Source organism: Spinacia oleracea, chromosome 1, assembly GCF_020520425.1.
Source record: "Spinacia oleracea cultivar Varoflay chromosome 1, BTI_SOV_V1, whole genome shotgun sequence".
Taxonomy (NCBI): Eukaryota; Viridiplantae; Streptophyta; class Magnoliopsida; order Caryophyllales; family Amaranthaceae; genus Spinacia; species Spinacia oleracea.
In genome coordinates, this window is record NC_079487.1 from 24,281,289 (window position 1) to 24,353,377 (window position 72,089).

Consider the following 72,089-nt stretch of genomic DNA (forward strand, 5'->3'; position numbering starts at 1 on the left):
AGACTGAAGGAAATAATTCCCTTGGTCCAAGTATGCATTTAATATTAAGTCTAATAAATGCGGTTCAGTATTAATTGACAAGTTAATAATTCAGTGAGATCAAGTGAGCTGAATGCCTAGCTAGAGGCCGCTTCAGTTCAAGTGGAATTAATGATATTAATCCACGGCTTACTCGCGTTAGCACTCCTGCAAGAAAACGAAAACTAAGTTTCGCCTTTTTCGATATGAGAAATGAGACTACAGAAGGTAGGGCAAAAACAAAATCCAATATCAATTAAAAAAATAAAATAAATCAAAGAGCTAGCCTACTACAGCAGCCGCTGGAGCTTCTCTACTGGGGGTTGGATTTTGCAGAACCCGTAGGGTCACACAAATAGTACGTAAATGGATCAAGTATTTAATGGCATTAAATACTCTATCTATGGATATTCGGAATCGACGGATCTTGATTTCAGTGGGAGCTGAGATCGTCACAAGCAAGAAATGAATACTCCGGAAACGATGATATTGCCGGAAACGGAAATATGGATCGTATCGGAAATATAAATATTATCCAAGTCGTAGATGTTGCCGGAAACGGAAACATGGTACGTATCGGAAAATATTATCGGAAATGGAAATATTGTCGGAATCGGAAATATTGCCGGAAACGGAAATATTGTCTGAATCGGAAATATTATCGGAATCGGAAAATAATTCCAGAAACGGAAATATTAAATATTTGTTCGAAACGGAAATTAATTCCGGAATCGAAAATATTAAATATTGTTCGTATCGGAAATGAATTCCGGAACCGGGAATTTAATTGGAAGCGCATCGTACGAATTAGCATCGGACGAGGCTTGCTAGACGAAGGCCCAGCACGAAGCCAGGCCCGCGCCCAGCAAGCCGAGCGCCCAACACGAAGGCCACAAGCCTTGTCAGGCCCAGCGCAAGGCCAGACCCAGCAAGACTGCTGGCGCGCGCGCTGAGCGCGCTCGTGGGCTGCGAGCAGCGCCTGCTCGTGTGGGCCGCAAGGCCTGCGCGGGTGGTCGTTCCTCGTGGCCATATGACGCTCGTGTTCGTAACGAATCCTAATCCTATCGAAATTCGTGAAAAGATTAAATCCTAATCCTAATAGATTGATTTTGTTATTTAGAGTCCTAATAGGATTCTAATTAGTAAATTCACATCCTAGTAGGATTATAATTCCTTTTCCATACCTCTATAAATAGGTGCCTAGGGTCACAATTTATAGATACGATTGAAGTATTCAAAGGTAAGATTTTTAAGCAAAATCAGCCAAACACTTGCACCCATATAGCCGAAATTCCTAAGCAACCTTAAGGGCGATTCTAGTTGGTCAAGCTTAAGGCGGATCCGGACGTACTGTGGACTATCTACGGAGGGACGACATTTGGAGTCCTAAAGACTTGTTCTTGTTCGGTTCGGGCGCAGCTAGGGAAGGCACGCTACAAAGTGTATGCATCTATACTATGCTAAATGATTACGTGTAAATAATATGTTTCCTGGCTTTATGGTTTTTCCGCATGATTTATGTTTTTTTATATGTATCATAACCTATCAATACCATGAATTCTTGCCCCAACAAGCCCCCTCCTTGCCTTGAGTTGGTTGTTGCTAAGTTCGATTCTTCTTCCTTAACTCCTCCCACTCATCCTGAAAAAGCCACTTCTTCAGATTGGGTAATGTCCTTCCCAAAAGAAGGGCCAAACCTCGTATTTTTGTCAAGGGTAATCGCTCTAGGTTCCACCCTTATGTTCCCCCTGTGACTACCAAACCTACTACTGCTGATAAGAGTCTTGTTGTTGTTGGTGACCCGATTCCTGTTAAAAACCCTTTTTCGAAACTGGATGACTATCAAGTTACTACTGGAGAGACTATCACTCTCAAGCGCCCTGGGCTTGATCATGATCATCATGGTATTTTTAATGATATTGACAACCACAATCCCTCGAATAAGGATCTTCCGAATTCTGGTATTGTGTTTCCTGACAGTGATCTGCCTTCGGGGGAGATTTGCCTTGCTCCTGAGAGGCATGATGTCCCTTTCAACATGATTGATGATGATGATTTGGATAATTGGGAGGATCATGATGATTTTTTCATTCCCGGAACGCCTCCAAGGCTGATGGATCTGCAAAAGAGGAGGAAGAGAGACTCATCTAGTCCCCCCCTCCTCTCCTATGGCTTAAGTTATGTTTAACCTGCATTGGTATTTGGTTCGACTAATGCTTTTTGGTTCTCTTGCCCAGACTTTTGTGGTTGCCTGTTAGTCACTCTTATGAATCATCAGCTCCTGGATCATACTTCTATGTTGATTGTAGCACTGCAGCCGTTTTGCTTAGCTCATTTTGGGTTTTATCCTACTATTTATACTAAGTTATTTCCCTTTTCTTGTTGTTATATCCTTTGTTGCTTCGACTTTCTAATTTTCTGGTTCATTATGGCACTTATCTCAATCATGTACTACTTCTCTAGGCACCAATGCAGGGTGATTAATGAATATGTAGTTTGTTATGTTGTGTTTCTGGTACTTCAATTTTCTGTATTTCGTTTTCCTTATGCTTGCTATCCAGTTTACCTAACCTACCTTGCTCCCTCAATTCAGTTTGTTGCCTCTTATGTACTTTATGCTGCTCCTGCTTCATACAGTGCCCCTGTTGCCTTTCTCTGGTATGCTTATTCAGCAGGACTTGGGTTCCAAACTGGGCTCCCTTGCAAGTTGAGGTACCCACTTTCTGGGATGCTCCTTGTAAGGTTGAAGCTTAGTTTTGTGAAACCATCCTCTAATAAGCCTATGTTCGATGATGCTACTAAGAATGCCCTTCATTCTTGGCCTAAGAACTATCTAACATTCTCCTCTCCTCCTTCTTTTAAGATCATTGTGCTTCGCTGGAAAAACTGGGTTGCCCATTCCTGTTTATTGATTTCTTCTAACTCATGTTCTTAGCCTTGTTTTGTGGCAGACTTTTTATACCTTGGTGTTATCCTTGCGTTGGTACTTATCTGTCATTTTCCATGTTGGTCTGCACTTTGTGTCTGGATGAATAATAACACTTATGCTATTCCTTGTAATCAGTTTCAATTCTGGCTTGCCGCTTATGAATTATTTCCTCTCATGTATAAGGACTCTAAAACTTAAGGGTCCATCTCATATTGGTTTTATTTTTCAAACTCATGAATCGGAGTTTTAACTCCGCTACTGAATCGCCTAAGGAGCCTTCTCCTTATCGGAACCGGATTTTAAAATCCGCCTTGTTATATAATACTATTCTCATCCTTTCGTCCCAGATCCTTTTATGTGAATTTAAGTATTTTTTGGAAATTGCCTTGGCCCATTCGTATGTATCGTGGGATCATGTACCTTCTCTTAGAGAAGTCGCCTGGAAACTATTAAAACTGAACAATTTAAATAGTTTAATGAAAGTCTGTGCTTGGAATATACGAGGTGGTAAAAGAGACCACGAAATAGCGGAACTCATGAACCTAAAACAACAGGAAAAACCAAATATTTGTTTTATATTAGAAACATTAACTAATAATACTAATAGTCAAGCGATCATTAAAGAATCCCGATTCCAGAATCACCTTATTATTGATCCCATTAATCACTGTGGGGGAATTTGGATCCTTTGGAATAACGATAATATTAAAGTCATTAGTTCAACCCTTACAGACAGATGTGCTCACCTTACTGTCCTTTTTAAACCAACAAACACCACCACTTTAGTCTCAGGAGTTTATTGCGCAGAAAAAGAGGAGGATAAACCCCTATTTTGGGATGACCTCTTGACTTTTTATGATAATATTTCACTACCTTGGCTCCTCATTGGAGATTTTAATGAACTCCTCTCTCCGAACGATAAACTCGGGGGGAATCCTATCCAATCTCAACAGTGTAAACGATTACCATCCTTCCTTACAACCACAAATGCTTTAGATGTTCCTTGTTTGCAAATGGCTTACTCTTGGAAATCAAACCAAGATAACTTTCTCTTAGAACACATTGATCGGGCCATTTCAGATACACATTTCTCTAGTTTATTTCCCAAAAGCATTGTCAAATACGGAATCTTCTCTGTATCAGACCATGCTCTGGTAATTTTTGACTCAAATTATGAAACCTCGAACTTAAATAACCTTTTTCGTTTCAATAATACGTGGACCCTTGACCAGGATTCTCATAATATCGTTCTCAAAGAATAGAATAAACGTAGGGAAGGATCTCGTTTTTTCAGAATCCGTGATAAACTTTATGCTATTAAACTCCGCCTTCGGGAATGGGCAAAAGTCAAATATGGGAACAATATTTCTAAGCTACAAAAGAACAGTGAAAAAATCATGGATATTCAAACCCGGCTAATATCTCAGCCCTTCAACCAAATTCTGTTAGGTTATGATACATATGACAATTCATAAATCATGCGGAAAACCATAAAGCCAGGAAAACATATTATTTACACATAATCATTTAGCAAAGTTTAGATGCATACTCTTTGTTGCGTGCCTTCCCTAGCTGCGCCCAAACCGAACAAGAACAAGTCTTTAGGACTCCAAGTGTCGTCCCTCCGTAGATAGTCCACAGCACGTCCGGATCCGCCTTAAGATTGACCAACTAGAATCGCCCTTAAGATACTAATAATTTCGGCACTTTTAGGCAAGCTAGGTATGTGGCTGAATTTTTCTCTCAAAAAACTCACTTTGAATACTTGAATAATCTATGTAAATATGTGACCCTAGGCACCTATTTATAGAGTTATGGAAAAGGTTTTGGAATCCTATTAGGATACTAATTTATTTAATTATAATCCTACTAGGACTCTAATTAAATAATCATTATCTAATAGTTTTAGGATTTAATCATATTTCGAATCCCGATTGCTTTAGGATTCCCGCACAAGCATTGCATGAGCACCGTACACCCGCGCAAGCCTTGCGGCCCACGCTAGGCGCACAGCGCTCGGCCCACTGCTGTGCTCTCGCGCGCGCGCCCTAGGCCTTGGCTGGGCCTGGCCTTGCGCTGGGCCTGGTCGAGGCTTGGCATGCGATGGTGCGTGTTGGCTTGCTGGGCGATGGCCTGGCTTCGTGCTGGGCCTTCGTCTAGCGGGCCTCGTCCGATGCTAATTCGTACGATACGCTTCCGATTAAATTCCCGATTCCGGAATTCATTTCCGATACGAACAATATTTAATATTTCCGATTCCGGAATTAATTTCCGTTTCGAACAAATATTTAATATTTCCGTTTCCGGAATTATTTTCCGATTCCGATAATATTTCCGATTCTGACAATATTTCCGTTTCCGGCAATATTTTCGATTCCGGCAATATTTCCATTTCCGATAATATTTTCCGATACGTACCATGTTTCCGTTTCCGGCAACATCTACGACTTGGATAATATTTATATTTCCGATACGATCCATATTTCCGTTTCCGGCAATATCATCGTTTCCGGAGTATTCTTTTCTTGCCTGTGACGATCTCAGCTCCCACTGAAACCAAGATCCGTCGATTCCGAATATCCATAGATGGAGTATTTAATGCCATTAAATACTTGATCCGTTTACGTACTATTTGTGTGACCCTACGGGTTCAGTCAAGAGTAAGCTGTGGATTAATATCATTAATTCCACTTGAACTGAAGCGGCCTCTAGCTAGGCTTTCAGCTCACTTGATCTCACTGAATTATTAACTTGTTAATTAATACTGAACCGCATTTATTAGACTTAACATTGAATGCATACTTGGACCAAGGGCATTATTTCCTTCAAATTCTGCATAATCATTTATTAAGAATGATTAAACAAAGAGAAAAACTTCTAGTTTTCGGTCAATCAGCCTGGAAATCCTTTAATACGAAGAAATGGCTCATTCAAGGAGACAAGAACTCTAGATTCTTTCACCAGAAGATAAAATCCCAATCTGCTACGAACACAATATTCCGTTTGCAAAATGATTTAGGACAATGGGAGTCTGACCCCTCCACTATCAAAGACATTCTTCTGCACTCCTTCAAACACCGCTTCTTGTCCTCTTCAGATCCCAATAGGCAACTTTGTTAGGTTATGATACATATGATATTACATAAATCATGCGGAAACAACCATTAACCCAGGATTACATATTATTTACACATAATCATATAGCATAATTTAGATGCATACTCTTTGTTGCGTGCCCTCCCTAGCTGCGCCCGAACCGAACAAGAACAAGTCTTTAGGACTCCAAGTGTCGTCCCTCCGTAGATAGTCCACAGCACGTCCGGATCCGCCTTAAGATTGACCAACTAGAATCGCCCTTAAGGTACTAGAATTTTCGGCACTTTTGAGCAAGATGTGTGGCTGAATTTTTCTCTCAAAAACTCACTTTGAATACTTTGAAACTCATTATAAATTGTGAACCCAGGCCACATATTTATAGGGGTATAGAAAGGGAATTTGAATCCTATTCAGATACAAATTAATTAAACCTAGAATCCTACAAGAACTCTAATTAATTAATTTATCAAATAGAATTAGGAATTTAATCATTAACCGAACTCTGCACGTTTTAGGAAACGTGCACGAACACAAACACTTACGCACACACACACGGCAGCCTCGATGGGCCGCCCATGCGTGCGTGCGAGCAGCAGCCCACGCAGCGAGGCCTGCGCGAGCCACAAGCCCACGCAAGCACCCGCGCGCGCTGCGCGCGCTGTGCGCGCTGCCACGGCCTGCTGGGCCTGGCCTTGCGCTGGGCCTGGCGTGGCTGTTTGTGTGGCGCGCTTGGCTTGCTGGGCGATGGCCTGGCTTCGTGCTAGGCCCTCGTCCGGCAGGCCTCGTCCGATGCTTATTCGTACGATACGCTTCCGATTAAATTTCCAATTCCGGAATTCATTTCCGATACGAACAATATTTAACATTTCCGATTCCGGAATTAATTTCCCTTTCGAACAAATATTTAATATTTCCGTTTCCGGAATTATTTTCCGATTCCGGTAATATTTCCGATTCTGACAATATTTCCGTTTCCGGCAATATTTCCGATTCTGGTAATATTTCCATTTCCGATAATATTTTCCGATACGTACCATGTTTCCGTTTCCGGCAACATCTACGACTTGGATAATATTTATATTTCCGATACGATCCATATTTCCGTTTCCGGTAATATCATCGTTTCCGGAGTATTCATTTCTTGCCTGTGACGATCTCAGCTCCCACTGAAACCAAGATCCGTCGATTCCGAATATCCATAGATGGAGTATTTAATGCCATTAAATACTTGATCCGTTTACGTACTATTTGTGTGACCCTACGGGTTCAGTCAAGAGTAAGCTGTGGATTAATATCATTAATTCCACTTGAACTGAAGCGGCCTCTAGCTAGGCATTCAGCTCACTTGATCTCACTGAATTATTAACTTGTTAATTAATACTGAACCGCATTTATTAGACTTATCATAGAATGCATACTTGGACCAAGGGCATTATTTCCTTCAGTCTCCCACTTGTCCTTAGGGACAAGTGTGCATTTCCTAATTCCGTTGTCGCTCGATGCTTGCTCTTGAACATAAGGTAAGAGTTGTCATCCTTATTATGTCCAGAGGTGTTCCTCGGTTTCAGAGTTCAACTGATCAAATAAACAGATAATCATAGCCTATGATTCATCCGAGCACGGCCATGCATTTCACAGTTTCTAGCTCTCCGAGTGGCCTTGTACAACTTTTAAGCATCTCATCCCGATTTATGGGAGGACAATCCCAATCTTGCGATCTTGAGATTAGACTTCGTTTGATAGGTGATTACCTGAGCGTTGCCTTTATAGCCTCCTTTTACGGTGCGACGGTTGGTCAACGTCAAAGCAACCAGTTCTCAAACAAGTAATCTCAAATCACTCAGGTATTGAGGATTTAGTGTCTAATAATTTAATGAAATTTACTTATGACAGATTTTCATCTCTTACAGTAAAGTTTCATAGGTCTTGTCCGATACTAGTCTTCCCAAATTAAGTATCTATGCAAATGATTATGACATTGCCATGTCCACATAGTTCAAGAAACAGAACTACTAGTCATCTTGCATTCTAATCGTCTAACGTTTTCTATGCGTCCAATTTTATAGAAAACTCCGACTAGGGACCATTTTCAACCTTTGACATTCAAGTTCACTTGATAGACATTTCTTAGTCACAGGACTGGTCCTGACAGTCTATCTTGAATATATCGTCAAATTGAAGGGACTCATCATTTAATACTAAACCAAGATTAAATGGAATATGAAAATTCATTTCATATATGATAAATGTTCAACCCCAATGTTTTACAACCATGGGCCTCGAACCCATCTTTAAAACATTTCATGGAATTCAAAGCTATGCTTGATTTCCAGTGCTACAATGTGAGTGTTGCTTTCTCACTTGTTACATAGGTTTAGTTATCATGCTTTGCCAATCTTAATATCTTTTTTATCGAATGATATTCGAGATAGGATAATAAGATCTTTTGAGTTTGTTTATTATGTGATCTAGTCTTTCTTACTTCGATAGTGGTTCTACGCATTTTGCAATGAAGAGCCATCAAGTTAGCAGACATGTGATCCACCAAAGTTCAATGAAGAACTCATTAATATAAACAACTCTGTTTTATTGCTTCTTAGGCAATAAGTACTTTTACTTCAACTGTTTAGGTTGCTAGTGATGCTTTGTTTGGATTTACTTATCCAAGCAGTTCACAGACATGTGGAAGACTTTCCAGCTGTATCTTAGAACATAGAAATTAATATTTTAATTTCCCACGCAACAACTCATGGTCTCCAATCCATGTTGCCATTTCAAAACACGATGCTCTATAGCTCGTCCTTGCCAATGGTTAACTCCAAAGGGATCTTGCTTGATCCTTTGCCAGTGTTTCTGCGTGTAGCATCAATATTTAGCATATCTTTATTTCCTTGAATCAAGAACTATTCCTATGTACCTTTTCAAGTACCATAAGTATTCTTGATCTCAATCTAGTTGATCTTCACTTAGATCAATAGAGATTGGTATATGTTCGTCATGCCTAATGTCATACGATACGTTTTTGGCGATCCTCATATTATATCATTCATGATAAATTCTTTTGCAGAATAATTCCCAATTGAATTCTATTCATGTAACTTTAGCTCATCTAGTTTCAGTAGATACTAAATCCAGCTAAATTCTTTGACATATAATATAGGTTAAGAATCTTACTTAGATCCTTTTAACTTTAGTAAATGCTTATACATAGTTCAAACATTCTTTACTTAGATTTATTCATATGGGTCAAATGTCTCCAATGGAGACTTTCGTGTTTGATTTAGTAAATGCCATTACTTAATCCAAAACAATATTATAAGATCTTTGTAAATAGATCTTAATACCCAATATGTACTAAGTTTCGCCATGGTCCATCGTTGATGAATAATTTCAAATCTAAGTCATTAGCATTTGAATGTTATTTTACAATAGAGAGATATGTGTGTGATACACATAGGACCAATTAAGTTTTTATGTACTCCCACTAAACTTCTTATATATCTATAAGAATCATGTATATTTTATGAAACTATAATACTTAATAGCTTCACTAAAATACATTTCTAATTCCCAATTGCTTGCTTAAATCTGTACTTAGATTTCATAAGCTAGCTTTCCTTTTCAAGCATTTATTTGGATCCACAAATCCTATGACATACCATGTACATAGTTTCTTCCAACATTTGACTGAGGAAGATGTTTTGTCATCCAATTGCCATATGTACCAATATGCAATCATTGCTTGAATTATAGACTTGAGTATTACGATTATGCATGAGGTTTCAACACAATCCATGCCATGAATTTGCTTGTAACCTTTAGCAACTAATCTAGTTTTGTGTGTGAACACAATTCCATGTTTGATGGTTTTTATCCTTAAAACAAACTTGCAACCAATAGGTGTGAAACTATTCTTGCAAATCAACAAAATTTCAATTTTGTCATCAAAACATTGGTTATGTTTTATGGCCTTTAACCATCTAAAACATTTGAGTCTATATATGGCCTCTAACCATTTTAGGGAATCTATATTTCGTCATAGCTTTCTTACAAGTCACTTCTTTTAGTTTGACTGCAAGTTGTAGGTTTCTTTACTATCTAATAGAAGAATTGCATAGTTTCAGTGACCTGAAATCCATGTTTCTTCACTATCTAATAGAAGAATCTCATAGTTCCAGTGACTTGAACTCTATGCCTACTAGGGTATAGAACATCAAACAATAGAATATCAATAGCCACTTGAAAGTCCTTTGAATATTCTGTTCTCCTTGAAGCACTTGTAAAGTCTTCTAAGAGATGTCTATTCTTTAAAGCCACTTCTAAAGTCCTTAAAGAATAAGTTCGGATTTTCTGAAGCACTTCGAAAAGCCTCCGGAATGTCCGTTTATGTTTGTTGTTCGCCTCGAAGACTTTCGAGGTCTATTTTCTCCCACTTGTCATTTTGGAAACGAATCTCCAAAAGGACATTATTTCGAGCAAACAAACATTATGTTCTCAAAAATTCGTGGTAGAAACAATACCCTTGTGTCTCATTTGAATAAATCACAATGAAACATATATTTATACTTGGGCCTTAGTTTGTCGAATGACAAACACTAAGCTCCCACTGAGTTTTGCAACTCTCTAGATATATTTTATGAAAAGTTATTCTAAAATTACTTTTCAATAGCTTTGACGAATTTGGTTTAGTTTGGTGGTAGTTGAGCATTTTGTTTTAGAAATTATAGGAAAAGTCTTTATGATTCATCATTGATCGAATCAAGTACTAATTGACTTCGATCATTCCAACGTAGATATGCCATATCTTATGGACCTAGATTGTGAAATTACAACACACAATCATTGATGATCATATTTGGTCTCAAGTAATCATCAACATGATCTAACCTAGATCTTTATGATTTCTTGCCAAGTGGATTTTATACTTCTGAATCTTTGAACTAGCCAAACAGATTCAACTTATATCACATTTGAGTAAATAAACCTATATTCACTCAACTCCATGTGAAATAATAAAGTCATAAAATCTTTCTTTAGCTTTGAACTCTATTGTCTAGGCGTTCTAACAATAGTTCATATCTTTTGTTACTTTCAACAAGTAAGACTAGTCGTCTTAAATTGATCTAGAAATCAATGAACTTTCAAAAGTCCATCAAAATAGAGCTTATGAATGTTAACTTGTTGATATGGTCTAAGCAACAATGCTAAAGGTTAGTGGAACTCAAATCAAGAGATTGATTTGAACCTAGTAAAGTTCTTTAAAGAGTTGTTTGTTTTAATCAAGCATATTGACTCAACCTGTAATTGACCATTTCATTCAAATAAACAAACAAACATTGTTTTTGTTTTTCTTGAATGTGAGTCTTTCTGTGTTTGAAAACAGAAATTTAGATATGTTGATTATGGAACAAAATAGCCATTAAGTTCCAGCCTTTGAAAGGACTTAAAACAAACTAGATGACCCTACAACTAATGTAGCATTGCCATGCTTCATTTCCCACTTGTAGGTCATTAGTGTATCCTAGCTTCCATAGTTTGAGCTATTACCGAAGTAAGAACCTCAAGCGGTATATGATACCAAGGAAGTTTGATTGCTAGGTCACTTTTCTTTAAACATAAACTTATAGGTAGAACAGGAATTGTAAATTCCTTTCATTTGTTCCTTTGTTTTCCTATTTCTTGTACCATTTCTTATAGTCTTAAGAATTGAATTCTTTAGTGTTGACTTTTATACTTTGTTAGACATGTCCAATGTCACCAACAAGGTTCTTTACCATTTTAATTTATGTTGAATATTTTGTTTCAACTAGATGATCTTACCAGAAGCTTCTAAAGTTCTCTAAGCATCGATCTATTCGAATGTCTAGGGACTAGACTCATTCGAGAATTAAATGGAAAAAAGATTTTAGGTTGTTAACCATTGGTAAAGCTGAGCGTTTAAACTCAATGCTTTATGATCTCAAAACTACAGTGTATTTTGAATTCACAAGCACCAATTGGTTTGCCATTCGATTTTGATACTCGAAAACAACCATAAAAGTCGCTAAAAGAAACGTACATTTTAAATTGCTCATTTTCTCTCATTTCCGTGAATCGTTCTTGGATTCACTACCAATCAAGGAAATTTACTGTTACCTTTCTAAAAGGATTTACTGCAGTGCAAGATATTTAATTATAAACAATAATTAAAACATACATTGAAGCATGCAAAGTCTAAACATTTATCATGAATAATAACTTGAAATTAAAGCAATCATGCAATTCAAACAAGTTATTAGCATTTTATTCGAATTTATTGTTCTGGCAGGTGTGAATAAAATGATTCCAAGATCCTAAAATCATTGAAGAATTAAGCACAGTTTGTCGACTTAATCCTAAAACATCTTAGGTAAGCAAAGGCCTTTTGCTAATAGTCTAGAAATTATTCTTGGTTGATAGGTACGTCTAAGAACTTATTAGGTAAACCTATCGATTTTGCCACGACATAAAAGGACTCCTTACTTATATCGTTGAGTTTCACCAAAACTAACATGTACTCACAATTATTTGTGTACCTTGCCCCTTTAGGACCAATAAGTAACACCTCGCTGAGCGAAAACTATTACTAGATTGATGTAAACGATATCCAAGCAAGTGTATATTTTGGCATGGCACCTTTTAACTCAATTTTTAAGTTTGGAACTTAAGGCTCTTACTATGTTGGTTAGATTTTAAGTGAACTAAAATCCTTAATCATGCAACATAATCAAGCTTTTGATCTCATGCATTTTAAGACATATTTAAAAGCAATAAATAACTTAAAACATGCATAAGATAAATGTGATCTAGTATGGCCCGACTTCATCTTGAAGCTTTAACTTCAAAGTCCGTCTTGAAAATCTCCGTGGGAGGCACCATTTTCTTCAAATAGGATAAGCTATAATTAAAACTAATTACAACTATTTGATGGTACGCAGACCATATTTGAATTGAAAAACAACTTTGGTACTTTAGACCAATTACATTCAAATTAATGGTACGCAGACCATATTTTCTATCCTATTTGGGCCATACTAGTCACTTCATAACCTGCAAAATAGTACATATACAATATATACCATTCACCCATTCATTATCATGAATGGTCCACATAGTTGGTTAGTAAAACACATTATGCATCACGTAAACATTTGCAGCAATTAATCAAGGGTACCAATAATCTACCAATTATTCAGTCCTTATTAATTCTAATCAAGTTGTTTTAACCTTAAGGATTTGTAGACCTAATCAAGAGTTTATGATTAAAAGGGCTCCCACTTAAACCAATAAATTCATATGCTTTACTAATTTTAAACATAAAAATGTATTTCTAGTCTAACCGGAAACATACAAATTTAATTAAAATTTAAAGCTCATATAAATTTATAATTGAATCCAAAAAGTTTAATTTAATTTCAGTCGTATTTAAATTAATTCATGATTTTAATTTTAGTAAAATAATTAGAATAAATAAAATTTATTATAATTACAATATTCAAAATTAAAATCCAAGAAAATAATTTAAATTATTAATTTTAAAATTAATTAAAATTACGTAAACTGAAAATTTCAAATTAAACATTCAAAACGATCTAATCGCAACGCAAACACCCTACGCATCGCACGCCCATGGGCCACACGCACACAGCCATCGCTGGCCATGTGCGCGCAGCCCATGCGCTGCGTCGCATAGCTGCTGCTGCTTTCCTTCGCAAGGCCTCACGCGAGCTGGTGCTCGCTGCGCGCGCGCCAGAGCTCGATGCACGCGAGCCATCGCTCGCTGCGTTCGCTCGCCAGCGCTCGCTTGATGCGAGCCAGCGCTCGCTGCGCGCGCTCGCCAGCGCTCGCTTGATGCGAGCCAGCGCTCGCTGCGCGCGCTTGCGCGAGGCAGTGCGCGCTGTGGCGCAGCTCGCTTGCTGCCCACACGCGACTGCTTTGCCTTGCTTTCGCCCTCGCCCATTCGTCCATTGCTCATAGCACACGACACAAGGCAGAGCTGCTGCCTTGTGCTCGTGCACCATGGCCTTGCTCATTGCATTCGTGCCGCATGGGCGACGAGCTCCTTTGCTCGTCGTCACATGCCCGCACTATACAACACCCCTTAAGGGTAACACGTAGCGTCCATTGCTTTGTGCGTGCAAGTTATATGAACGAATCGCATAAAATTTAAAAATTTTATATTTAAAATTAATGACAAATTAATAAATAATATTAATTTCATAATTTTAGGGCAAAAAATCGAAAATTTATTATTCAATTGATTTCCGATTAACATGGATTCAAGCCTAGGTCATAAAAATTTAAAATTTATCATAAATTTACAATTTTTATGGTGGTTTTTAATCATAGGTATCTAATTAAATTATAATTAATTATGAAAATCAAATTAATTCTAAATTATTCTAATTTTCAACAAATTAATCGTAATTACAAATTAGATTGCATAATTAACAAGGCTAGGCATTCAAACTTGTTAAACATATACAGTAGGTCAATCAAAAATTCAAGATTTATCAACAAAAATCGCAAATATTTAATTTAACATCTTAAATTTACGAAATTTTGCATTCGAAAAACTAAAACCTCCGAAAAGTCATAGTTAGGCTTCGATTTTGAGAATTCTGGGTTCGGCAGAAAAATTCTATTTTTGTCAAAATTTTAGAATGCCTTTTACATGCGGAATTGACACAAAAATCACTCGATTTGGATGAGTAACGAAGAAACTGCCGAAAAACTGCGTACGTATAATTAAATAAACGCAATTTGCAATTAATTAACAATTACGAAAATTAATCACCCCTTTTAATTCTTGCAAATTTGTAATATTTAACCATGTTCATGCAATTTAGATTATGAAAATAATAAGAGGCTCGTGATACCACTGTTAGGTTATGATACATATGACAATTCATAAATCATGCGGAAAAACCATAAAGCCAGGAAAACATATTATTTACACATAATCATTTAGCATAGTTTAGATGCATACTCTTTGTTGCGTGCCTTCCCTAGCTGCGCCCAAACCGAACAAGAACAAGTCTTTAGGACTCCAAGTGTCGTCCCTCCGTAGATAGTCCACAGCACGTCCGGATCCGCCTTAAGATTGACCAACTAGAATCGCCCTTAAGGTACTAATAATTTCGGCACTTTTAGGCAAGGTATGTGACTGAATTTTTCTCTCAAAAAACTCACTTTGAATACTTGAATAATCTATGTAAATATGTGACCCTAGGCACCTATTTATAGAGTTATGGAAAAGGTTTTGGAATCCTATTAGGATACTAATTTATTTAATTATAATCCTACTAGGACTCTAATTAAATAATCATTATCTAATAGTTTTAGGATTTAATCATATTTCGAATCCCGATTGCTTTAGGATTCCCGCACAAGCATTGCATGAGCACAGTACACCCGCGCAAGCCTTGCGGCCCACGTTAGGCGCACAGCGCTCGGCCCACTGCTGGGCTCTCGCGCGCGCGCCCCCGGCCTTGGCTGGGCCTGGCCTTGCGCTGGGCCTGGTCGAGGCTTGGCATGCGATGGTGCGTGTTGGCTTGCTGGGCGATGGCCTGGCTTCGTGCTGGGCCTTCGTCTAGCGGGCCTCGTCCGATGCTAATTCGTACGATACGCTTCCGATTAAATTCCCGATTCCGGAATTCATTTCCGATACGAACAATATTTAATATTTTCGATTCCGGAATTAATTTCCGTTTCGAACAAATATTTAATATTTCCGTTTCCGGAATTATTTTCCGATTCCGATAATATTTCCGATTCTGACAATATTTCCGTTTCCGGCAATATTTCCGATTCCGGCAATATTTCCATTTCCGATAATATTTTCCGATACGTACCATGTTTCCGTTTCCGGCAACATCTACGACTTGGATAATATTTATATTTCCGATACGATCCATATTTCCGTTTCCGGCAATATCATCGTTTCCGGAGTTTCTTGCCTGTGACGATCTCAGCTCCCACTGAAACCAAGATCCGTCGATTCCGAATATCCATAGATGGAGTATTTAATGCCATTAAATACTTGATCCGTTTACGTACTATTTGTGTGACCCTACGGGTTCAGTCAAGAGTAAGCTGTGGATTAATATCATTAATTCCACTTGAACTGAAGCGGCCTCTAGCTAGGCTTTCAGCTCACTTGATCTCACTGAATTATTAACTTGTTAATTAATAATGAACCGCATTTATTAGACTTAACATTGAATGCATACTTGGACCAAGGGCATTATTTCCTTCAAATTCTGCATAATCATTTATTAAGAATGATTAAACAAAGAGAAAAACTTCTAGTTTTCGGTCAATCAGCCTGGAAATCCTTTAATACGAAGAAATGGCTCATTCAAGGAGACAAGAACTCTAGATTCTTTCACCAGAAGATAAAATCCCAATCTGCTACGAACACAATATTCCGTTTGCAAAATGATTTAGGACAATGGGAGTCTGACCCCTCCACTATCAAAGACATTCTTCTGCACTCCTTCAAACACCGCTTCTTGTCCTCTTCAGATCCCAATAGGCAACTTGATCTATCCTTTCTGCCAAATTGGCTCTCACAGGATCAACAGACTGATTTGTTAAAAAAAAATATTTGGATATTGAGATTAAAGAAGATTTTTTCTCAATGGATTCCCTTAAGTCGCCAGGCTCTGAACACTTTGGCCCCCAATTCTTTAAAGCATATTGGCCAATAATTGGCAATGAGGTAACTACGACCGTTCAAAGCTTTTTCTTTCATGGTAAAATTCCCAAAGCTCTTAATCACACCATAATCTCTCTTATTCCTAAAAATGACAATCCTGAGAACCCAAATCATTTTAGACCTATTAGCCTCTACAACACTATGTATAAGGCAATTTCTAAATTATTGGTCAGTACACTAGAGGAAAAAACCTTATAAGTTGCTCATGAAAAGTTGCCCTTATACAACAAGAGCAACTTATAATGATTAAAAAAAAAAAAAATTAAAATGAATAATAACTTTCCCTCCAATTTGAAACAAGGGCAACTTAAGACGTAAGCAGTTCACGCAATTCACATCTTTCCCTTCATTTGCAGCAGTCACGTGACACGTCTCCTCCTTCTCTCGTCCACACTCAACCCTCCGTCCACCATCACCGCGCACCATCACCACCGCCTCCAACGTCTGACCGTTCTTCTTTGAGGCTCTGCTTCATCTTCACCGGCGACGAGGCCCCACGCTGCGCCTCCTCTGCTCCGAACCCTAGATTTTCTTCCCGGCCATGTCGACCGATTCCCAAAACTCTCACCGCAAGCACAACTGCTTTCTCACCGATGATGATGGTATGATTCTCCTTTCTCTGGATTTTCCAAATTAGGGTTTTGTTTCTTGGTTTTAATTGCGATTTTAATGAATTATGCTAGTTTAGTTGAATTGGAATATTTACTATTTCAGGTTTCTTTTTTTGCTATTTTATTCGATCTTTGGTTGTTTTCTTGATATTTGAATAGAAATTCAAATGGTAGATCGGTTTGTGGAAATAATTTCCCCATGTTGTTGCTTTTTAGTTTAATTAGGTGCTTGAATTTGAAGGGTTTAATTGAGGGTATGGAATCGAAGGATTGGATTAAGGTCTATGAATTATGTGAATAAGAAGCAAAGCTTGTGTGCCGCATCAGTTTGTGAAAAGAGTAGTCAACGCTGAGGGTAAAAATCGAAGTTCCCACTTTGCTGCGTTTAGCGAATAAGAGTATATATATTGGCCTCGAATTCTATCACTTACTGGATTTTATATCATTTTCATATAACAGAGACGATTACCACTTGTCATGTTAAGCTTCCTTGTATTAACTTTTGTAGCCTCTGACAAAAAAAAATTTGAATGAGCTTATGACTAGGGCTTGTTCTCTCTTTGGTTTCTGTTTTGTTTTCATTCCATTAGAGATCATCCAAAAGGAATATTTTACGTCATTGGCTGACCAAATTCCATTGCAGATCATTCGCAAAGGAATGTTATACGTCATTGGCTGACCAAAACCGGATATGTGATATTTAGGAAAAAATATGTAATGAAAGCTACGGAATGAAACTTGTGCTTTGGTGAAATTCATGAACGGAAATATGTGTCAAGGTTCGTGGTTATACTGTGAGAATTATGAGAAATAACCTGGACCCCTGTAGGTCAAGGCTTAATTTCTCAATACCGATTCACAAGCCATATCTACATTGTCACAAATTAGTCCATCGAATATTACATGGGTGACCTTGGGGTAATGTTTCTGCTCATTATCACGCTTTTAGTGAAGCTTGTGAGATTGTTTGACTGATGGTTGTTATTACTTTCTGCTGACTGATATTAGGTTGAGCTCAATTTCTATGATAGCAATGGCTCCTACACTGCCAACACAGTTTCTTGTTCGGACCCAGTATGTACTACTATGGTTCCATCAGCATCGTCTCAATGCTCAGCTGAAAAAGTAAACAGTGTGGTTACTCGTTTCAATATGGTGATGGAAGTGGGACATCAGGGTTTTATGTCTCTGATATGTTGTACTTCGATATGATTCTAGGGAACTCTATGATCGCTAACTCATCCGCCTCTAACGTTTTCAGGTGAGGGTTATTTTCCTGTTCTAATTTGTTTATAATGTTAATCTATCTTGCTAACTTTTGTAAAGGATAATATATGTATACGAAACTGGTACATTTCAAAAGAAATAGTCTACTCTTTAGCAAATTCAGTTTATATCTGAACTTACTTTGAAAGAGAAATTTTTCCTATCTATGCTTTTGCTGAATGTTAATGTATGCTCTCCTTGGTTTTCTGTCTTTTACATTTCTGCTCTTACATTTACCTTTGACTGTCACAGTCCTACTGTTGGAAGTTTTTAACAAGTTAAATTACTTATGAACACGTTGAAGCACTTATCTACCTTTGATAAAGGAACAATAGTCAACTGTTGATACAAATTTACTGTATACTAATATAGCTAAAGTGAAGTAAAGTGGGCTGATGAAATATTGATTAAGACCAATTAACGCGACAACTAAGTTTGTAGATCAAATAGATTAACACTACAAGAAAAACAACTTTTAGTAGTGTGAGGGGGTCGAAAAAGCACGAGGCTAATGCGTGACCTCGTCCCTCGTGGGTGTGACGATTCTTTTTATTCAATCAAGTGTTATTGGATTTCCTGTGAGTTTACACCCAATTGACTAGTAATATAGGAGTCGCCATTCAGTTTTTAACGACAATGAGAAAAACTGACAAAACCCGGTTATCGTGACATAAAGGGAGTGCAATTATGTTTGACCACGACGGCCATAGGTTCCCTTGTGATCCCTGGTGTGGGGATCTCTCAACATACACCCGCAAGGTAGAGATTGAGGGTTCGGGGGACTGTAACTACCGAGAGGAGTACTCGCTCGTCGATAACTCCAGAGGCAGGATATCCTTACTAGCTCAGCATAAATAATTGAAGGGACATGCGTTAACTATTAAACTAATCTGAGTTGATTTTAACAATATGCAACATATAATACTAGATCGATCGCGATTATCTGATTTAAATAGCATTAAAGGACCTAGCATGATAATCCAATTTCCCAAAAATATTATATTTGTTAGGCGTGGTAGAACAATCAGATTTAGTTAGTTTAACAGTTCATAAAAAGGGCGAGGAAAGCAATTAAATCATAGAAAAGGGGCACATTACGACGCACCCTTGAGAGGTGCGTCACGGTTCTCAGAAAACTAACCACTTTGACTTTGCTATTTCTCCTTTTTATTTAACGAATCTCAAATTATGGGACAGGATACGTTCTGTTCGATTTATGGATCGATTGCGACAGAACGCGTGAATAATTTCGCAGCGTGAGGCTCAGGCTAGGGGTTGGAGTCAATACTCAGAATATGAATTGTGTCTTGTTGTGTTCTTTTCACGTCGGTTTTAGGGGTCTATTTATAGGAAAGAGTGGCGCAGAAAGATAGTTTTTCAGGAATTTGAATACAAAACGGATTAGGAAAAGAATCCGTCCCAGGTATTTTCGGCGCCCAGCTCTGGGCGTCAAAGATTTCGGCGCCCAGGGCTGGGCGTTGAAAATAGGGTCTGGCAGAATTCTTTGTCCGATTGGACTCTAGAGTACGGAGTTCATTAAGAGACTTAATCCGAGTTATTTGGTGCGTATCAATTTCCGACGGAATGCGTCTGGACCCTTTACGAACTCTAGGTTCGTTATGAGTTTAATTAATACGTTAACTCTTTTATCGAACTGCGATAGGAATAGAATTCCTTTTACAATTTCTATCTATTTTAGGATTTATGTTGGAGTGCAACACCTAAATTCTTACAGGTTTCTATCTTTTTATTCTTACTACTTTTAGCAACTACCCTTTACGGCAGTTACTATTTTTAGCAGGTTTCCATAAATAGCAGGCTTCGGGTGAAATGAAAAGGGTGATTGAGATTCGTTATTTTATAGGAGATGCGTTGCCAAGTGGAGATTTTATGTTCTCATCATCGAACCTTCCCTTTCGGGAATGGGAACAAAAGTAGGTGTCTACAAGTAGTACTTATTTTGTAGCACTTTTACAATTGCTTCTATACGGTAATAACTTGCACGAAACAAGGTAGGAAACAGTGACATTTGTTAATTGACATGTTAACCAGCAATAATCGGTAGAAAAACCTAAAATATACCCACCCCTACAAAATTCACTTATTTCATTTTTAAAAGAAATTCACAATTCATTTCCCCGCTGAACACATTTCACAACTTCCGCTCTCCGCTTTCCTCGCCCTCTCACTTGTTCCCAAGACTGGGAAGTTAGGGTTAAATTGAGATGAACAACATTTTCTGTTAAACGGAATCTCACAAGTCGCTGGTAAAGGTATGAATTCCTTCTTAAAATGAAGAAGTCTATTTTTCTTCTTTGAGTTCGTTTAAGATTTTTTCTAGGTAAATTCATTTTCTAGTATTAATAAGGCGATAGTATTTTTAGATTGATTTTTTTTTCTTCTTGTTTTTTCGATTTGAGTTTATAAGGTTTCAATTTCTTAATTAAATGCATTATTGTTTCGATAGTTGAATTTCAATTTCTTTTTTTTCATATATTTGTAGAACTTTATCTACTCTTATACACTTGTTTGCAGGTATGGTTTTGCTCGATATTATGTTAACCTTGGATTAAACGCCTCTGAATTTGGTACAATGAATCCTTGTTTTGTTTTTAAAAGTTAATCTACCATTATATTCTGCTCAATATCTAACTTGATAATTCTTTCAAGACAAAGTCTTGAAGTTGCTTGACTCTTAATAGTCAGTGGCTCACCTTCGTTGCGTGTATTTGATTTATGATTTGATTAGCATTTTCAGTAGATATAACAATGGTTATTTCAGTTCAAATTTTACTTTACATTTGTGATATTGGACTAGTTGTAGACACCTACTTTTGTCCCCATTCCCGTAAGGGAAAGGAAAGGTTCGATGATGAAAGCATAAAAACTCCACTTGACAACGCATCTCCTATAAAATAAACGAATCTCGATTCCCCATTTCATTTCACCCGAAACCTGCTATTTATGGAAACCTGCTAAAAATAGTAACTGCCGTAAAAGGTAGCGTCTAAAAGTGGCAAATCATAAAAGATAGAAACCTGTCAGAATTAGGTGTTGCACTCCAACATAAATCCTAAATGAGATAGAAAACTGCGAAAATCCTATTCCTAATAGGATTCGGAAATAAGAGTTACGTATTAATTTAAATCCTAACGAGCCTAGAGTTCGTAACGAGCCCAGACGCATTCCGTCACAAATTGATACGCGCTAAAAGACTCTAATTAATCTCAAACTCTACGGATTTTAGAATCCGAATCTGACTAAACAAAAACTGCCCAGACCCTATTATTTTCAACGCCTGGCTCTGGGCGCCGAAATCTTCGGCGCCCAGGCCTGGGCGCTGAAAATACCTGGGTACGTTTCTTTTCCTAATTCTTTGTGGATTAGAACTCTGCAATTCTATCTTTCCACGAACTCTTCCCTATAAATAGGCCCCTAGTTTCGACGTGAAACAACACACAACAACACATAATATATTCTGAGTATTGACTCTAAACCCCTCAGCCTAAGCCTCTCGCTGCGAAACTGTTCACGCGTTCTGTCGCAATCGTTCCATAAATCGAACAGAACGTATCCTGTCCCATAATCGAGATTCGTTAAATAAAAAGGAGAAATAGCAAAATCAAAGTGGTTAGTTTTCTGAGAACCGTGACGCACCTCTCAAGGGTGCGTCGTAATGTGTCCCTTTTCGATGATTTAACTGCTTTCCTCGCCCTTTTTATGAATTGTTAAACTAACCTAAACTGATTGTTCTATCACGCCTAACAAATATAATATTTTTGGGAAATTGGATTATCATGCTAGGTCCCTTAATGTTATTTAAATCAGATAATCACGATCGAATTAGTATTATATGTTGCATATTGCTAAAATCAATTCAGATTAGTTTAATAGTTAACGCATGTCCTTTCAATTATTTATGCTGAGCTAGTAAGGATATCCTGCCTCTAGAGTTATCGACGAGCGAGTACTCCTCTCGGTAGTTACAGTCCCCCGAACCCTCAATCTCTACCTTGCGGGTGTATATTGAGAGATCCCCACACCAGGGATCACAAGGGAACCTATGGCCGTCGTGGTCAAACATAATTGCACTCCCTTTATGTCACGATAACCGGGTTTTGTCAGTTTTTCTCATTGTTGTTAAAAACTGAATGGCGACTCCTATATTACTAGTCAATTGGGTGTATACTCACAGGAAATCCAATTACACTTGATTGAATAAAAATAATCGTCACACCCACGAGGGACAAGGTCACGCATTAGCCTCGCGCTTTTTCGACCCCCTCACACTAGTCAGGCAAGGTTATAAAAGTATGATATAAATCTAAACCATTATAGTGCTTACATTTTATTTGTAGTAGATATTAAAAATTCATTACTTGTAATTATGTGTGACTATTCATTTATGATTAAATCTATCAGTTTTATTTATTGGCAGAATTTCTAGCTTAAACATTCAGAAATAGTTACTTCATACTAGGGAATTTTAATTGAATTTTACCTGCGTGGTTCTCCAGATGTTAGAGGATGCACATGATTCTTGGACAAAGTATGGTTCTTCTAGGATCCCCCAAAATGTAGTAAAGTCCCCATTTGTTCTATATATTGGAAATGAAAGGCTTAGGCTTAAACGGGTTTGAATTGTAAAATAACAAAGACTTGAGTGCATCTTGTGTTATCCTTTGGTGTTTCTGTGCTTGGTTTTTAGGACTTGATAAGGGTAGTTTAGATTGGTTTCATTTCAGTTGGTGTTATGTTAGTTGCAGGAAGAAAATAGAATGAAAATGTTATGTTAATACTGGTTTAGTGATTCAGAAGCGTGAATCCCTGGTTATAGTGTAATTTATATCCCCTACACTTTCTAGGAATGGTTAGTGATTGTTGAATTGTAATTTATGTCATTGAAATGTGTTTTCCACCCATCAAGTACTCATACATCAGTGTATTTTTTACAGCATTTAAATCTTTGGTGGAGGAGAAATTTTCAACCACTAAGTTCTCTGGTTGTGTACGAATTCATGTTCTAATTAAACTTTGGCTTATGGGCATTATCCTTTTTCTTATCAGATTTAGAACGGGATGTTGAACAAAAGAAACGTTATGGTTTGTTGAAAGGTTATGAAGGCAATGTTAAATTTGTTTCTTGCCATCCTACAAATATTGGTGAGAAGATGATTCTTCTTCTCCTTCTGACTCAGTTTCTTAATATGCTTAAATTGTGTACATTTGTTTATGTTTTTTGTGTTGGTTTCTGTACTCTCCAAATAGATCTTGTTGTATCTAGCTCAATAGATGGGTGCTTTGTGCTTTAGGACTTGAGGTGTAAGCCTCACCAAGGGACGAAATGGATAACGTAAGTTGATATTAGTTCTTTTGAATCATTATATCTACGTCAAAATATGTCAATCTGATAGGTGGTTCACTTTCTTGTTAAAGATGAACTTAACATGTTGAAGGAGCTCATGCCTTAGCTAGACGAAAGCGGTCCAAGAATAGAAAAGAAGCTTCGCTTTCGTTTTCAATGACTGTAACATATGTTCTTTATCATAGAGATGAAGTCTTTATTGCCACAGCAGGGGCACTAGACAGGTATTGCAAAACTCCCCTGTTGAAGCTATGTCTAGGACTAAATTTTTCAATCTATATTAATTTGACACTAATTCCAATTCAGTGTAGTAAAGTTTTGGGACACAAGAAATCTTCGAACCCCAGCTACTCAAGCTGGTTCACTTGAAGGGTCTATGACTGAAATGGTTAGTGTATTAGCATTGTGCTTTTTTTTCTATCCTAATCTTGGAGAAAATGTCCAATTTTATTCCTTCATTATCAAAGACTTGGTAATCAGCATTCAGCTCTATCCAGTTCTTTGTAGAAAGTGTCATTTGTGAGTTTGACATGTCTGTAGAAAGGAAGAGAACATGGGATAACCAGCCTATCCCAAGATCTTAATGGAGTGCTTCTTTCTGCATCTTGTGAAGATAATAGGTACATATTAGTTTATTAGCCATAATAACCATATATATTAAGTTAATCTAATTGTATATATACTAAGCTGCGGGTGAATGCTAATCGTACATATACTATTACAGTTTAAGCAATCTGATTGTACATATACTAAGTTAATATAATTGTACATATACTAAACTGCGGGTTACATGCGGGTGAATGCGCCATACTGTATATGCTTACTAAGTTTGGGGACCAATTAAATTAACCATATACTTAACAGCATGTACTAAGTTTTATGTTTTTTCTATGGTATCCAGAATTCGTTTGCCTATTCTAAATTGTTTGTAACTTCTTGCTCTGCTGCAGATTGAGGGCCCAAGATCTCCTGAAGAGATGCTTTCTATATTACAGAGAGTTCTGGAAGAAACTGCACCTGTACTTGTCTCAGCCATGGTAGAAGCTGAGGAGAGGAGGACCAAGTAACATATGATGAGGGAAGAACAAGATGCTTCTTACAGGGCTGCATTAGAAGCTGTCAGGTACCACAGTATAATCTTTTTATGTTGTATGTATAATAGATTTGTCTACTTGGTCATGATGCTTTTGAGTCTTCACATAAATTCTCCATCACGTTATACTGGGATAATTTTGTATATTCTCCCGTTCAGATTGAGTGAAGATGGCTGCCTATTTGGCAACTAACTGCTGGCTAATTGTTCTGGCTATTAGATTTAGTGATAGTTGTTTAAATTTTCTGTTTTTTGTGTTACGTAAAATTTGTAATTTACTAGATGTTAGTTTTTTAAACATGTAAAATGATATATAAGGACACGACTAGGCTCTAATTAATTGGCAGTTGTTTGATAGGTTTCTAAAATCTTAGAGACAAAAGAATCTAAAACTTTGGCACCAGTATTGTGTCTTGCTGGTTTAGTCTGACATGCAGCCTGAGAACCATCTTGAGTTTAATTTAATGTCGAGGGACTTATGGCAGCCTGGCAGCAGATCAGCTGCTGAACACATCAGAAACTGATGTGTTCAGCAGCTGATCTGCTGCTGAACACATCAAAAACTGATATGTTCAGCTGCTGATCATTACAGCTATTACACTTCAACCGTTCATCATTTAGGACTATTTCTATGCTTGTGTAATTTTGAACCAGCCATGTTACTACTAGATGCAGACAAAGGGAATACATTATTACCTCTGGAGATCAAAATATGAATGTGTGAAACCCTTTTCTTGTATTTTGCTTTCATGTCTGTTTGCTTTAAATCAGTATTTAGCTTGGTAGATGTATATGATTTCCAGTTTCCCTGATGAAGCTTTTGAGGCATTAGGAAAAGGCTATGTTGCCTCAATAGGATGCACACTTTCTAGGATGTTACCTCTTGAATAATACATTTGTCAGTTCAAGTAGAAATTATTATCTTAGTAATCTCTAACTAATCATATCAAACATAAAAAAGATTTAGAAAGTGTCCTTAGGTTCATTTGTTGATATTTGGAATTGAAAATGCCATTTTTGGCCAAATATGACCTATATCGAGCCAAATGAGCCTTAGATTTGCATAAAGAACTTGAAATGAGTTTAATAAATATATAACTAATCATATAAATCATGAAAAACGTTTAGAATATGGAAATAGGTTCGTTTGTTGGTAGTTGGGATCGAAAATGCCATTTTTTGCCATAAATGACCTATATCGACCCAAATGACCCATAGGCGTGCATAACGAACTTGAAATGAGTCTTATAATAATATAACTAATCATAAAAAACATTTAGAATATGGAAATAGGTTTGTTTGTTGGTAGTTGGGATCGAAAATGCCATTTTTGGCCATAAATGACCTATATCGACCCAAATGACCCATAGGCATGCATAACGAACTTGAAATGAGTCTTATAAACATATAAATAATCATCTAAATCATGAAAAAGGTTTAGAATGTGGACATAAGTTTGTTGGTAGTTGGGATCGAAAATGCCATTTTTGGCCATAAATGACCTATATCGACCCAAATGACCAATAGGCGTGCATAACGAATTTGAAATGAGTCTTATAATCATCTGACTAATCATATAAATCATGAAAAAGGGTTAGAATGTGGAAAGAGGTTCGTTTGTTGGTAGTTGGGTTCAAAAATGCCATTTTTTGGTCATAAATGACCTATATCGACCCAAATGACCTATAGGCGTGAATAACGAACTTGAAATGAGTCTTATAAACATATAACTAATCATATGAATCATGAAAAAGATTTAGAATATAGAAATAGGTTCGTTTGTTGGTAGTTGGGATCGAAAATGCCATTTTTAGCCATAAATGACCTATATCGACCCAAATGATCCTTAGGCGTGAATAACGAACTTGAAATGAGTTTCATAAACATATAACTAATCATATGAATCATTAAAAAGGTTTATAATTTGAATATAAGTTCGTTTGTTGGTAGTTGGGATTGAAAATGCCATTTTTGGCCATAAATTACCTATATCGACCCAAATGACCCTTAGGCGTGCATAACGAAGTTGAAATGAGTCTTATAATAATATAATTAATCATAAGAATCATGAAAAACATTTGGAATATGGATATAGGTTTGTTTGTTGGTAATTGGGATCGAAAATGCCATTTTTGACCATAAATGACCTATATCGACCCAAATGAACCATAGGCGTGCATAACGAACTTGAAATGAGTATTATAATCATATAACTAATCATATTAATCATGAAAAACGTTTATAATATTGAAATAGGTTCGTTTGTTGGTAGTTGGGATCGAAAATGCCATTTTTGGCCATAAATGACCTATATCGACCCAAATGACCCTTAGGCGTGTATAATGAACTTGAAATGAGTTTCATAAACATATAACTAATCATATGAATCATTAAAAAGGTTTATAATGTGGATATAGGTTTGTTTGTTGGTAGTTGGGATCGAAAATGCCATTTTTGACCATAAATGACCTATATCGACCCAAATGAACCATAGGCGTGCATAACGAACTTGAATTGAGTCTTATAATCATATAACTAATCATCTAAATCATGAAAAAGGTTTAGAATGTGGATATAAGTTCGTTTGTTCGTAGTTGGGATCGAAAATGCTATTTTTGGCCATAAATGACCTATATCGACCTAAATGACCAATAGGCATGCATAACGAACTTGAAATGAGTCTTATAATCATCTGACTAATCATATAAATCATGAAAAAGGGTTAGAATGTGGAAAGAGGTTCGTTTGTTGGTAGTTGGGTTCAAAATGTCATTTTTGGCCAATATAATTGTTTTCGCGACCAATATAATTTTTGTTTTCGCATATGAAACTTAATTTAATTTATTGGTTTGCATGTACGGTGTTCTTTTAAAGGTTTTCAAAACTCCAAGGGAGGGGCCCTTACCAAAAAGGAGTTGGATGACGTTCGAGACAAGTGGGCTATTTACTTCAACGATTGTGAACTACCCTCAGTGTAATAAATAGAATAAATAGAGCAGGCTTGTAGTTATTCGTGACTCTTACATTATTTTGTTATTTATCGATTTAATTAATTACATTTGAATTAATTCGGTAATATTATTGGAAGTTTGAAATTTATATCATTTTTGAGAATGTCAAGCTGATGTTTGATGAAACAGAAATTATATTGCCAAATCAGAAATTATATTGCAGAATATTAGGAATTAAATTGCAGATTTAAAAAAAAAAAAAAAGAAACTCAAAAGTTGCCCTTGTTTGCAACAAGAGCAACTTATGTGCAGCTTATAAGGTGCCCTTGTTTGCAACAAGGGCAATTTATGTGCAGCTTATAAGGTGCCCTTGTTGCAACAAGGACAACTTATAAGTTTCATATAAGGTGCCCTTGTTGCAAACAAGGGTACCTTATAAGACTATAAGTTGCCCTTGTTAAGGGCAACTTTTGATAATTTTACAAAAGTGACCCCCCCATTGGTGGCACTTACGAAGGGCAACTTATAAGCCACTTTTAAGAGCAACTTATCAAGTTTTTTCCTCTAGTGGTACACTGCGACCAATTCTCCAACAACATATAAGCCCCTTCCAAAATTCCTTTACAGCGGAACGATCCATTCATGATAACCTTTTGATTGCTCAAGAAATCTTAAATACCTTCCAAAAATCAACCTCTAAAGTAGGGTGGTGTGCTCTTAAACTGGACATGGAAAAGGCCTATGACAGAATTGAATGGGATTTCCTTTGGGCCACTCTTTCATCCTTCGGTTTCCCAAACCAATGGATCTAGTGGGTCAAAGCTTGTGTTACCACAGTCTCTTACTGTCTCAAAATCAATGGATCCACACACCCTTAAGAGGTATTCGTCAAGGAGATCCTCTCTCCCCTTATCTATTCCTTATTTGCATGGAAGTTTTTACCATTATGCTCACGAAAAGTAGTACGTTGCCACGCACTGACATTGGAAATCACATCGCACCGCTTACTCCCAAAATTCCTTGTCTCCTTTTCGCGGACAACAGCCTCCTTTTCGTTAAGGCTACATCCTCAGCTACAAACCATCTAAAAACATTAATGAGTAATTTTTGCAATTAGTCAATTTTCATAAATCGTCGATTATTTTCTCAAAAGAAATTGATAATCCTCGTCGTAATATTCTTGCGGGAAATTTCTCGATGACCAAATCTTCTTCCTTGGGGAGATATCTCGGTGCTCATTTCTCTTCTTTCAAACCAACAAAAGCAGACTACTCGGCTCTTCTTCAAAAGAATATCTCGCGTATCAATATATGGCATGCTAATTTTCGTTCAAAAGCAGGTAGAGCCATTCTAATTCAAAGTAATCTCGAAGCACTTCCAGCTTATGTTTGTTCATCCTTCCTCCTTCCACAAAAGACCTGCTCTAACCTAGATTCTATCCATCGTAATTTCTTCTGGAAACAACCACCCACTTCGACTCATACTCCACTTATTTCGTGGAATAAAATTTGTCAACCTAAAAGTATGGGGGGCTTCGGCCTTCGAAGAAAGAGACCTCTAATAAACCAAGCTTTTCTAGCTAAACTTGGGTGGAAGATCCTTCAAAATGAACAAAGTCTTTGGGTCTCCCTGATTAAGAAGAATTATCTTGCAAACACGACCTTTTTTTAGTATATCCCTAAACCAAAAGACTCCTCTATCTGGAAACATATCCTTAATCAAAGAGAAATTCTTCGTAAAGAACTCGTTGGAAAATTGGGAATGGAAAATCAATCAATTTCTAGCTAGACAACTGGGAAGTCCAGGATAAACTTCTCAATTACTTGAAATTGAACATTAGTGATGTTAATACTTCTCTACTCGTATCTGATTTTATCCTTCCCAATCACGACTGGGATCGTACTAAACTATCAGCTATGGCCCCCCCTTCCTTAGCCTTGAAAATCCAAGGTCCTCCTATTCCAATTTCGAATTTAGATGATTCCCCAATTTTGGGGGCTACCTCCTCTGGAAACTTTTCTGTTAAGTCTGCTACTTGGTTAGCTCATGGGTTGGCTCCTCTCCCTCAAAAATGGGGTCATACCTGGATCTGGAAATTAGACATTCCACCTAAAATAGCCATCTTCCTATGGCAAATATGCCAATAGTATTCCAGTTCGAGACACGCTTCATAAAAGAAATATTCTCCCCTTTGATGTGTGCCCTCTATGTGAAACTTACATTGAAACCATTAATCATCTTTTTATGCAATGCCCTTCGGCCAAACTCTTGTGGGACCTACCTTTAACAAAGCACTGGCTAGATTACTACACGATCTCGCATGATTTACTTGACAACATGAAATCCCTATAAAATTATTCTACTTCCATATGTATATTCTCCTTCCTCATATGGTCGCTATGGAAAGAAAGGGATAATTGTATTTTCAAAAATACTTCCTTTAACCCCTATAGAGTCTTCCATAAAGCCAGCTCGGCTTATCACAAATGGCAATCTCGTCTCCTTCTAGATCATCACCGACTAAAGGGCACCCCTTTCACCTCTCACACTTCTACTACTCCCTCCCCACCTTCCTCTCCTATCTTGGTTCACTGGCATCCTCCTCCAACCAGTTTCTTCAAACTCAATTTTGATGGCTCCAGTAAATCTTCTTTAGCAGCAGCAGGAACTATCATCCGCAATAATACAGGCAACCCGATCTCTGCATGTACCTATAACCTTGGTCATACTCAGGCATTCATGGCTGAAGCTATTGCCCTCCACAAAGGTCTCCAAGTGCTCGATGTCTCAACATTACTCACATTCAGATCGAAGGTGATAATCTTCTTGTCATCAACTCTGTTAAAGGAAAGTGCGCGCCTCCATGGAAAATTCATAACATCATAAAGGATATTAAGCATCTCCTCGACCTTTTCGACACTTGGGAAATTGATCATGTCTTCAGAGAAGCAAACTCAGCAGCAGATTCGATAGCTAATGTTGGACACGTCATTGTAGGGAAAATGTATTTAGATCCTAAGACTAGTCATAGTTTATGTTCCATTCTTTGTAATCACTACTCAGGAGTGACTCTCGTGCGGAGAGGCTCCTAAGTATATTCTCCTTACCTTTCAAAAAAAAGAAAATTAAGTTTACATGACACATGCCACACTGCTTATTAGTCATTCACTATATGCGATTTTCACAAACATGAAAAAGATGTGAATTATGGTTTGCATAAGGTTTGAACCCCCAACCATGTGTTTAAACAATAAAACATTTACCACTAAAACATGACATGTTTCATGTTATCATTAAAACAAAAATAAATCAATACAAATGTTATTAATGCAGTAACCCGGGGCATTGCCCGGGCCTAAAAACTAGTTATGTATATTAAAAGACGTATATATATATATATATAGAGAGAGAGAGAGAGAGAGAGAACCATCCCTTAAGATGAGAAATAAGAACTAATCTCAGTCGTTGATCAATTGAATCTAATGGATGTAAAGCTACCCGAAATTTCGAAATTAGTTAGGGTAAAATGGTAATTTACCCGCGTTGAAGACCTCTCCCAACTCCTCAATTTTCAGAATTTCTTTCTCTCTCTTCCTCCCTCCTCCCCTGCGAATTCTCTCACTCTCTATCTCTTTCAATCTCTTACTCCTTCTTTCTCATATCTTCTTCTTCTAAATTCATATTCTGGGAGTTGTTTTTTGTTTCTTCCGTTGCCCAGGTGTAGACACCTACTTTTGTCCCCATTCCCGAAAGGGAAGGTTCGATGATGAAAACATAAATCTCCACTTGGCAACGCATCTCCTATAAAATAACGAATCTCGATCACCCTTTTCATTTCATCCAAACCTGCTATTTATAGAAACCTGCTAAAAATAGTAACTGCCATAACGGGTAGTTGTTAAAAGTGGCAAGACATTAAAGATAGAAACCTGTCAGAATTAGGTGTTGCACTCCAACATAAATCCTAAAAGAGATAGAATTTACAAAGGAATTCTATTCCTGGTACAATTCGAAAATAAGAGTTACGTATTAAATAAAAACCTAACGAACCTAGAGTACGTAACGGGCCCAGATGCATTCCGTCATAAAGTTAATACGCAGTAAAAGATTCGGATAAGTCTCAAAAGCTCCGTGTTCTAAGAGTCCAAATCTGACAAGGAACTCAGCCCAGATCCTACTTTCAACGCCTGGTTCTGGGGGCCGAAATCTTCGGCGCCCAGCCCTGGGCGCTGAAAGTACCTGGGGGTCGTGTTGTCTCCGAATTCTTCTTGGATTCGTGCTCTAAAAATCTATCTTTCCACAAACTCTTCCCTATAAATACAGCCTCAAAACCGACGTGAAAAGAACACACTATTCCATAATCTGAGTATTGACTCCAACCTTAAGCCTAAGCCTCACGCTGCGAAATTGATCCCGCGTTCTGTCGCAATCGACCCAAAAGTCGTACAGAACGTATCCTGTCCCTTGTAGCTGAAGAATTAAGCCTGAATACCGGAACATTGCTTGGAAACCCGAGATTTGTTAAATAAAAGGAGAAATAGCAAAGCCAAAGTGGTTAGTTTTTTGAGAAACACAACGCACCTCTCAAGGGTGCGTTGTAATGTGCCCCTTTGTATGATTTAATCGCTTTCATAACCCTTTTATAAAATTGTTAAACTATTAATTTAATTGATCTATCACGCCTAATAAGATAATACCTTGGACAATTGAATTATCATGCTAGGTACCTTAAATCAATCTAAATAAGATAATCAAGATCGATTTAGTATTACGTGTCGCATATTGCTAAAATCAATTCAGAATAGTTTAATAGTTAACGCATGTCCCTTCAATTATTTATGTTGAGCTAGTAAGGATATCCTGCCTGTGGAGTTATCGATGAGCACTCCTCTCGGTAGTTACAGTCCCCCAAACTCTCAATCTCTGCCCTGCGGGTGTACGTTGAGAGATCCCCACACCAGGGATCACAAGGGAACCTATGGCCGTCGTGGTCGAACATAATTGCACTCCCTTTATGTCACGATAACCGGGTTTTGTCAGTTTTTCTCATTGTCGTTAAAAACTGAATGGCGACTCCTATATTACTAGTCGATTGGGTGTTAACTCACAGGAAATCCAATTACACTTGATCAGACAACGTCACGCCCACGAGGGACGAGGTCACGCATTAGCCTCGTGCTTTTTCAACCCCCTCACAGTGGCGACTCCACTGGGGATGTGAAAGAAATACTCGTGCTCGTAGGTAATCAAAATAGCCGAAGGGTGAAACGATCCTACCCCGCGTTTGTTTCCCTATCAAGTTGGGACGACCTGAAGATCAGCATATTAATGTGAACAGACAGAACCACTTAACGAATCTCGGCTCCCTTGGCATGTTTCATCTCGGGAGTTGGGACTAAGGATACCCATCGCCAATCGGGGGGTGCATACGCTTCGAATGTTATCCACTCGGCATTTTTCGCTAGTAGTACACCCGTCCCAAACCCAATCGCTCGCCCACTAGGTCCCTCTCATTGGTGCATGCCCCCTTGGCTTACATCGTGATTGGCCTCTTGGGACGAAATTCGTCTGTTGAATGCACTACCTCGACCGGGGCATGTGTTGGATCTACGATAGAAGCGGTACCAAGCCGGCGCAAATATTACCCATAGAAGCTTATCATAAACTACATGACATATTATTATTTTTGCCTCATGTTGTAATGCTAGTTATGTGGAGCGAATTATGTGATTGTGTGTGGCAAATAATACTAGACAACCAACGACCTTAAAAACTTGTCCAAACATTCATAAACACCAATTGGCCGAAGAGTTATACCAAAATACGTGTTCCGCAACCCCGGGCGATCGCCACAAAAATAAGCGACGCCCAGGACGGCCCGTAAAGGATCCCACAACGCTGCACAACGCGTAAAGGACGTTATTAGGCAAGCACACAAAATTAAGTCGTATGTACAAAAAAGGATACGCGAACAGGATACGAGTACCAGTCAGGGACGCATTTTCAGCGCCCCTGGCTGGGCGCCAAACATTTTCACGCCCTTTGCTGGGCGCTGAAGTTGCTGCCTGGCCTCTTGGTCAGGCACAACAGCCTCGGTACCCGCGCATAAGATATACGTAGCAATATAAAAAAAATCGTGAAAATTGCTGCGAGGACGTATGAAAAAAGGCACTCGATTCTAAACACGACTTATAAAAATAAATAACTCTTTGTGTCGTTGTTAGGCCTCCTATCACGACAATGTTCGGCACCAAAACCGAGCATGCTAATTTAAATAACTTTGAATGTCACACGGGCAAAGATTTTCGAAAATGTAAAAGAGTTCAAAAGTGCACACACAATAGTCCAAGTATACTAGTCCGACTTAAGGGTAGTCATAAAGTGTCTAAAAAGCCAACTCATGAAATAAACTAATGTGTCTCCTACTTCACAATGTTGATACAGGGCTCCTGAATACCTACCCGTGATAGCCATCAAGGATCGCAATGGAAGTGGCATGTCCTGAATATCTATTCCTAGAGGTCGCACAAACCCAAGAGATGCATGCTCTGGGACACGACCCTCTATGTTCTAAAAGGGCACTCGCCTCAAAGAACCACACAATGCCAAAAGCGCTCCCCAACTCACATACTTTCGGGCTATTGTTTGGGTTAGAAAAGAAAAGAGCAAGGAACGAAACAGAAATGATGGCATTGGCCCTTCAAGATGAATTATTAGATCCCACTAAACTGATCGCTCCGTCACCCCTAAAGGTCGACCAAACCCGACAAGGGTGGCGCAAGACCTTCAAATGGACTAATGCTCGTGGAATGAAGTTCAAGATATCTGCGGGAGAGGGCCCAAAGTATGAAGAATTCGAGTCCGAATCCGAGTCCGATTCCGAGTCTGAACCTAATGAAATTGTAATCCCTCCCAAAACTAGTTTAGACCTGTAGACACCTACTTTTGTCCCCATTCCCGAAAGGGAAGGTTCGATGATGAAAACATAAATCTCCACTTGACAACGCATCTCCTATAAAATAATGAATCTCAATCACCCTTTTCATTTCACCCGAAACCAGCTATTTATAGAAACCTGTTATTTATGGAAACCTGCTAAAAATAGTAACTGCCGTAATGGGTAGTTGTTAATAGTGGCAAGTCATAAAAGATAGAAACCTGTCAGAATTAGGTGTTGCACTCCAACATAAATCCTAAATGAGATAGAAATTGCAAGAGAATCCTATTCCTAATAAGATTCGAAAATAAGAGTTACGTATTAATTAAAATCATAACGAACCTAGAGTTCGTAACGGGCCCAGACGCATTCCGTCATAAAGTTGATACGCACTAAAAGACTCGATTAAATCTCAAACACTCCGGATTTTAGGAATCCGAATCTGACTAAGAAAACAGCCCAGACCCTATTTTCAACGCCTGGCTCTGGGCGCTGGAATTACCTGGGTACGTGTTTTTTCCTAATTCCTCGTGGATTAGAGCTATACAATTCTATCTTTCCACGAACTCTTTTCTATAAATATAGCCCAAGTTCGACGTGAAAAGACACACAATTATTATTCTGAGTATTGAATCCAACCCCTAAGCCTAAGCCTCACGCTGCGAAATTGATCACGCGTTCTGTCGCAATCGATTCATAAATCGAACAGAACGTATCCTGTCCCATAACTTGAGATTCGTTAAATAAAAGGAGAAATAGCAAAGTCAAACTGGTTAGTATTCTGAGAACCGTGACGCACCTCTCAAGGGTGCGTCGTAATGTGTCCCTTTTCTATGATTTAATTGCTTTCCTCGCCCTTTTATGAACTGTTAAACTAATTAAATCTGATTGTTCTATCACGCCTAATAAATATAATATTTTTGGGAAATTCGATTATCATGCTAGGTCCCTTAATGCAATCTAAATCAGATAATCACGATCGATCAAGTATTATATGTTGCATATTGTTAAAATCAAATCAGATTAGTTTAATAGTTAACGCATGTCTCTTCAATTATTTATGCTGAGCTAGTAAGGATATCCTGCCTCTGGAGTTATCGACGAGCGAGTACTCATCTCGGTAGTTACAGTCCCCCGAACCCTTAATCTCTACCCTGCGGGTGTACGTTGAGAGATCCCCACACCAGGGATCACAAGGGAACCTACGGCCGTCGTGGTCAAACATAATGGCACTCCCTTTATGTCACGATAACCGGGTTTTGTCAGTTTTTCTCATTGTCGTTAAAAACTGAATGACGACTCCTATATTACTAGTCAATTGGGTGTAAACTCACAGGAAATCCAATTACACTTGATTTGACAAAAAGAAGCGTCACACCCACGAGGGACGAGGTCACGCATTAGCCTCGTGCTTTTTCGACCCCCTCACAGTGGCGAACTGGGGATAGTGAAGGAAATACTCGTGCTTGTAGGTAATCAAAATAGCCGAAGGGTGAAACGATCCTACCCCGCGTTTATTTCCCCATCAAGTTGGGACGACCTGAAAATCAGCATATTAATGTGAACGGGCAGAACCGCATAACGAATCTTGGCTCCCTCAGGGAGTTTGGACTAAGGATACCCATCGCCAACCGGGGGGTGCATACGCTTTGAATATTGTCCACTCGGCACTTTCGCTAGTAGTACACCCGTCCCAAACCCAATCGCTCGCCCACTAGGTCCCTCTCATTGGTGCATGCCCCCTTGGCTTACATCGTGATTGGCTTCTCGGGCGAAATTCGTCTGTTGAAGGCACTACCTCGACCGGGGCATGTGTTGGATCTGCGATAGAAGTGGTACCAAGCCAGGCGCAAATACTACCCATAGAAGCCTATCATAAACTACATGACATATTATTATTGCCTCATGATGTAATGTTAGTTATGTGTAGCGAAATATGTGATTGTGTGTGACAAACAACGTTAGAAAACCAACGACCTTAAAAATTGCCCAAACATTCATAAACCAATTGGCCAAAGAGTTATACTAAAATATGTGTTCCGCAAACCCGAACGATCGCCACAAAAATAAGCGACGCCCGGGATGGCCTGTAACGAATCCCACAAACGTTGCACAACGCGTAAAGGACGTTATTAGGCAAGCACGCAAAATCAAAGTCGCATAAACAAAAAGTAGACGCAAACAGAAAACGAGAACCAGCCAGGGACGCATTTTCAACGCCCCTGGCTGGGCGCCAGAATTTCTCACGCCCTTCGCTGGGCGCTGAAGTTGTTGCCTGGCCTTTTGGTCAGGCGCAGCAGCCTCGGTGCCTGCGAAAAAGAAAAAACGCGTAGCAAAAAAAACCGTTCGTAAAAACTGCTACGAGGGCGTAAGAAAAAGCACTCGATTCTAGAAGCGACTTAAAAAAAAAAATAACTCTTTGCGTCGTTGTTAGGCCTCCTACGACGACAATGCTCGGCACCAAAACCGAACATGCTAATAACTATGAATGTCACACGGGCAAGTGTTTCGAAAATCCAAAGAATGACCAAAAAACCAAAAAGTGTACCAACAAAAGAAAGAGCGAAAAACCAATAGAGAGAGTCGAAGTCTAGACTAAGTAATACTTGAAACTTTGGGGCCTAAACTTTAGCTTATCTTATGCATAGGACTGGTCCTGCCAGTTGGTGCCGATCAGGAAATCAACGGTTAGTGCGTCTCGAAGATATATCGCCAACACCAGGTTTAGTGACTCCAAGCTCCGTCCGTCATCCCTCATTTCAAGGATCTCCGCTTCCCCAACCTCGATTCGCACCCTCAAACATGTCCATCGAAGAATTGCGAGACCAGATGGTCCAAATGACCCAACTTATGGGCCAACTGAAAATGGAAAACGAAGCCTTAGCGGCTGCACAAGCCAAAAATGACCTCGATAACGAGAAGAGGATTGAAAAAATGGTCCTACAGCAAACCATGGGGAGCAAGTACTTCTCCCTTGATCCTGAACCTTTTCCTAGCAAACTACCAGAAAAGTTTAGTTCATCTGACTTACCAAAGTTTAAAGCCACGGACAATCCCCGTGATCATCTACTGAGCCTTGTGAATGCCATGAACTTGAAAGGCGTGGACAAGTCCATGTATTTACCTGCCTTTCCTTTGTCCTTGGAACCTGTGCCGCTCAAATGGTACTATCACCAGGACCCTAAGCTCTTCCCCACTTTACTATCTACCTATCTCAAGTGTCGGGCCAGGACCTCTTTACTGAAACTTGGCCCGGGTATGCTCTCATCGACACCACCACTCAAGAACCCGAAGTCGACAATCTCACCCGATCCGGAAGGATATACCAACCGGATATTCGCCCATCTCCTATGGACGATATCCCAGTCAGACAAGCTCCTGAGAATGGATGGAACACCACCGTCGCGGAAGTCATTGAAAACCCTCTCTTGAAACAACTAAAAAGAACCAAAGCCGAAATTACCATCTGGGATCTCATGTGTACCTCAAAAGAACATCGCGAAAACCTTATTCGCTCACTTGACCTCATCTCAGTGCCTACAGATATCACACCTGACTCATTGGTTAACCACGTCACGAGAGATGCAGGAGAAAAGGCCATAATTTTCACTGACAAAGATTTTCCCAAAGAGGGGGGTGTTCATAATAAAGCCTTCTATCTAGTGGTTGGATGCAAAGGACAAAACATCCCCCTATCACTCGTAGATAACGTTTCGGCAGTTAACGTTTGCCCGTTGCGAACAGCCCATTGCTTGGGGCTAGGAAACGATGACTTCCAAACCTCCACGCAAGGGGTACGAGCTTATGATAACTCTCGAAGGCCTGTGTTGGGAAAAATCAACCTTACCATACAAACCGGGCCTGTGGCACGCACCACGGAGTTTCAAATAATCGACATCAAGCCCACTTTCAACCTTCTATTGGGGCGACCTTGGCTCCATGAATTAGGAGGTGTGGCTTCTACCTTGCACCATATGGTTAAACTTAACCATAACGGGGTAATACTAGAAATCCGCGCCCCTCCTCTCGACATCAGTTGTACTATGGTCGGAACGGCCGAAACTGCAGACGACCTTTATGGGTTTCAAATGGAAGAAGCAATCCAGTTCATCGAAGACTATGATCCAGCATTCCTAGACCCGCACGCAACCCGAGTAATCCCTAGAATGCTGTTAGCTCAAGGTTATTTCCCCAGGAACCCCATTGGGCATAAGGAAGAAGGAATGCACATTCCATCCTTTACCCAACAAATCTACTCCCTTTGGCTTAGGCTATGAACCAACGGAGGAAGATATTGCTGACCGCCTGTCTGGGCTACGCCTTAACAAGGCCAAACAAACCACCCTCCTTCCCCCGTATCAAAGAACCCTTAACGGGATGTTCGTTCGGGAAGGAGAAGAACACCCATGATGTGATTTCCCTGAACCCTTCGTTCAGGATGGCTTGCTAAAACCCGGATTTGAAATTTTCCATGACTGCCACACCTTGGATGAGGCACCCCACCTCGCTAAGGCTAAAACAGCTGAAATATTGGACAACCAGGCTCTATGGACATTGTTTAACGAATCGAGGCCTATGGAGGACGAGACTGTGATGACTACCCTAGCTTTACAAGATGAAGGTTTCGATCCAATCCGGTTAATCTCTCCTGCATCAACACTAAAAGAGGTCGAGAACGGATGGGTGAAGACATATCAGTGGGTCAACGCAAAAGGAATGGAATTCAAGATGAGTACCGGTGAAGGACCAAAGTTTTACGAGACTAAACCCCAGGCTTGAGCCACATTGAGCACCATTAGTAAAAAGCGCCTAGTAGTTCTTTAGATTGATAGAAAAAATAATAGAGACTTTAGATGGTCCTAAGGCCCTTTAGAATATGGGTCAGTTTTGTTTTAGTGTGTTTTCCTTACTTTCCGAATCAATAAAGGCGTAATATTTCTCCTAAAATTTTTATTCTAACACTAAATAAACACCAAATGTACTTGCAAAATACAAAAATAAAAAGGCGGCCCACTCTAGGCCCAACAAACAAAGCCCACTCGGTTTTGAAATAGTGCCATGGGAACCAATTCCCGAAACCCACAAAATAAACCACACTATCCCATTCATATCCCCAAAACCTAAAAAGCCAACCAGTGTCAGTACCAATCCATGCAACCCAAAATCAAAGGAAATCAAAAATTTAATCAATGCAAATGTTACCAAAAAACCAGATTCATAAAACATAGATTCCATCATACCCTTCACTAACAACCCACCTCCAAAGCCTACACAAAGATCTTCATAAATTCCGCACCCTAACTCCATTTTCAAAACTGTTTTGAGTCGCCAATAGAAAAAATTAATCTGGACAAAAATGCGTTTGACGCTAACAGTCAAAATAGCCTCCAAAATAACCTCAAAATTAACTTTAAAAGCAAAATATCAAGGCACAAAAAAAAAAAAAAGAAATAAACGCAAGAATATGTGAAGCAAAGCGTCAAGAACTGACCGCCCAAGTCATTGTCAGCGCCCAGGGCTGGGCGCCGAAACTTCTGACGCCCCAGCCTGGGCGTTGAAACTCTCTGCCTGCCAAAAGTTTTCTTTTTCGAAAGTGCTCGTCATTTTATCCGCACACAACGGAAAAATAACGAACACTTGGAGGGTACAGTACGTATCCAAATAGGTTCACCAAGAATATAGCTGTACATTAGTCGAATTTTACGCAACCTATGGCAAAAAAAAACGGCAGATGAAAATAATGATAAATACTTCACTCATTTGACCAATTAAGTAATATGTTTCCACTTCGGGACATATCTACCGAAATCCGGCATACTAGAACTTATTCTAAAGCAAGAACTACGCGCGACCTGATTCAGACAAGATACGTAGGCAATCCTTACCAAGGATTCGGTCCAAATAAAATATATTCTTTGCAAAAAAGTGTTAGACATATAAAATACATAAAAAAAAGAGGAGAAACAAAAATAAATGAAAACTAAAAATACGCCTTTATTAAAATATAATAAGAAGGAAAACAGAGTGCTAAAAATAAAAACAAACACGACTGAAATAAATAGAGGGCACCTACACCCTAGCAAGAACTACACTACTCTAGTTCTTCTGGATCATCAAATAAAGTCTTGTAGAGAGCAATGTTCGCAGGATCCACCCCCAAAGTCTTCTTCGCTGCCCCAATATCAATCTCCATAAGAACCGGCTCCTGGACACTAACTTCCAAAGATGTCAAGGCTTTAGAAACATTCTCAATTATAGCCCGCTCAGCCTCGAAGGCACAGGCAATGGTGGGAGAAGGATTATTATCATCAACTAGACTAGCCACTGTTTCTACAGGCGGCCGAGGCTTCCTAACCCATACATTGTTCCGGCGACGATCTCCGCGAGAGCTTGCATTTCTTTTGACGACAGCAGGCCCCTTCATGTTAGGCATCTTTTTAGGCCTGAAACTGGAACGGGGAGGAACTTCCTTTCGCTTTCGATCAGGACGAGCTTTCACAGTCTTAACACTATAGGTACGAGGTCTGGAAGAATCAGGACCCTCATACTTAACACGAATACGAGGTATCAAAAGCTCAGCCGGCTCCCCATTTCGAGCCTCGGTCCTCACATCTTTGTCATCGGAGCTCATCCACAACTTGTAATTTTCAGAAAGACCCACAAAGCCATTTGTAGCCACGGCCCAACGCGGGAGACCATCATAATACTTGGCCCACGCTAGGACCCGTGTTTGTGCAAAAGCCGCTACCTTAGGTGGTACCGTATCAGAAAAGGGGATAGTCTGCCTTAAACCATATTGACGCATGACTCGGTAAGGGAAAATATAAATGGGACGAGATAGCCCCAACAAAGAAACATAAACCGATACATCAGACCCCCCTGTCATAGTAGTCAAACCCCACCATGGTACCACCCACTTAATAGAACAAATGCCACAAGTAAAAAAGGAGGTCCATTCGACCTCGTCCTGGCCTTGGTGCAAGTATTTTCGGTTACCCGAAGCTATAGGGCGATAATGTTTAGGATCGGCAGGAGCTTCCAAAAGTCTAAGCCGTTCCGCAAGCCAAATCTGCAAAAACAGGTACGATCGAATCAAAAGAATGAAAAGAAAGATAAAAGGTTCCTGGGGCGCACTTTCAACGCCCAGGACTAGGCGCCGAAAATTCCAGCGCCCAGCCCTGGGCGCTGAAACTCAGCCCCAGGCAAAAAGAAATATATGCAAAAGGGACGTGTATGCGCGCAAAGAAAATCGATTACCTGCAGTAATAGGGGGCTTCCCTTAAAATGTTCGGATTTGGCATCCTTTTTCAGCTCATCCGCACTCAGCAAAGTCTCAGCAACAACCAACGGCATGATAGAATAGCAACTTTCCATCTGGCTAATCAAGGGGATCAACCTTATGTCACCGAACTCACCATTGTTATACGACAGCAAATAATGATTCAACAAGCAAAATACAAGGGCTCGAATGTTCAATTTTTGTTCGGTCATATTCTTACTAGGCCTAAAGTGATGTTTTACAAGTGTCGCCAAGTTAACCTTATCGTCTACAACAATTTCAGCATACATGTTATCATCTAGCCCTAGGAAAGCCCTTATGGTTATTTTACCCTCTTCAATAGTGCCAGGGGTAACAGGAGTAACATTAGTAGGATAACCAAGGATCGCAGCAAATTCATCAGGCAAAGGACATATTTCATTGCCCCGAAAGGCAAAAACATGATGATCGGAGTCCCAAAAGCTTAGGGCAGCATGCAGAAAATTATAATCGATATTAATTTGTTGTAAGCCTAAAAGTGCCTCTAAGTGGTATTCTTTTAACAAAGCCTTTTCTGTGGGAGTAAGGGCCCGTAACCAACGCCTAACAGTTCGTTGGAGTGAGAAAGTAGGGATCGACATGGAAAAAGCAGTAAATAATTAGAGCACAACAAAAGAAGAGAAAGAATTTGAGAGTGGTGGAAAATAAGGACGTATCTAGCCCCTATATATAGCTGAACGCACCCAATGACATCCTGATCCCATTCGAAAACGTGTTTAGAAATCCAAAAATCAAATATTACCAGGAAAATACTTTCAGCGCCCACCCCTGGGCGCCGAAATGTTTAACGCCTGAACTTGGGCGCTGAAAATGCAGCCCAAGGCCCATATTTCACAAAACACGGAACAGGAAAGGACTTAAGACCGTGTTGCTAAACACGAGGCCCTATTGCAAGTAGGATCAAGCCCAAAGCACCTTTAGCTCCCAAATAAGCAAGAAAAAAATAATAACATTAAAACTTGGTCTAAACTTAGACTCGTCTCAGAAAATGCTTATGTACACTTTCAAAAAAAAAAGCAAGTTAAATATCATGGTCATTCTTCGAAACACCAAAAATATGTGTCGTCAAGTCGTTGGTTTTCCAAATAAAAAATGTCTGTCAAAGGGTTAATCCGGGCCAAGCTAAAACCGGATGTCGCCTGAAAACTAAAGTCGCACTCCACGGCTTCGCTAAAGCAGCACGCTACTATAGAAGGTCGCTCGCACATACGAGCACGATCCCAAACATGATTACAAGATGCGAAAAACAACCGACGAGCTCTAGTGCTTGGGGGGCTCGCGAAAAAATAGACTCCAACCAGGAGCGCGCGATCAAAATCACATTCCCAGACTGCGCCATACACCATATCATGTTTGAATATCTCAAAAAATATATTGTTAAACAAAAATATACACAGTGTGGACCCACTTATAGGACACATCTAATCAGGAAATATTACGACCCACCAACAGGTTGTAATCACAAAAGCCCTTCTACATAGGCAAAATAAGAAATTCAAAATGGGCTCGCCCACCCTCAGCGGGCGGGGTCTGCGTCATTAGCCGCGCAGGTCCTCAGTTTTCGAAAAAAAAAAAATTCTTCAAATTTAAAAAAGGCTCGCCATCTTCAGCCGGCGGGGTCTACGACGCAAACCACGTAGGTCCTTATTTTCAAAAAAAAGCAAAATAAATTTCAAAACAGATTCGTCCACTTCTATCGGACGGGGCGTCCACCCTCAGCGGACAGGTTCGCCATCTTCAGCCGGCGGGGTCTACGTCACAAACCGCGTAGGTCCTTATTTTCAAAACATCAAAACAGATTCGTCCACTTCTATCGGACGGGGCGTCCACCCTCAGCGGACAGGCTCGCCCACCTTCAGCGGGCGGGGTCTGCGTCACTAACCGCACAAGTCCTTAGTCGCTGCAGCGATAACCTTTTTCGGTTTTCCCTTTTTCCAAAAATTAAAGGATTGGTTTTCCGTTTTTCCAAAAAAGAACGATGTGCTGGATTTTCCTTCGTTTACGTCCTATAAAAACAAGGGGGTTTTCTCGTTTAACTAGCCCTGTAAATGAGAATCTTTAAAAAACGTTTTACCTCGTGATTGGGCTTGGCCAGGCCCAATTACACTTTACAGCTTTGATTTCGAAAACATCTGTAGCTACTCCCAATGACAAAGTGAGGGAGTTTCTACGCACCTTTAGATTCTTCCAATGACAAAGTGAGGAAGTTTCTATACTATCAGTTGACAAATCCCAATGACACGTGAGGGATATGTCGACACTTCAAGTGATGACCCTTAAGTCAAATGTTATCACTCGGGGGCTCGTGAGACCCTCGCAAAACAGGTCACATACACCATGGCTTGTGTGACGCACTCCGTCTAATACTTTGACCATCGTCTTACTCCAAGACTCAGTCAAAGTGGGGGCTAACGGTAGACACCTACTTTTGTCCCCGTTCCCGCAAGGGAAAGGTTCGATGATGAAAGCATAAAAACTCCACTTGACAACGCGTCTCCTATAAAATAAACGAATCTCGATTCCCCATTTCACTTCACCCGAAACCTGCTATTTATGGAAACCTGCTAAAAATAGTAATTGCCGTAAAAGGTAGCTTCTAAAAGTGGCAAATCATAAAGGATAGAAACCTGTCAGAATTAGGTGTTGCACTCCAACATAAATCCTAAATGAGATAGAAAACCGCGAGAATCCTATTCCTAATAGGATTCGGAAATAAGAGTTACGTATTAATTAAAATCCTAACGAGCCTAGAGTTCGTAACGGGCCCAGATGCATTCCGTCATAAAATTGATACGCGCTAAAAGACTCTAATTAATCTCAAACTCTACGGATTTCAGGAATCCGAATCTGACTAAAGAAAACAGCCCAGACCTTATTTTCAACGCCTGGCTCTGGGCGGCGAAATCTTCGGCGCCCAGGCCTGGGCGCTGAAAATACCTGGGTACGTGTTTTCTCCTAATTCTTTGTGGATTAGAACTCTGCAATTCTATCTTTCCACGAACTCTTCCCTATAAATAGGCCCCTAAATTCGACGTGAAAGGAACACACAACAACACACAATTATATTCTGAGTATTGACTCCAACCCTTAGCCTAAGCCTCTCGCTGCTAAACTGTTCACGCGTTCTGTCGCAATCGATCCATAAATCGAACAGAACGTATCCTGTCCCATAATTGAGATTCGTTAAATAAAAAGGAGAAATAGCAAAGTCAAAGTGGTTAGTTTTCTGAGAACCGTGACGCACCTCTCAAGGGTGCGTCGTAATGTGTCCCTTTTCGATGATTTAACTGCTTTCCTCTCCCTTTTATGAACTCTTAAACTAACCTAATCTGATTGTTCTATCACGCCTAACAAATATAATATTTTTGGGAAATCGGATTATCATGCTAGGTCCCTTAATGCTATTTAAATCAGATAATCACGATCGAATTAGTATTATATGTTGCATATTGCTAAAATCAACTCAGATTAGTTTAATAGTTAACGCATGTCCCTTCAATTATTTATGCTGAGCTAGTAAGGAGAGATCCCCACACCAGGGATCACAAGGGAACCTACGGCCGTCGTGGTCAAACATAATTGCACTCCCTTTATGTCACGATAACCGGGTTTTGTCAGTTTTTCTCATTGTCGTTAAAAACTGAATGGCGACTCCTATATTACTAGTCAATTGGGTGTATACTCACAGGAAATCCAATTACACTTGATTGAATAAAAAGAATCGTCACACCCACGAGGGACTAGGTCACGCATTAGCCTCGCGCTTTTTCGACCCCCTCACACACTCCAACATAAATCCTAAATGAGATAGAAATTGCAAGAGAATCCTATTCCTAATACGATTCTAAAATAAGAGTTACGTATTAATTAAAATCCTAACGAACCTAGAGTTCGTAACGGGCCCAGACGCATTCCGTCATAAAGTTGATACGCACTAAAAGACTCGATTAAATCTCAAACACTCCGGATTTTAGGAATTCGAATCTGACTAAGAAAACAGCCCAGACCCTATTTTCAACGCCTGGCTCTGGGCGCCGAAATCTTCAGCGCCCAGGCCTGGGCGCTGGAATTATCTGGGTACGTGTTTTTTCCTAATTCCTCGTGGATTATAGCTCTACAATTCTATCTTTCCACGAACTCTTTTCTATAAATACAGCCCAAGTTCGACGTGAAAAGACACACAATTATTATTCTGAGTATTGACTCCAACCCCTAAGCCTAAGCCTCACGCTGTGAAATTGATCACGCGTTCTGTCGCAATCGATCCATAAATCGAACAGAACGTATCCTGTCCCATAACTTGAGATTCGTTAAATAAAAGGAGAAATAGCAAAGTCAAAGTGGTTAGTTTTCTGAGAACCGTGACGCACCTCTCAAGGATGCGTCGTAATGTGTCCCTTTTCTATGATTTAATTGCTTTCCTCGCCCTTTTATGAACTGTTAAACTAATTAAATCTGATTGTTCTATCACGCCTAATAAATATAATATTTTTGGGAAATTGGATTATCATGCTAGGTCTCTTAATGCAATCTAAATCAGATAATCACGATCGATCTAGTATTATATGTTGCATATTGTTAAAATCAACTCAGATTAGATTAATAGTTAACGCATGTCCCTTCAATTATTTATGCTGAGCTAGTAAGGATATCCTGACTCTGGAGTTATCGACGAGCGAGTACTCCTCTCGGTAGCTACAGTCCCCCGAACCCTCAATCTCTACCCTGCGGGTGTACGTTGAGAGATCCCCACACCAGGGATCACAAGGGAACCTACGGCCGTCGTGGTCAAACATAATGGCACTCCCTTTATGTCACGATAACCGGGTTTTGTCAGTTTTTCTCATTGTCGTTAAAAACTGAATGGCGACTCCTATATTACTAGTCAATTGGGTGTAAACTCACAGGAAATCCAATTACACTTGATTGAATAAAAAGAATCGTCACACCCACGAGGGACGAGGTCACGCATTAGCCTCGCGCTTTTTCGACCCCCTCACACACTCTAACATAAATCCTAAATGAGATAGAAATTGCAAGAGAATCCTATTCCTAATACGATTCGAAAATAAGAGTTACGTATTAATTAAAATCCTAACGAACCCAGAGTTCGTAACGGGCCCAAACGCATTCCGTCATAAAGTTGATACGCACTAAAAGACTCGATTAAATCTCAAACACTCCGGATTTTAGGAATTCGAATCTGACTAAGAAAACAGCCCAGACCCTATTTTCAACGCCTGGCTCTGGGCGCCGAAATCTTCAGCGCCCAGGCCTGGGCGCTGGAATTATCTGGGTACGTGTTTTTTCCTAATTCCTCGTGGATTAGAGCTCTACAATTCTATCTTTCTACGAACTCTTTTCTATAAATACAGCCCAAGTTCGACGTGAAAAGACACACAATTATTATTCTGAGTATTGACTCCAACCCCTAAGCCTAAGCCTCACGCTATGAAATTGATCACGCGTTCTGTCGCAATCGATCCATAAATCGAACAGAACGTATCCTGTCCCATAACTTGAGATTCGTTAAATAAAAGGAGAAATAGCAAAGTCAAAGTGGTTAGTTTTCTGAGAACCGTGACGCACCTATCAAGGGTGCGTCGTAATGTGTCCCTTTTCTATGATTTAATTGCTTTCCTCGCCCTTTTATGAACTGTTAAACTAATTAAATCTGATTGTTCTATCACGCCAAATAAATATAATATTTTTGGGAAATTGGATTATCATGCTAGGTCTCTTAATGCAATCTAAATTAGATAATCACGATCGATCTAGTATTATATGTTGCATATTGTTAAAATCAACTCAGATTAGTTTAATAGTTAACGCATGTCCCTTCAATTATTTATGCTGAGCTAGTAAGGATATCCTGCCTCTGGAGTTATCGACGAGCGAGTACTCCTCTCGGTAGTTACAGTCCCCCGAACCCTCAATCTCTACCCTGCGGGTGTACGTTGAGAGATCCCCACACCAGGGATCACAAGGGAACCTACGGCCGTCGTGGTCAAACATAACGGCACTCCCTTTATGTCACGATAACCGGGTTTTGTCAGTTTTTCTCATTGTCGTTAAAAACTGAATGGCGACTCCTATATTACTAGTCAATTGGGTGTAAACTCACAGGAAATCCAATTACACTTGATTTGACAAAAAGAAGCGTCACACCCACGAGGTACGAGGTCACGCATTAGCCTCGTGCTTTTTCGACCCCCTCACAAGACCCGGAAATATCCACTCCGGGAGATCTTTTTGATGTAATGCTTCACGACTTTAATAAGATAGACAAAACTTTCGAGTATATGCCGCTTAAAAATCCGAGTAGTAATGCAGAATGCCTCGCCACTAATGAGCACGAAAAAGAGCCAGAAGAGGAATATACCTAATTAATAAAAGTTGTAAATGAACAAGAACTCAAAACCCCTATAATTGAGGACACATAATCGGTAAATATTGGAACAGAAGAAAATCCTAAATTCATTAAAATTGGCCTCACCTTAACTCCCACTTAAAAAACCGATCTAATCTCCACTTTACGGGAAATCGAGGGTGTCTTTGCTTGGTCCTACAAAGACATGCCTGGAATAGATCGAGAAATCGCTGAGCATAGGATTCCGCTGGATCCCAAAATGACGCCAGTAAAACAAAAGATACGACGGCTTAAGCCGGAGATAGCCTTGAAAATAAAAGAAGAAGTCACTAAACAATTAGAAGCAGGCTTCATAAAAGTCTCCAACTACCCAGAATGGGTGGCCGATATTGTCCCTGTAGCTAAAAAAGATGGACGAGTGCGAATGTGTGTAGATTTTCGAGATCTCAACAAAGCCAGTCCCAAAGATGACTTCCCTCTACCTCACATTGACATATTGGTAGACAACACAGCGGAACATGCGCTTCTCTCCTTTATGGATGGGTACGCATGATATAACCAAATACTTATGGCAGAAGAAGACATGGAAAAAACAACCTTCATTACCCCTTGGGGTACATATTGCTACACTGTAATGCCTTTTGGTTTGAAAAACGCGGGGGCCACCATATCAAAGAACAGCCACCACGTTACTCCATGACATGATACACAAAGAAATCGAGGTCTATGTAGACGACATGATCGTCAAATCTAAAGACCGGCACGGTCACCTTCCGACACTTAAGAAGTTCTTCACCCGAATCCTGAAATATAAAATGAGACTAAATCCACTAAAAAATGTGTGTTCGGGGTAACCTCCGGGAAATTACTAGGATATGTGGTTAGTACACGGGGAATCGAGATTGACCCATCCAAGATTAAAGCCATTACCGAAATGCCCCCACCAAAAACTGAAAAACAGATAAGGGGCTTCCTAGGAAAGCTGCAATACATTAGTAGGTTCATTTCCAAGCTTACTATGACTTGTGAGCCAATATTTAAAAAATTAAGAAAAGAAGAAAAAGCCGAATGGGATGAACAATGCCAAATTGCCTTCGATAAAATCAAAGAATATCTAAGCAAACCACCCGTCCTTTCCCCTCCTCTGCCTGGAATCCCTTTACGTCTATACCTAACCGTCACAGATACTGCAGCGGGAGCTATGCTCTCACAATGTGTATATGGATCCGAGCGAGCCATCTACTACTTGAGCAAGAAGTTCATACAGTACGAGACGAGATATACAGAACTTGAGAAAACTTGCCTCGCCCTCGTCTGGGCGTCCAAAAAACTCAGACATTACCTTTTGGCCCACACCGTTCATATAGTGTCACAACTAGACCCCTTCAAATACATGTTCGAAAAGCCGGCTCTAAACGGTCGCTTATCCAGATGGCTAGTCATGCTCTCAGAATTCGATCTAAAATTCATGCCAGAAAAAACAATCAAAGGAAGAGCGGTAGACGAATTTCTGGCCGAACTGTAGGGGAATACAGTTAAACATAATAACATGTGCGGAACAATCCCCAAAGCCAGGAAACATGTATAAAGCATAGATTAAGCATACTTACATTCGAAGCGGGTTTTCCACAATAATCCGTCAACGAACACGAACAAGAACAAAGAACTCCAATTATCGTTCCTCTACTTGGTTCACCGACACGATCAGATCCGTCTTGATAATAGTAGCTTAGACAATTAATCAAGAGTTTGTGCTTTTGGGAAGAACTCACTTTGGAGGCACAGAGAGAATTAGGGTTCTCTGTGTCTCTAGGGTTTGAGTAATCTGAATTGTGATTGCAGTAAGTTGGGAAATAGGTCATAAGGTTATTTACATAACCTTACTAACCGACCAAGCCCGGAGGCAAGGCCGGCTAGCAAGCCACGCGTGAGACAAGCACAGCGCGCTGGGCCATGGGCCTCGCTGTTGTGGCTGTGTCGCTGCATAGGCCCACGCGCACACGCGCAGCTCCGCTCGACCATGGGCCAGCGCTGCCGTGTTGCCTTGGCCTTTTGCTTTCTCGCCTAGCGCACGCCCATGGGCCTCGAGTGCTTCGTGCACTCGGCTCGTGGGCCGCTCTTCGTATTCGCGTTTAATATATTTCCGATATATTATTTATCTTTTCGTATACGATGAATCACCGTCGTACGATACGATTTATTCGTTTCGCCTAGCTTACGAATATTCGCGATACGATATACGATTCCGATGCAAGGTCGTATCGTATAATACGTTTCCAACTTAAATCCCGAAAAGCTATTAAATGAATTTCCGATTCATTTAATCCGGTGATCTGTTACGTGTCATTGGTGTGACCTTGTAGGTTCAGTCAAGAGTAAGTTGTGAGTTCAATATCCATTAGAACTCACTGATCGGAAGCATTGTTCTAGCTAGCTGTTCCGATCACTTGATCTCACTGAATTAATTGTTCGCAATTAATCTGAACCTTGGTATTAGACTTAATGCACCTTGGGTGAAGGACATATTTCCTTCAATCTCCCACTTGTCATTCAGACAAGTGTGCGTCCACATTCCTTTGTCGCTTAGTGTTACTTACTAAACATAAGGTAAGATCCAAGCCATCCTTATTAGGTCCAGAAGTGTTTCTCGGATTACAGAGTTCAACTGTCAAACTTTTGCAGAAGGTTAAGCCTAACCATTCTGAGCACGGCCATGCATTTTACAGTATCTAACTCTCCGAGAGGCCTTGTTACACAACAACACCATATCCTATCAAAGATAGGAGGACAATCCATTCTCGCAATCTATGAACACTCAATTTGATTCATAGTACGCCCAATAACTCCTTTTATAGCCTCCTTTTACGGTGCGACATTTAGCTAGTATCAAAGCGAACTAATTCTCAAACGAGCAGACATAATAACTCATGTTCTGAGGAACGGTTTCTAATCACCATTAATGAGAACTACCTATGACATGACTTTAATCTCTTAAAGCGTTCTCATGGTCAATCAGATACAAGATCCAATAAGTATCTATGCAAAAGATTCTGACATCCAGTCACTCTAGTTCAAGAAACAGAACTAAGTAATCTACTTGCAATCTAATCTTCATTAGTCATTGGTCGTCCACCTTTCAATGACCTGGATTAGGGATCCTTTGTGACTTCAATATTCAAGTTCACTTATGGGTGTTTCTTTGTCAAAGAATCCATCTTGACATCCCATTTGAATGATTTGAATCACATGGACTTATCATTTAATTCTAAACCACAATTAAATGAATATGAAATAATAAATTTCATAAATATGAAATGGTTAAACCAATTGTTTTAAACATAGATCTAAAAGATGTTCTAAAACAATACTTAGAAAATCAAAGCCATTCTCCAACATGCTTGATTCCCATGGTTGCTACATGTGCGTTGTGTTTCAGTTGTGGCAACGGTTTAGTCAATGGATCCGCGACGTTGTCGTCAGTTCCAACCTTGCAAATCTCGATTTCCTTTCTTTCAACGATCTCTCGAAGTATATGAAATCGCCGCAGTACGTGCTTGGACTTCTGGTGGCTCCTAGGCTCCTTTGCCTAGGAAATAGCTCCGCTATTGTCGCAATACAAAGCCACTGGTCCTTTAATGGAGGGGACTACACCATAGTTCTTCGATGAACTTCTGAATCCAAACAGCTTCCTTTGCTGCTTCTGAGGCAACAATGTACTCGGCTTCAGTTGTAGAATCCGCAATAGTGCTTTTCTTAGCACTTTTCTGAAGGAAATAATGCCCTTGGTCCAAGTATGCATTCTATGTTAAGTCTAATAAATGCGGTTCAGTATTAATTAACAAGTTAATAATTCAGTGAGATCAAGTGAGCTGAATGCCTAGCTAGAGGCCGCTTCAGTTCAAGTGGAATTAATGATATTAATCCACAGCTTACTCTTGACTGAACCCGTAGGGTCACACAAATAGTACGTAAACGGATCAAGTATTTAATGGCATTAAATACTCTATCTATGGATATTCGGAATCGACGGATCTTGGTTTCAGTGGGAGCTGAGATCGTCACAGGCAAGAAATGAATACTCCGGAAACGATGATATTACCGGAAACGGAAATATGGATCGTATCGGAAATATAAATATTATCCAAGTCGTAGATGTTGCCGGAAACGGAAACATGATACGTATCGGAAAATATTATCGGAAATGGAAATATTACCAGAATCGGAAATATTGCCGGAAACGGAAATATTGTCAGAATCGGAAATATTACCGGAATCGGAAAATAATTCCGGAAACGGAAATATTAAATATTTGTTCGAAACGGAAATTAATTCCGGAATCGGAAATGTTAAATATTGTTCGTATCGGAAATGAATTCCGGAATCGGAAATTTAATCGGAAGCGTATCGTACGAATAAGCATCGGACGAGGCCTGCCGGACGAGGGCCAAGCACGAAGCCAGGCCATCGCCCAGCAAGCCAAGCGCGCCACACAAACTGCCACGCCAGGCCCAACGCAAGGCCAGGCCGAGCAGGCCGTGGCAGCGCGCACAGCGCGCGCAGCGCGCGCGGGTGCTTGCGTGGGCTTGTGGCTCGCGCAGGCCTCGCTGCGTGGGCTGCTGCTCGCACGCACGCATGGGCGGCCCATCGAGGCTGCCGTGTGTGTGTGCGTAAGTGTTTGTGTTCGTGCACGTTTCCTAAAACGTGCAGAGTTCGGTTAATGATTAAATTCCTAATTCTATTTGATAAATTAATTAAATTAGAGTTCTTGTAGGATTCTAGGTTTAATTAATTTGTATATGAATAGGATTCCAATTCCCTTTCCATAACCCTATAAATATGTGGCATGGGTTCACAATTTATAAAGAGTTTTAAAAGTATTCAAAGTGAGTTTTTGAGAGAAAAATTCAGCCACACATCTTGCTCAAAAGTGCCGAAAATTCTAGTACCTTAAGGGCGATTCTAGTTGGTCAATCTTAAGGCGGATCCGGACGTGCTGTGGACTATCTACGGAGGGACGACACTTGGAGTCCTAAAGACTTGTTCTTGCTCGGTTCGGGCGCAGCTAGGGAGGGCACGCAACAAAGAGTATGCATCTAAATTATGCTATATGATTATGTGTAAATAATATGTATTCCTGGGTTAATGGTTGTTTCCGCATGATTTATGTAATATCATATGTATCATAACCCAACAGTGGTATCACGAGCCCCTTATTATTTTCATAATCTAAATTGCATAAACATGGTTAAATATTACAAATTTGCAAGAATTAAAAGGGGTGATTAATTTTCGTAATTGTTAATTAATTGCAAATTGCGTTTATTTAATTATACGTACGCAGTTTTTCGGCAGTTTCTTCGTTACTCATCCAAATCGAGTGATTTTTGTGTCAATTCCGCATGTAAAAGGCATTCTAAAATTTTGACAAAATTAGTATTTTTCTGCCGAACCCAGAATTCTCAAATTCGAAGCCTAACTATGACTTTTCGAAGGTTTTAGTTTTTCGAATGCAAAAATTTCGTAAATTTAAGATGTTAAATTAAATATTTGCGATTCTTGTTGATAAATCTTGAATTTTTGATTGACCTACTGCATATGTTTAACAAGTTTGAATGCCTAGTCTTGTTAATTATGCAATCTAATTTGTAATTATGATTAATTTGTTGAAAATTAGAATAATTTAGAATTAATTTGATTTTCATAATTAATTGTAATTTAATTAGAAACCTATGATTAAAAACCACCATAAAAATTGTAAATTTATGATAAATTTTAAATTTTTATGACCTAGACTTGAATCCATAACAATCGGAAATCAATTGGATAATAAATTTTCGATTTTTTCGCCCTAAAATTATGAAATTAATATTATTTATTAATTTGTCATTAATTTTAAATATAAATTTTAAATTTTTATGCGATTCGTTCATATAACTTGCACGCACAAAGCAATGGACGCTTCGTGTTACCCTTAAGGGGTGTTGTATAATGCGGGCATGCGACGACGAGCAAGGGAGCTCGTCGCCCGTGCGGCACGAATGCAATGAGCAAGGGCGTAGTGCACGAGCACAAGGCAGCAGCCCTGCCTTGTGTCGTGGGCCACGAGCAATGGACGAATGGGCATGGGCGAAGGGCGAGCCAAGGCAGTCGCGTGTGGGCAGCAAGCGAGCTGCGCCACAACGCGCACTGCCTCGCGCATGAGCGCGCAGCCTCGCGCGCAGCGAGCGCAAGCTCGCGTGCCACGAGCGCTGCGCCCAACGTTGCTCGCGTGCAGCAGCGAGCGATGTCGCGCGCCCAGCGAGCGATCTTGCGCGCACAGCGAGCAATGGCTCGCGCGCACAGCGAGCGGTGGAGCGCGCGCAACGAGCGCTGGCGAGCGCGCATTGCGAGCGATAGCTCGCGTGCGACGAGGGCTGGCGCGCGCGCAGCGAGCACCACAGCGTGCGATGGCTTGCGATGGAGATGCAGCAGGTATGAAACGAGCGCATGGGCTGCGCGCACATGGCCAGCAATGGCTGTATGCGTGCGGCCCATGGGCGTGCAATGCGTAGGGTGTTTGCGTTACGATTAGATCGTTTTGAATGTTTAATTTGAAAATTTCAGTTCACGTAATTTTAATTAATTTTAAAATTAATAATTTAAATTATTTTCTTGGATTTTAATTTTGAATATTGTAATTATAATAAATGTTATTTATTCTAATTATTTTACTAAAATTAAAATCATGAATTAATTTAAATAACGACTGAAATTAAATTAAACTTTTTGGATTCAATTATAAATTTATATGAGCTTTAAATTTTAATTAAATTTGTATGTTTCCGGTTAGACTAGAAATACATTTTTATGTTTAAAATTAGTAAAGCATATGAATTTATTGGTTTAAGTGGGAGCGTTTTTTTTTAGTCATAAACTCTTGATTAGGTCTACAAATCCTTAAGGTTAAAACAACTTGATTAGAATTAATAAGGACTGAATAATTGGTAGATTATTGGTGCCCTTGATTAATTGCTGCAAATGTTTACGTGATGCATAATGTGTTTTACTAACCAGCTATGTGGGCCATTCATGATAATGAATGGGTGAATGGTATATATTGTATATGTACTGTTTTGCAGGTTATGAAGTGACTAGTATGGCCCAAATAGGATAGAAAATATGGTCTGCGTACCATTAATTTGAATGTAATTGGTCTAAAGTACCAAAGTTATTTTTCAATTCAAATATGGTCTGCGTACCATCAAATAGTTGTAATTAGTTATAGCTTATCCTATTTGAAGAAAATGGTGCCTCCCACGGAGATTTTCAAGACGGACTTTGAAGTTAAAGCTTCAAGATGAAGTCGGGCCATACTAGATCACAAATATCTTATGCATGTTTTAAGTTATTTATTGCTTTTAAATATGTCTTAAAATGCATGAGATCAAAAGCTTGATTATGTTGCATGATTAAGGATTTTAGTTCACTTAAAATCTAACCAACATAGTAAGAGCCTTAAGTTCCAAACTTAAAAATTGAGTTAAAAGGTGCCATGCCAAAATATACACTTGCTTGGATATCCTTTACATCAATCTAGTAATAGTTTTCGCTCAGCGAGGTGTTACTTATTGGTCCTAAAGGGGCAAGGTACACAAATAATTGTGAGTACATGTTAGTTTTGGTGAAACTCAACGATATAAGTAAGGAGTCCTTTTATGTCGTGGCAAATTCGATAGGTTTACCTAATAAGTTCTTAGACGTACCTATCAACCAAGAATAGTTTCTAGACTATTAGCAAAAGGCTTTTGCTTACCTAAGATGTTCTAGGATTAAGTCGACAAACTGTGCTTAGTTCTTCAATGATTTTAGGATCTTGGAATCATTTTATTCACACCTGCCGGAACACATAATTTGAATAAAATGCTTAATAAACATTGAATTATGCATGTATGCTAGAATTTAAGTTTATTAAGAGAAACTGTGAATGGTTATTTATTTGTTTATTCTTTTCAATTGTAGTTTTAATATGGCAAACAACAATCAAAACATCATCATGGGTTCTGAGCTTATGGTCAAGCTGAACCTGACAAATTTTCTTGAATGGGAAGCTAAGCTAGTTGAAATAATCAAACTCAATGGACTTGAGTATGTACTGTCACATCCCATGCCAAGCTACTATGCCAGAGACATGACCCCTGAGAGATTTTACGCCTGGGATGCGGATCTCAAAAAGGTTATGAGTCTCATGCTGAACAATATCCCTGATGATTGGGCTAAAAGGTTTGTAGCCTATGAACCTTTTACGCTCATCAAGAATCTGAGGGATATCTGTCGTGGAAGTACGGAGGACAGGGACCTGAACGTCCATGAGTTGATTGAATCAATGTCTGGTCTAAAGGTTAGTTCTCCCAACAGGTGTTATAGGATGGAGGTCCAAGAAACACATGTTCAGCTCCTTCGCACTAAACAGAGGGTAGGCGTCCCACTGAGGTTCCATGTGGATCTTATGTGTTCATATTTTGATCGCCTAAGTCTACTAGGAACACCAATAAGCGAAAGGATGGCAGTCTCTGTCTTGCTCAATTCACTACACAGTGGGTTTGGTCGCTTCAAGCAACTATACCTAAGTGAACCAAGAGAAGAAACAGTTGCAGAATTTATTCACCTTGTCAGAAAGGCTGAAATAGTACTGGACTGTGAAGCCAAAGATTTACTCAAGGCTAGAAAGAGACCATTCAAGAAAGGTGGAAAGTCCAAGGGCAATGCTAAATCAAAGCAGGACAAGTCCACATCAAGCTGTCTTTATTGTGATGGAATAGGCCATTACAAAAGAGAATGTCCAAAGCTAAAGGAAGATCAGAAGAACGGAACAGTCGTTCCATCTTCAGGTATTTTCGTTATAGACTGTATACTTGCTAATTCAACTTCTTGGGTATTAGATACAGGTTGTGGCTCACACTTATGTTCCAATCCACAGGGACTAAGAAGAAGTAGAAAGTTAAGCAAGGGTGAAGTCGACCTACGAGTGGGAAATGGAGCACGGATTGCTGCATTAGCTGTAGGAACTTACTATTTGTCGTTGCCCTCCGGGCTAGTTTTGGAACTGGAAGAATGTTTCCATGTTCCAAGTCTTACTAAAAACATCATTTCAGTTTCTTGCTTAGATGCTAAGGGATTTTCCTTTTTAATAAAAGACAATAGTTGTTCGTTTTATTTTAAAGAGATGTTTTATGGATCTGCTAGATTAGTCAATGGACTTTATTTATTAGATCACGACAAACAAGTATATAACATAAATACCAAAAAGGCCACAAAGAATGATTCAGATCTCACCTATCTGTGGCATTGTCGATTAGGCCATATAAACTTGAAACGCTTAGAAAGACTTCAAAAGGAAGGAATTCTAGAACCATTTGACTTAGAGGATTATGGTAAATGCGAATCATGTTTACTTGGCAAAATGACAAAGCAACCTTTTTCAAAAGTTGGAGAAAGAGCAAATGAACTATTGGGTTTAATCCATACAGATGTATGTGGACCAATGAGTACAAATGCTAGAGGTGGTTTCAGCTACTTTATCACTTTCACTGATGACTTCAGTAGGTATAGTGACTACCTAATGAAGCATAAGTCTGAATCCTTTGACAAATTCAAGGAATTTCAGAGTGAAGTAGAGAATCAATTAGGCAAGAAGATTAAGGCACTGCGGTCTGATAGAGGCGGTGAATATCTGAGCTATGAATTTGATGACCATCTGAAAGAATGTGGAATTCTATCAGAGTTGACACCTCCTGGAACACCACAATGGAACGGTGTGTCGGAACGGAGAACAGAACCTTGCTAGACATGGTCAGGTCAATGATGGGTCAGGCCGAACTTCCATTAGAATTTTGGGGACATGCACTAAATACAGCTGCACTCACTATAAATAGAGCTCCGTCTAAAGCTGTCGAAAATACTCCATACGAATTATGGTTTGGAAAGCCTCCAAATGTGTCTTTTCTTAAGATTTGGGGATGTGAAGTATACGTCAAACGATTAATTTCAGACAAACTTCATCCAAAATCTGACAAATGTATCCTTGTGGGCTAACCAAAGGAAACAAAGGGGTATTACTTCTACAATACATCTGAGAACAAGGTGTTTGTTGCTCGAGATGGTGTCTTTTTGGAGAAGGATCACATTTCCAAAATGACAAGTGGGAGAAAAGTAGACCTCGAAGAAATTCGAGTCGAACAACAAACTCTAGAGAATGCTCAAGATGACATTCAGGATGAAACTCAGAGATCTTTAGAAGAATCTGGTGAGAATCATGGTCAATCTAGAAATGTTACCCCGCGTAGATCGCAAAGATATAGATCTCAACCGGAAAGGTACTTAGGTATTTTGACGAACGAGAGCTATGACGTTCTATTACTTGAAAGTGATGAACCTGCGACTTACAAACAAGCTATGACGAGCCCTAGCTCCAAGCAATGGCAAGAAGCCATGCAATCTGAATTAGACTCCATGTCTGAAAACCAAGTATGGGATTTGGTCGATTTGCCAGATGGCTACCAAGCCATTGGAAGCAAATGGGTTTTCAAACTGAAAAAGGACAAGGATGGGAAACTTGAAGTTTTCAAAGCTAGATTGGTTGCAAAAGGTTACAGGCAAGTCCACGGTGTGGATTACGATGAAACCTTTTCACCAGTTGCAATGCTAAAGTCTATTCGGATAATGTTAGCAATCGCTGCATATTACGATTACGAAATATGGCAGATGGATGTTAAAACTGCTTTCTTAAACGGCGTTTTAACAGAAACTGTGTTTATGACACAGCCTGAAGGTTTTGAGGATCCAAAGAATGCTAAAAAGGTATGCAAGCTAAAGAAGTCAATCTACGGATTGAAGCAGGCATCCAGGAGCTGGAATATACGTTTTGATGAAGCAGTCAGTGACTTTGGTTTCATCAAGAACGCAGACGAATCTTGTGTATACAAGAAGGTCAGTGGGAGCAAAATTGCTTTCCTAGTATTATATGTCGACGACATATTGCTTATCGGAAATGACATTCCTATGTTGAACTCTGTCAAGATTTGGCTTGGGAAATGTTTTTCGATGAAGGATCTAGGAGAAGCACAGTACATATTGGGCATCAAGATTTACAGAGATAGATCTAAAAGGATGATTGGACTTAGTCAAAGCACTTATATCAATAAGGTGCTTGATAGGTTCAAGATGGCGGACTCCAAGCGAGGCTACCTACCCATGTCTCATGGAATGACTCTAAGCAAGACTCAGTGCCCAAAAACACTTGATGAGCGTAGACGAATGAATGGGATTCCATATGCATCATTAATTGGTTCAATAATGTATGCTATGATATGTACACGCCCGGATGTTGCGTACGCACTCAGTGCTACGAGCAGATACCAGTCAGACCCAGGAGAGGCGCATTGGACTGCTGCCAAGAATATTCTGAAGTACCTGAAAAGGCACAAAGATGACTTCCTGGTCTATGGTGGAGATGATGAATTAATTGTTAAAGGCTATACGGACGCAAGTTTCCAAACCGACAAAGATGATTTCAGATCACAGTCTGGGTTTGTCTTCTGCCTCAACGGAGGAGCAGTAAGCTGGAAAAGTGCTAAGCAAAGCACCATTGCGGATTCTACAACTGAAGCGGAGTACATTGCTGCACATGAAGCAGCAAAGGAAGCTATATGGCTAAGGAAGTTCATAGGTGAACTTGGTGTAGTCCCCTCCATTAAAGGACCAATAGCCCTGTATTGTGACAATAACGGAGCTATTGCACAGGCAAAAGAGCCTAGACACCACCAGAGAGTCAAGCATGTACTTCGTAGATTTCACCTTATACGAGAGTTCGTTGAAAGAAAAGAAGTCGAGATAAGCAAAATTGGAACTGATGACAACATATCAGATCCATTAACTAAACCTCTGCCGCAGGCGAAGCACAACTCGCACACTGCAGCTATTGGAATCAAGCATATTGGAGAATGGCTTTGATGTCTCTGTTTAATGTTTTAAAGTTTTAGAGTTTAAATCCTTGTAAAACATTATTGGTTAATCATTCACAATAAATGAAAAGAATTCATTTTTCCATTTAATTTGTGGTTTATTAAATGATGAGTCCCTTCAATTTGACGATATATTCAAGATAGACTGTCAGGACCAGTCCTGTGACTAAGAAATGTCTATCAAGTGAACTTGAATGTCAAAGGTTAAAAATGGTCCCTAGTCGGAGTTTTCTATAAAATTGGACGCATAGAAAACGTTAGACGATTAGAATGCAAGATGACTAGTAGTTCTGTTTCTTGAACTATGTGGACATGGCAATGTTATAATCATTTGCATAGATACTTACTTTGGGAAGACTAGTATCGGACAAGACCTATGAAACTTTACTGTAAGAGATGAAAATCTGTCATAAGTAAATTTCATTAAATTATTAGACACTAAATCCTCAATACCTGAGTGATTTGAGATTACTTGTTTGAGAACTGGTTGCTTTGACGTTGACCAACCGTCGCACCGTAAAAGGAGGCTATAAAGGCAACGCTCAGGTAATCACCTATCAAACGAAGTCTAATCTCAAGATCGCAAGATTGGGATTGTCCTCCCATAAATCGGGATGAGATGCTTAAAAGTTGTACAAGGCCACTCGGAGAGCTAGAAACTGTGAAATGCATGGCCGTGCTCGGATGAATCATAGGCTATGATTATCTGTTTATTTGATCAGTTGAACTCTGAAACCGAGGAACACCTCTGGACATAATAAGGATGACAACTCTTACCTTATGTTCAAGAGCAAGCATCGAGCGACAAAGGAATTAGGAAATGCACACTTATCCCTAAGGACAAGTGGGAGACTGAAGGAAATAATGCCCTTGGTCCAAGTATGCATTCTATGTTAAGTCTAATAAATGCGGTTCAGTATTAATTAACAAGTTAATAATTCAGTGAGATCAAGTGAGCTGAATGCCTAGCTAGAGGCCGCTTCAGTTCAAGTGGAATTAATGATATTAATCCACAGCTTACTCTTGACTGAACCCGTAGGGTCACACAAATAGTACGTAAACGGATCAAGTATTTAATGGCATTAAATACTCTATCTATGGATATTCGGAATCGGCGGATCTTGGTTTCAGTGGGAGCTGAGATTGTCACAGGCAAGAAATGAATACTCCGGAAACGATGATATTACCGGAAAAGGAAATATGGATCGTATCGGAAATATAAATATTATCCAAGTCGTAGATGTTGCCGGAAACGGAAACATGATACGTATCGGAAAATATTATCGGAAATGGAAATATTACCAGAATCGGAAATATTGCCGGAAACGGAAATATTGTCAGAATCGGAAATATTACCGGAATCGGAAAATAATTCCGGAAACGGAAATATTAAATATTTGTTCGAAACGGAAATTAATTCCGGAATCGGAAATGTTAAATATTGTTCGTATCGGAAATGATTTCCGGAATCGGAAATTTAATCGGAAGCGTATCGTACGAATAAGCATCGGACGAGGCCTGCCGGACGAGGGCCCAGCACGAAGCCAGGCCATCGCCCAGCAAGCCAAGCGCGCCACACAAACAGCCACGCCAGGCCCAGCGCAAGGCCAGGCCGAGCAGGCCGTGGCAGCGCGCACAGCGCGCGCAGCGCGCGCGGGTGCTTGCGTGGGCTTGTGGCTCGCGCAGGCCTCGCTGCGTGGGCTGCTGCTCGCACGCACGCATGGGCGGCCCATCGAGGCTGCCGTGTGTGTGTGCGTAAGTGTTTGTGTTCGTGCACGTTTCCTAAAACGTGCAGAGTTCGGTTAATGATTAAATTCCTAATTCTATTTGATAAATTAATTAAATTAGAGTTCTTGTAGGATTCTAGGTTTAATTAATTTGTATCTGAATAGGATTCCAATTCCATTTCCATAACCCTATAAATATGTGGCCTGGGTTCACAATTTATAACGAGTTTTAAAAGTATTCAAAGTGAGTTTTTGAGAGTAAAATTCAGCCACACATCTTGCTCAAAAGTGCCGAAAATTCTAGTACCTTAAGGGCGATTCTAGTTGGTCAATCTTAAGGCGGATCCGGACGTGCTGTGGACTATCTACGGAGGGACGACACTTGGAGTCCTAAAGACTTGTTCTTGCTCGGTTCGGGCGCAGCTAGGGAGGGCACGCAACAAAGAGTATGCATCTAAATTATGCTATATGATTATGTGTAAATAATATGTATTCCTGGGTTAATGGTTGTTTCCGCATGATTTATGTAATATCATATGTATCATAACCTAACATTTTCCAGCTTACTGCTCCGCCGTTGAGGCAGAACACAAACCCAGACTGTGATTTGAAATCATCTCTGTCGGTTTGAAAGCTTGCGTCCGTATAGCCCTTATCAATCAACTCATCTGTACCACCATAAACCAGAAACTGATCCTTAGTCCTTTTCAGGTACTTTAGGATGTTCTTGGCAGCAGTCCAATGCGCCTCACCTGGTTCTGACTGGTACCTGCTCGTTGCACTGAGTGCGAACGAAACATCCGGCCTTGTACAAATCATAGCATACATGATGGATCCAATAGCCGAAGCGTATGGAATTCCACTCATCTTTCTACGCTCATCAGATGTTTTGGGACACTGATTCTTGCTTAGATATACTCCATGTGACATGGGTAGATGGCCTCTCTTGGCTTCCATCATATTGAACCTAGCTAGCACTTTGTCAATGTAAGTGCTTTGGCTTAGTCCAATCATCCTCTTAGATCTATCCCTATAGATCTTGATGCCCAATATCTACTGTGCCTCTCCTAAGTCCTTCATTGAGAAACACTTCCCGAGCCAAGTCTTTACAGACTCCAACATAGGAATGTCGTTTCCAATAAGCAGTATGTCGTCAATATACAAGACTAGGAATGCAATTTTACTCCCACTGACCTTCTTGTATACACAAGATTCGTCCTGATTCTTGATGAAGCCAAACTTATTGACTGCTTCATCAAATCGTTTATTCCAACTCCTTGATGCCTGCTTTAGTCCGTAGATGGACTTCTTAAGCTTGCATACCTTTCCTTGGTTCTTTTGATCGACAAAACCCTCCGGCTGTGTCATGAACACAGTCTCTTCAAGAACACCGTTCAAGAAGGCAGTTTTGATATCCATTTGCCATATTTCATAGTCATGAAAAGCGGCAATCGCAAGGATTATCCGAATAGACTTAAGCATCGCGACTGGAGAAAAGGTTTCATCGTAGTCAACGCCGTGAACTTGCCTGTAACCTTTTGCTACCAATCTAGCCTTGTATATGTATACAATTCCATCTTTGTCTTTCTTAAACTTGAAGACCCATATGCATCCGATAGGTGTGAACCCATCCGGCAAATCAACCAAATCCCAGACTTGATTTTCAGACATGGAGTCTATTTCAGATTGCATGGCCTCTAACCATTTAATGGAGCTTGGGCTCATCATAGCTTGCTTGTAAGTCAAAGTTCATCACTATCCAATATGAGAACGTCTAAGTTTTCAGTCAAGAGGACGCCTGTCCATCTGTCCGGCTGAAAAATAGTTCTATTTGACCTACGAGGGGCAACAACGTTTTGAGGAACTACTCCCACTGGCTCTTCTAAAGACCTTGGAGGTTCATCAACTTGAGCTGCTTCTAAAGAGTTCTGAGTTCGTTGTTCGTCTCGAATCTCTTCGAGGTCTATTATTCTCCCACTTGTCAATTTGAAAATATGATTTCTTTCCAAAAAGACACCGTCACGAGCAACGAATACCTTGTTGTCTGACTTGTTGAAGAAATAATACCCCATAGTTTCTTTTGGATACCCAAAGAAGAAACATTTGTCAGATTTAGGTTGTAGCTTGTCCGAAATTAATCGCTTGACATATGCTTCGCAACCCCAAATCTTCAGAAAAGACAACTTTGGAAGTTTCCCAGTCCATAATTCGTATGGAGTCTTTTCAACAGCTTTTGACGGAGCACGATTCAGTGTGAGTGCTGCAGTTTGCAACACATGTCCCTAGAATTGTAAAGGAAGTTCGGCCTGACCCATCATTGACCTGACCATATCGAGTAAGGTCCTGTTTCTCCGTTCCGACACTCCATTCCATTGAGGTGTCCCCGGAGCAGTCAATTCAGAAAGAATACCGCATTCTTTTAGATGGTCATCAAACTCGTGGCTAAGATATTCACCTCCTCGATCCGATCTTAGAGCTTTGATTTTCTTGCCATGTTGATTCTCTACTTCATTTTGAAATTCTCTGAATTTCTCAAACGATTCAGACTTGTGCTTCATTAAGTAAATATAGCCATATCTACTGAAGTCGTCTGTAAACATTATGAAATAGCTGAACTCACCTCTAGCTTTTGTACTCATAGGCCCACATACATCTGTATGTATTAGCCCTAGAAGTTCGCTTGCTCTTTCTCCCACCTTTGAGAAAGGTTGCTTTGTCATTTTGCCAAGTAAACAAGATTCGCATTGATCAATCCTCTCTAAGTCGAATGATTCTAGAATTCCTTTCCGTTGAAGTAATTCCATGCGCTTTATGTTTATATGGACTAATCGACAATGCCACAGAAATGTGAGATCCGAATCACCAGTTTTAGCCTTTTTGGTATTTATGTTATAAATGTGTTTGCTCGTATCTAGCACGTAAATACCGTTTTCTTGTTGTGCTGAACCATAAAACATTCCATTCAAAGCAAAAGAACAACTATTGTCTTTAAATTGAAAACTAAAACCTTTAGAATCCAAACTTGAAACGGAAATGATGTTTCTGGTGATACTAGGAACATAGTAACAGTTTTCTAGTTCCAAAACAAACCCACTAGGCAAAGAAATAAAATAAGATCCCACGGCTAACGCAGCAATCCGTGCTCCATTTCCCACGCGTAGATCCATCTCGCCTTTATCAAGCTTTCTACTTCTCCTTAGTCCCTGTGAATTGGAACATAAGTGTGAGCCACAACCAGTATCTAATACCCAAGAAGTAGAATTAGCTAGATTACAATGTATAACATACATACCTGAAGGAGAAGCAACGTTTTCGTCCTTCTTCTCTTCCTTTAGCTTGGGGCAATCTCGCTTGTAATGACCAATTTCATTACAATTGAAGCATTGAGATGTAGATGGAGAACGATCCTTCTTCATCTTCTTCTTGGATGGCGCCACTTGCCTTCCTGAAGTAGATGGAGATGCACCCTTGCTTTGGATCTTCCCCGTAACCTTTTTCTTGATTTTCTTACTCTTTACTTTTAGTGATGCTTTCTTATCACTTACAAAGTCCAATTCGTACTGATGAAGAAAGTAAATTAGTTCACTAAGAGTATTCTCCCTTTTCTTGGAGAAATAGAGTAGTTTGAATTTCTTATAAACAGGGTGAAGAGAATTCAAAAGTATTCCCGCAGCCGCAGAATCTGGGAATGGATCACCAAGTAACTCAAGCCGGTTGAGAAGCCCAACCATTTTCTTTGTATGAGTTCTAATTGGCGTCCGTTCTGTCATTTCAAGATCAATGACCCTTTCCCTTGCTTTTTGTCTTTCGACGTCAAAGCAACAACCCAGTGGAGCGTTAAGCTTTAGATCCTCAAATGAATTTACCAATTCAAAAACATTTTGGTCGATATGTTGACCACCATGTTGGAATCTACCACGACATATATCCCTAAGATGCCTTAGGAGTGCCCATGGCTCGTATGCAACGAACCTTGCACTCCAATCATTGGGGATAGAGCCAAGAATAAGATCCATCACTAGCGACACGTGGCTTGCCCACGTACAGTGCTTTTCTGGAGTCATATCCTTCGAGTAATAGCTGGGGATGGGATGGTCAACTACATATTCAATGTTGTTCCACCCGAGGACTTGCCGAAGCTTCCTCTCCCAATCAAGAAAGTTTGATAGGTTTGATTTTACATCCAGAATTTCAGTTACTTTGAGTTGTGTTTTGATTGCGACCATTTTGATTACTACAATCGAAAAGAATTTGCAATAAATAACCATTCATACAATTCAATAACTTTGAAATAAAAGCAAAACATGCAATCATTAAAGCTATTAAAAAATTTCATTCATGCAAAAGTAAAAACATGGTCCAAAATGAATGAAACGATTCCAAGACCCCAAAAGTCCTAAATCCTTAAGCAGCTTTAGCATGTCTTAAGTAGTTTAAGATTTTAGGTAAGCAAAACCTATTGCTAGTAATCTCCAAATTACCCTTGGTTAATAAATTAATGCCATAATTTATCCCATTGCCACAACTTAATGCCATTGTTGTTTGAGTTGTAACCACAATCAACGTGCTCCTTTAGGACGCCTTACCACCTAAGTCAACTAAAATAGCACCTCGCTTTAGCGTAAACCTACTATCTTAGATCCCTAGATTTTTGTAAGTGTTGATTTGGAAGGCAATTTTTAAAACTCAATATTACTTGGACCTAGTTGTTTCTATGTTGGTTCGATTATTTAGTGAACTTAAAACTAATCGATTCATAGGAAACAACCTGTTCGTGCAAAGCATTCATACATTCATACATTCACGCATAATATATATATTAATTGCATAAACAATTGGTGATCTAGTATGGCCCAAAACTTTTGTCTTGAAGCATCCAATCTTCATCACCTCCTTGTTAGCTTGGCATCGTCTTGAATCTTCGTTCAAATGCTAACTTAAAGTTCTAAATTTAGAAATACTTGAAAATAATAAATTACATCAAAATTTCCATGGTACGCAGACCATATTTAAAACTTTACATTCAAAGATAGAACGGTGCGCAGACCGTATTTAACTATCCTAAATTTGGCCATACTAGTCACTTGGAGTACCTGCATTGCATAAAATATATATATCCTACGCATTCATCCATTCGTATGCTAAAACGAATGGCCCATGTAAATATGCAAGTATTTACGTGAATTAATTAAAATTCACGTTCACATAAACGCGTCCTAAAAGATTAATCAATTTCCAAATTATTAATCCTTAGACTTTATTCTAATTAAAATTGAATTTAATTAAAATAATGCAACCTACGAAACAATTAAAATAACGGATATTTCATGAAATACCCCCGAGGTTTAAGTTAAATCACCAGGTACCCTCGTTGTTTCAGTAATCTACCAGGTACCCCTCAGGTTTCATTTTCTCGCATGACTTAACCCTGTCGTTAAGTGGCCGTTAGAAACTTTTTTTCACCAGGTACCCTCATAATTTATTTCACCGGGTACCCCTGAGGTTTTTTAGATTTTCACCAGGTGCCCTTGTGCTTTATGGTAATTTCACCAGATACCCCTGCTCACCAACGGCTAGTTTCACCAGGTTTTGTTATGTAACAGTTGCTGGGGGAGGGGAATATGAAGTGAAAGAGGGGGCTGTCAAATACCCTATTAAGTTTGATGCAAGGACTTGTGGTTGTGGAGTATGGCAAATATCTAGCATACCTTGCAGACATGGCCTTAGGGTTATTTACCACCAAAGACTTGAGGCTACTGATTTTGTGTCTCACTACTTCAAAGGGCAAGCATACAAGTTAACTTACTCAGAGCACATACACCCCATTCCTGACCCAACCCAATGGCCTTCTTTTGACCTTCCTATTATCCTCCCACCACCCATGAACAGAGCATCAGGTAGACCCCTTAAACTGAGAAAAAGAGGTAAACATGATCCAAAAAGGGGAAAGATAAATAGCACTGTGAGGTGTGGTAAGTGCAAGGAGGTGGGACACAATGCAAGGACATGCAGAGGTGGGGCCACTGCAAAGCAAAAGAAGGCTGCTGCTGCTGGTGCTTCTGGTTCTGCTGGTGCAGCTGGTGCAGCTGGTTCTGGTGCAGCTGGTTCACAGCAAGGGGGAGATCAAGGTGCTTCCAGTTCACAGCAACAACGTAATGCATCAAGTAAGGGAAAAAGGAAGCGTACTTGATTTTGTGATTTATGCATAACTTTTTGCTAAACTTATCATGTATATCTTTTGCCAATGGGAGCAAGTTTTTGTAGAGCTACACTTAAAGTTTTTGCGTGTCGGGGGCACACTTTTGTAAAGCTACTTAAATCGGAAATGAAATATCATATTATTGATGAAATGTCATCATTCACTTTCTCATTACAAATACTAGAATAAAAAACATTACAATGCCAATTTTGATAGTTCCATGCATTAATTTCTTTTGTTGCTTGAGTTTCTTCTTCATTTGGTGAATTTCTTCATCCAAGCTTCTGTTTTCTTCAATTTCTCCTTCCTTTGTGCTACCTCTGTTGTTTCTGATTGGCAGTGGTTGCTCAATGCTTCCCTTGCACCACTTGAAGTTGTCACATAAGTCACACTTGTAATATAGTCTTTGAGGATTTTTCATTGTTTCAGAACTTCTTATTGCAAATTTTTTCCCACATATGTTGCATGTTTTGTTTGGAACTACAACGTATGAGGATTCATACGTTGTAGAAGAAGATTGGGATTGAGAATATGAGCTCATTTGAAGGTGAGTTGGGAATTAGGGAAAATATGAGTTGGTTAAGGGGAAGAACCAAAATTTGTAGTGAAGAGTTGCAGCGGCTCCCCCTTTAAATAGAGAAGGCTTACCAACGGCTAGTTTTTTTTAAAAAAAAACTAGCCGTTGGTGAGCAGGGGTATCTGGTGAAATTACCACAAAGCACAAGGGCACCTGGTGAAAATCTAAAAAACCTCAGGGGTACCTGGTGAAATAAATTACGAGGGTACCTGGTGAAAAAAAGTTTCTAACGGCCACTTAATGGCAGGGTTAAGTCATGCGAGAAAATGAAACCTGAGGGGTACCTGGTAGATTACTGAAACAACGAGGGTACCTGGTGAATTAACTTAAACCTCGGAGGTATTTCATGAAATATCCGTTAAAATAATTATTTCATTTTAATTTCATTTAGTGGCTCCCACTCAAACCAATAATTATCCCGGATAATTAATTATGAAATATTAAATTAAAACTCGCGGCCCGGCCCAAGCAAATAAAATATTAAATTAAATATCCCGTTAGCCCAAATTAATGCAAATACACGAAGCCCAACTAATTAAACGATTTAAAAAAAAGTTCAATTTAAACGGCCTAGGCTTGCGCCCAGCCCGTCATGCGAGAGGCCCAAGAGCACACGAGCATTGCCCGCGCGCCCCAGCCCATCGCACTGCATGCCATCGCTCGCGCCATCGCTCGCGCGCCATGCCTCGCGCATGCGCATCGCGTACCCGCAACAATGCTGCCCCTTCGTTGCGTGTGTGTTGTGCATCGTGGGTGCTCGACGTCGCAAGCCTCGCGCTTCGCTTCGTCGCAGCCCCGCAGGCACTCGCCTGCCCCTGCCTTGCCTAGCGCGCACGAGGCACGCAGCCTTGTGCTGCTGCCCGTGTCGCATGCTCGGCGAGCACAATGGCCTCGTATGGTTCGACGAGCCATACTTCCATCATGCCCATGTTCGTGTTTTTGGTTCGTAAAACGGACCAACTTAATTAAAATTGAATTTAATTCACGAACTTGCATTAATTTTATTTTTCAAAAAGGTTACGATTTAATTTTTGAAAAACAACGATTTTTAACGATTTAATAAACTTTAACGACAATCCAATTTCGTAAAATTAATAAATCAAGGGCTAACAATATTCAAACTTTTAAGAACGATCGAATCAACTTTAAAATTTGAACTTTTAATTAATAAAATCCGAAACTTTATATCGTTCATAAACAATTAAATTTCAGATTATTAATAAATTGGTTTAAGTGCGATTAAAATTAACGAAACCATTCAAAATTTTAATCCAATAATTTTTAAAATTAGCCACTGACCCATGAAATTATACCCCCTTCCCCAATTAACCGAATTATTAATCCATAATTAATTAAAATTCAATTAGGGTTGTAAATTTTACGAATTGGGGAAAGGCAAAATTAGGGTTTATACTTATCGGAAAAATCTGAATTTTTTTCATAGATCAAGCATGTACCCATTAACATTGTGTCAAAATTTCAAGCAATTCCGAGTAGTTTAGGTCGACCTTTTAATTGAATTACTTCCCGACACTTTTAATTTTTAATAAAAAATTAACAAAAACGCCCAAAAACTGATGCTTCGAGGCCTGTTTTCGCAATTCTATTCGCATGAGTTGATCTTAGAAAATCGTTTTCCATCAAATTAGGGTTTTAAAAATCGAAAAAGAGAATATTTTTGATTTCGAAACTGCCAGTTTCGCAATTAATCCCATAATTCGAAAAAATTCCGAAAAATCAACAAAATTCCAAAAATTTCGACAATGCAAAAACAATAATAATCATGCTAATTCATGCTTTGAATACATAAGGCTCATGATACCACTGTAGGGGAATACAGTTAAACATAATAACATGTGCGGAACAATCCCCAAAGCCAGGAAACATGTATAAAGCACAGATTAAGCATACTTACATTCGAAGCGTGTTTTCCACAATAATCCGTCAACGAACACGAACAAAGAACTCCAATTGTCGTTCCTCTACTTGGTTCACCGACACGATCAGATCCGTCTTGATAATAGTAGCTTAGACAATTAATCAAGAGTTTGTGCTTTTGGGAAGAACTCACTTTGGAGGCACAGAGAGAATTAGGGTTCTCTGTGTCTCTAGGGTTTTGAGTAATCTGAATTGTGATTGCAGTAAGTTGGGAATTAGGTCATAAGGTTATTTACATAACCTTACTAACCGACCAAGCCCGGAGGCAAGGCCGGCTAGCAAGCCACGCGTGAGACAAGCACATCGCGCTGGGCCATGAGCCTCGCTGCTGTGGCTGTGTCGCTGCATAGGCCCGCGCGCACATGCGCAGCTCCGCTCGACCATGGGCCAGCGCTGCCGTGTTGCCTTGGCCTTTGCTTGCTCGCCTAGCGCGCGCCCATCGGCCTCGAGTGCTTCGTGCACTCGGCTCGTGGGCCGCTCTTCGTATTCGTGTTTAATATATTTCCGATATATTATTTATCGTTTCGTATACGACGAATCACCGTAGCACGATACGATTTATTCGTTTCGCCTAGCTTACAAATATTCGCGATACGATATACGATTCCGATGCAAGGTCGTATCGTATAATACGCTTCCAACTTAAATCCCGAAAAGCTATTAAATGAATTTCCGATTCATTTAATCCGGTGATCTGTTACGTGTCATTGGTGTGACCTTGTAGTTTCAGTCAAGAGTAAGTTGTGAGTTCAATATCCATTAGAACTCACTGATCGGAAGCATTGCTCCAGCTAGCTGTTCCGATCACTTGATCTCACTGAATTAATTGTTCGCAATTAATCTGGACCTTGGTATTAGACTTAATGCACCTTGGGTGAAGGACATATTTCCTTCACGAACATGCTACGAATGAGGAAACCACGGAAGCTTACCTCCTCCCTGACGAGGAACTTCTGA

General features: G+C 39.6%; 1 long non-coding RNA gene across 7 annotated transcripts; it reads left to right on the forward strand.

Annotated features, from left to right (window-relative positions):
* Positions 1-17,081: 17,081 nt before the first annotated feature.
* LOC110777317 (uncharacterized) lies at positions 17,082-28,215 on the forward strand. Of its 7 annotated transcripts, none has more exons than XR_008926394.1 (12): positions 17,082-17,383; positions 18,036-18,310; positions 18,401-18,653; positions 20,457-20,592; positions 21,194-21,246; positions 23,726-23,821; positions 23,927-24,011; positions 24,095-24,247; positions 24,330-24,411; positions 24,564-24,643; positions 24,974-25,146; positions 27,991-28,215. It is a non-coding gene; the product is annotated as an uncharacterized lncRNA (long non-coding RNA). The 7 variants fall into 7 exon arrangements; XR_008926392.1 differs by having other exon boundaries at positions 20,460-20,592; XR_008926393.1 differs by lacking the exon at positions 20,457-20,592 and having other exon boundaries at positions 17,083-17,383; positions 24,521-24,643.
* Positions 28,216-72,089: the final 43,874 nt, after the last annotated feature.